Genomic DNA, 72,089 nt, shown 5'->3' with positions numbered 1-72,089 from the left:
CCCAACCTGCAGTGTGCCTGTCGCCCAAGAACCCCTATTCTACACAAAGACCCCGGAGGAGGAAAGGTCTCCGTTCCATCCACCCCCCGACCTCAGCAAGAACAAAAATAACAAACGAAAAGACAGAATGATCACAATGTAGAGGGACGCCGGCCAACACTCCTGAGAATGTATTCAAAATAAGACATAAGAGCCGAACAGTTAGATCTCCACACCACCTTCGGCACCGCCAGGGTGAGCGGCGGAGTCTGTCTCAGGAGGACGGTCAGGCAATGAGCCCAGCCAGTCATTAACAGCATCTGGCCGATCAAAGAAAAGGGTACGTTCATTGTATTCGACCCGGAGTCTAGTGGGAAAGAGCATGGCGTAACGTAGGCCCCGATCCCGGAGACGTTTCTTGGCACCACGAAACTCCATACGTTGTCTCTGAACCTGTTGGGAAAAGTCCGGGTAAAAGTTCACCGTAGCATTCTCAAAGGCCACCGGGCCCTTCACCCGCGAGGCCTGCAGGATAGCGTCCCGGTCTCTATAATGAAAAAGCTTCGCTACAATGGGTCTCGGCGGGGCTCCCGGCCTGACTTTGCCCCCTGGAACACGATGTGCACGTTCCACCGTGAAAAGTTTTGTGAGACCAGAAGGGGCCAAATGGTTCAAGACCAGATCCTCAACCAGGAGATCCACCGAGTGGGGTTCAGGATTTTCCGGTACACCAACCAGGCGAACATTGCAGCGACGCGCCCTATTTTCAAAGTCCTCCAGGCGACGGGTCATGAAGTCGTTCCCCCGACGGAGATTTCCAATCTCTGTTTGGAGCTCCGAGACGTCATTCGTAAGGCTAGAGGATTTAATATCCAGTGATTGTACCCTCTCATTCGTCTTGCCGAGATCAGCACGAATCAGATTCACCTCAATAGCCACGGTGTCAAGTTTGTGGGCCAAGGCCTCGTACTGTAGGCCGATGGATTCCCTCACACCCGAGATGGCGCCCATGATATCCTGTAAGGAGGGCTCCGCCGATTCTTCCAAAATTCGTTCAGACGCAATACTAGAACCAGGCAGGGCAGCTCCGGGGGACCCCTTAGAATGGGTATAACGGTCCATGACATTTGATTGAACTGGAGCTCCGCGCAGAGGTGTTTTCGTCTTGCGCGTCTCCCTGTCCCCTCTGCCCGCCATTTTGAAGATGCCTCACAGGACAAGCCACCAGGTTCGACGGGCCCGACACCCAAAGTACAGGATCAAAAGTACATAAAAAGGGGGCACAACTCGGGTAGAGGTCGCCAAAGCAGCAAATAGGTCACATAAAAGCCCAACAGCCGATCTGCCTCCAAGTCTCAATCGCAACACGACATCCACAGCCGCGGCCCAAGTCGGAACGGAATCGAAACCGAAACTTAGGAAGGGGGGACCCACAAGGCCAGATCTCCTGCCGTTGTTGTTCAATTGCAGGACGGCTACAGTACCGCACCCAGTCTCGGGCGCACCTCAAGGGCGGAGCCCAAAAGTTCAGAGCACCGTAACTCAGGAATACGAGATCCAAATCGATTTCTGAAAAGTGCCAGGGTAATCAGCCAAACGTCCCCTACACGAATTCTTGCAAGAAATCAGGATTCAGCCAGGATAAAATGTCGGGAGCGGCGAGGGTCCGGAGAGCGCTGTGCTCAAGCGGCCATCTCGGATGCCCGCCAAGCTCCTCCCCGGTGGCCATGTATTTTGAGCAATATCATTTTAGTGACTGCAAACATTTGAGTTTTTTGGGCAAATAAAGAGTTGAGAACGATCTCATAGGTGGGGACAGAGTAGCAGGTTAAAAAAAAAGTAAATCATATTTCATCATTGACTTAAATACAAAAATCTTGTAATAGCCTCAATTCTAATGAAGAGATATAGGTCCATTTGGATTAGTGTGTTAAAACAGCTCCATATTAGAATATGTGGTGATATGTCCTTAATGTTCAATTGATATCTGTTTTCATAATCAGAAGTGTTTTTAATGTGTCTGATTTTTTTTTCTGTTTTAATTTCAGGACGGAGAGGAAAGGACTCCCTACACCTTGCTTCACTGGATTTTCGAGAGGATGCCCCGCGCATCCTACCCTACTCTTCCGCAGTGTGATGCAGGATGAGCATAGGGTGATAATATTTTTTACAGTTTTTTCACAATTGATTTAACCACAATTTCTTTTAATATTCATTTTGAAACTGGTGTAATAATTAGCCCACTTGGGCTTAATTACGGTGCTTTGAGATGACGCTGACTTGAGCATGTTAAGTCACAATCCCAACATTATTTATCATGCATACGGCTTCTGTAATGTACATATGGATTCACATTTACAGTGTATAGTGATCGTGCAAGTGATCAGGGCGCATCATTCTGATATTTATCGCTGTGGAAAACCCCCAACCCATTCCTCCAATTTACCTGAAAAAATCGCTGTAATCGTCACTCGCTCCTCCCGAAACACCATCAGAGCCAGGGAGTAAAACAAAGGAAGGCCATCAGAACAGAGGAGGGGCTGAATCAGGCCAAAATGCTGAAACCAGTGAGGAAGGACTTCCCGTTTCAGGTAAAGAAGGGCAGAGTAACAAAACAGAAGAAGAAGACTGACCAGGAAGCCCATGAAGAATCACGGAAGCTACGCCGAGGAGACGAAGGATGCCAAAGGAGAACACCAGAATCAATCATGCTGGAGGAGAAGAGGGACCTGATGGCCAGGAGACCACGCACCGCAGGATCGATGGGAGAGAGGACCCTTTGGAGACCTGGTGTGAGAACTGGTGGGGATTAATTATCAGAGGCATGCAGACACCAGCCACAACTCCGGAGAGTTGTGGCAGTGTGGTGAGTGACATGGGAAGGGTGTGAATTTGTAGCTCATGGGAGCATGTAAAGACATGTGCAGACTGTTGTTTTCTTTTGGGTAATTTCAGTTGTATTGCGTTCAAGGTGTGCTGCACTAGTAATGTAATGTAAATGTGATGTAATGTAAATTGATACTTGTATAGCGCACTACTCACCCGCTAGGGTCTCAAGGCGCTTGTACGAATACCGCTGTGGAACCAATCCTGGCTTTCCCTGTGAGGTGTCCACTCCTGGGCACCCCCAAGGTGGAGGCCAGGCATCCTTAGCGTTGTGGGGGCCGTTGTGGAGATTAAGCAAGCTATTGCCCAGAGTTGCAAAGTGGGACTCCATGATTGGAATAGGCACCGAGGCGAGAATTATCAGGTCCGTGGAATTTTGAGCCCAAGACCCGCCGAGGCGGGGAATTGAACCCTGATCCCGGGCTATACCTCTGCATCAGGGTCTGCCGCTCTAACCATTGAGCCACACTTCTCCACTAGTCTAGTATATGTGCGCAGTATCAAATACGCTTATCACTGTTTTTAGGGACAATATACCAAATCCTCATACATCATCAACCCAAGTGCTACAGCTTATAGGGGAGAAGGGACGAATAAGAAGGGCACAATCATATGGTGAACCTGCAATACCTAGGAAGCCTAGTTACCTGCCACTCCTTTATAAACCATGACCCAGGGTGTGAGCCCTTTCCTTGCATCCAGAAAAAGGTCACAAATTATTTGGGATATAACACAGTGAAGGAAAAGTAAAACCGCTCGGTGGGCTTTAAATTCTTACCCCAACCTTTCCTGTTAACCTGAGAGTGCAGGCAGCAACAACAACCTCCAGGAACCTGCAGAGAAAAGAAAAAGAGCAACATTACTATCTGCCACTACGCCTGGAGGACCACACTCACCCAGCTGCACTATACTCCCTGTGGAATACCCTTCTATACCCATTCTGTTTGTACATCTTATCAATAAAAGCCAAGATATGTAAATCAGAAAAGCCTCCTAAGCTGTTTCGTACTCATCTCTCTCACAGGTGGTGTCAGACGTGGGATTGGGGAAAATGGAGACTTTTGTATCCTGAATGGCTGAAGGACAACAACACTTAATGAAAGTCATGGAAAAGTTTCTATCAGTGGCCACCGAAGACAGAGAGGCTTTCCAAAAGGCAATAATCAACCAGGCGGAACAGATTGACAAAGTGGCGCAATCACAAGATGCAGCCATTGGCAAACTATCCAATGTGTTGGTCCTGCAATGGGGCCACATCGCTCTACTTTCTGTGGTGTTTCAAAAATACGTGGGGGGCCCCAATTTCTTCTTCAATAACTTAGAACGCTTGGCCCAGGCTGCCTGCGTGGCCCGAGGACAATATCTGGGGTCCCAGCTTCAAGGTGATCTGCAAACCGCCTATCAGGCGACTTATCCCCAAAGAACTTCCCCCATGTGGATATTAAGAAGACCATTCTAGAGCGGTCATGGGTGGATGACTAAACATACAGAGTTCGGGTGAGACAAATCAAGGAGGATATCCATTAAACCCCTAGAGACCTGCACTGCAGAGTAAAATACATGACAGACAGATGGTTCAATCCTGAGAACACTACCAAGGAAGAGATCCTTGATACCTGGTGCAGGTTCTGGCCTCACTGCATCCTACACTACAAAAGTGATTGAGGCAGCACAGCCAAGTATCCCTGGAAAATGCAATGAAATTCACCAGTACCTATAATTGCACTCAGGAGCTTCAAAGGGGGTCAAGATAGCAGTTGGCAGAGTAGATGTCCTAGTCCTGAGAGACCCAGCAAGCCCTTCATGGCCCAGAAACCAGAGGTCCTTCCCCTTCTACCAGGACCTGGTCTGAGACCTGTGCTGCCCAGCCCACAGTGTTTCAATATCAGGGTAATAGGACCCATAGCCCGTTATTGTCCCCAAAAGGGGGGTCCAATGGACATCGGACTGGCTAGAACCCTATACTATGCGAACTCCCGATCTCATCTAATCTATCATTTCCTTATGAAAGTAAACGGTAAACCTGTCCATGCTTTTTTGGTCACAGGTTGCCGGCAATACATAATAAAGCCTCAGGTCAGCCCCGGTGAACCACTTCAGCGACAGGTGTGGTGGACATTCAGTGTGGTCACGATGATAAAAAAGTATATCCTGTAGTTAAAGTCAATAAGACCCCATAGTGCCCCTACAGGTGGGGTTAATACCACTATTTCCTGAACCCCTTATTGTAGAAACTGATTGCCCTGAGATAGAGACCCTGGTTAAAGAGACTTGGAGACGAGGCGACTCTTGCTGGGAAAGTGCTTCTTTTTTACAGATGGGGGATTACGCATGGCCCCTTCCCAAATACCGGAAGAATAGAAGGCAAAAGAGAACACAGGTGGGAGGTGGGAGATACACATGGTCTTGCCTGCCAGTACGGATGAATACATTTGGGGATCAGGCAGAAATTTCTGAGCGGCACATAGGGAAGAACCTCTTCTCCAGGAAGCTTAGAGTACGGCTAATGAAGAAGAATATCTCCAAGCGGTAGGTCCTCAGTTCTTTAAGCAAGAAGGGTTACTGTATAGGAAAGGGGAGGAAACACAACCCATACAAATACTCACACCTGAACAGTTCAGAGCCAGGTCCTTGTTTTTGGCCCACAGTCATCTATCAAGATGCCATTTAGAACTTGAGAAAATAGAGAAGGCAATACTCAAAAGGTTTTATTGGACAGGAATTTAAAGTCAGGTCAAGAAGTATTGTCAAGAATGTCCAGTCTGTCAGGAACACAGCCGCTATTTACTCTTGAGAGCCCTCTTGCCTCCCCTACCAGTGATCGACAAGCCCTTTTCCTGAGTAAGGATGGCTACAATAGGCCCTTAATTCTTTCCCGAAGTGGGTGCCGGTACGTTCTAGTGATGGCTCACAAATATATCATGTGAATATGCTAAAAACAAAATGGGAAGGCCCCCTCCTGGCCCTTGTTGGCAGTAATTCAGAGAAGAAAGTACCAGACCTCCAGTGTTTTCATCCCGAACTTATGGTAAAACTAAGACAAGAATTGGAGGAACACCTAGGGCCTTACCACAGGGTGTTCTCCACCATTCCAGGGAAAACCCATATACTACATCACTCTATTATCACAGAACCTGCGAAGAGAGTGCACCTTAAACCCTATAGAGTATCTGAAGCTCCCAGACAGGCTATTGAGGAGGAGGTACAGATTATCTTACAAAAGGGAGTTATCGAGTCCACTATGAGTGAATGGAACTAAACCATTGTCTTGGTTCCAAAACTGGATGGCTCCATGAGGTGTTGCATTGACATCCGTAAAGTAAATAAGATCTCCATGTTCAACACCTACCCCTATCTCATATCGATAAGATGATCGAGAAACTAGATGATGCTCAATACATTAGACCCCTGGACTTGTGCAATGGGTACTGGCAGATCCCAGTTATCCCTAGCGATAGGGAGAAAACAGCCATTACCACACTGGGATGGTTGTACCACTTTACTGTTTTACCCTTCGGGTTACATGGGCCCCCGTCACCTTTCGGAGGATTATGAATACCGTTCTAGTCCCCATGAAACCTACGCAGCTGCTTATATTGATGATATAATCCTATATAGCCTCACTTGTAAAGCCTACATCCTCAAAATATCTTACAAGCAGTGGGGTGTGTGGGTCTTAAAGTAAACCCCACAATAAGCCATCGAGCAGCTAAATGTTTGAAGCATCTAGGATATCTATTAGGGGAAGGCCTAATACAGCCCCAGTTAGAAAAAATCTCGTCTATACTGCAGGTACACTTCCCCAAGACAAACAAAGACCTCCAAGCCTTCTTTGGTCTGGTTGGCTATTACCGAAGGTTTATCCCAAGATTCTTCCAAATAGGCACACCACTGACCGACCTATTGAAGAATAATAGAGAAGCAGACCAAGGCTTAGGACATCCCTCACAACAGGTTCTAGAAGCCTTTTATGTGGTACGAAATACCCTAACATTGGAACCTGTCTTTCGCAACCCTGATTTCTCACACCAATTCCTCTTGCATACAGACGCTTCTGGCATAGGTCTAGTTGCGGTTCTATCCCAAAGGATGGATCAGGGATTGAGAGTCCAATCATTTATATCAGTTGGAAAGTCTTCCTGTGTCAGAAGAACTATGCCATTGTAGAGAAAGAGGCACTAGCCATCAAATGGGCTATCAAATTACTCCAGTTCTACCTTGAGGGATGAAAGCTTGTACTATACACCGACTGTGCCCCATTGGAGTCGATGTCCCAAAATAAAGGTAATAACGCCCGCCTATTGACATGGTTTTTGGCTCCTCAGCCATTTAATTTTAAAACGTACCATTGAAAAGGAAAAGAGCAAACCAACAGTAACTTTCTGTCTAGATACCCTCTGGACTCATTTCTTCCATGGAAAAAGTAAGGGAAGAGAGAGAGATGAGAAACAACCCCAACCCACTCCACCCACTTACCTGTGAAATTCACAATAGATCCTGCTCGCTTCTCCTAAAAAGCTGTGGGCCTGGAAGAAAAAGAAAGGATATACATTAGAACAAAGGAGGCGCTGAATCAGGTCAAAACGCCACAAACAGTGAGGAACAACTTTTCGTTTCATGTGTAGATAGGCGGAGTAACAACACAGAAAAAGAGGATAGATAAGGTAGACAGGGTGCAAAATCCCGGAAACTACGCTGAGGAGATGACATATGCCAAAGAAGAATGCCAGAATTTCGCTGGAGGAGAAGAGGGACATGACGGCCCGGAGACCACGTATGGCATCACAGGATCGTCGAGACAGAGCCCCGGTGAAGTCAACTGTCCTGAGGACCCATAGGAGACCTGGTGTGAGGATGGGTGGATGCCACCAGAGGATGTACAGAAGCCAGCCACAACTCAGGAGAGTTGGGGCAGTGTGGTGAGTGACCAGGGAAGGGGGTGAATTTGGAGCTCGTAAACGCTCAGTGGGCTTTAAATACTCACCACAACCTTGCAAAATGAAGAACAGAACGACCGACCAAGGTCCAGCTCAACCAAGACACATGTACCATCAATAATCATAGGTTTCGTGCAAAACACTACCCGCACCCATTGTCCCAAGGTGCAAATCAGGTCAAAATGTTCATCGGAAGGTGGAAGGTGCACTCGTTGAAATCAGACACAAGCTCACTTAGTCCAATAAAATGTCTTTCTTTATTCTGGTACTCTTTAGCAAGAATGGCACACAGCCAACGCGTTTCGTTCCAAGAGGGAACTTCATCAGGGCTCTACATATGAATAGGCCAATAGGCAATAAGAAAAGTCCAAAAAAGTACAGATGATAAGTTCCGAAGAGCACAGTACGCAGAGTCAAATCAATAATAATGATCTAGTCAGTCAATGAGAAGTATAACCCTAAGGCAGTAATAAAATCCACGCGAAGCCACGTCTCCCCAGAAGCGGAGTCAGAAAAGCAAAAATATGTTCCTATAGCTAACTCAGACATCCACTCAGCTAGCTCACTCAGACATCCACTTACATTGCTAATATGAGCCCTTATACACCCAATCCCGCAAAACCACTCATATGCGTATTCACGGACCCATGCAAACAATTACACACCTACTCACTGATCCATAGAAGCACTCAAACATCAAATCACCCGTACAGCCACTAATGCAACCAGTAAGTAAAAATAATAGTCTCATATTTCACTATACTAATTCACCACTAATCCTTTAAGGGTTCCGGACTAGCGTGCTATTCGCTATAAAAAGTGCTTTAACTCCATCAGGGGTAACAAGCACTATATAACTGCAAACCCTTTTCCCTCTTCTATCCCTCCGCAATCCTACAGAATCCAAATAACTGACTAACCTATCCACCACTTAAATTACTTTCATATTTCACTATACTAACTCAACACTAATTCTTTATGGGTTCGGAGTAGCGTGATACTCGGTGAAAAAGCACTTTAACGCCTCGTGAGTGGTAGTAAGCGCTATATAAATGCAATTACAATACAGTACAATACATATATAACCACTGATGCACCTATTCAGTCAGCAATGCAGGCATTCAGACATCTAGTTATGCACACATACAAACACTTACACACCCACTCATACAACCACTCACCCACTGATTCACTTCACTACACTGATCCACACTCACTGGATGATGTAATCAGTGATGTCATCAGTGATGAAATTTTATATGTCCTCAGTGATGTCACTGACCATGTCATGAATGATGTAATATGTGACATCATCAGCATTGGATTGCGGGCGCGCGAGTTATAGTTAGAAGAACTAACTATAACAGAGGAATTTCAATGGTTTTGTAGGGGTGAAATGTCCAGCTAACTGTAACAGTCCTATGTATTTTTTCAGTGAATTTCTAAGGTTTTTTAAATGCTAATTCCTAACTATAACCTGTCTGAAACCTATGGTTTTTTCAGTGAATTTCAAAGATTTTTAAATGATAATTTTTAAATGTAATAATAGTTATATGTATTTTTTATACTGATTTTCTACAGTTTTTTAACTGTTTATTTTTACATATTTTAGTTTTTTAAATTACATTATATATTTTTAATAAAAATGAAAAGAAAAATGTATTTTAAAATATTGAAACTGAAATATTGTTTTTTTGTTTTATATTTTTAGTTTAATATACTTATATTATTTTCTTTATTGTTTTTTTTTCTTCCAAATTTTTTGGGGAGTTGTGCACCCAAAGCGTACCGTTCTTGATCGCTACGCGAAACCTAGCCACCATTTTAGAAATGTTGTGAAGGATCCGCGTAGGGTGTGCGACTGGTGCGTATTTTCTGAAATGTGCACGATCGCTTTGCGACCGGTACATGACTCCAGCTCCCGCGCATTCGCGACACATGCGCATTACTGTGCACGACGCTTGCGCGCTTCCGCGTGACGTCATATGCGTGTTTGACGTGGTGGGTGCGCGACTCCCACAAAAAAAATGTATGTCTAAAATGATATAATATGTCTTTAATATACATATTAGGGCAAGACATTATCTACGCTATTCAAAAAATAATATATTTTTACTTGTAATAAACTTGTATTACTTTTAAATGCAATTTCGCGAAGTCGCGTTGAGTGCGTGCTGCCTGTGTGCAGGGTGCGCGGACCCCATGTGACCTGAAAGAAAATATTTGATAGGTTCATAACATTTCCCATTATAACTATTGAAGGACCCCACCCATTTCCATCATTCTTCTTTGACCTTCTTTGGAGAGTGATCTCAGAGATTGGAAGAACCTATTTCCATTACTTTTTTTTTTTGGTGTTTTGGAGAATAAAAACAACATCATGGCTTCAGGACAGCAGCCACAGAAGCAGGAGGAACATTCTTCAGAGGAAGAATTTTTACCGGAAGCTCCACGCCCACAAAGGCCAGTATCGGTGGTGTGGAAGATTTTCACCTTCCCGGAGAGGCAGAAGAAAGTGCATGCCACCAAAGTAACCTGCAAGATCCGTGAGCGTGTCTTATCCCGAGGTAGTGCTGAGAAAAATACTCTTGCGGTACTGCCTCGATGTATAAGCACATGAGGACTCTACATCCAGTGAATCTGGCTCAGGAGGAGTGTAGAAGAGCACAACAGAACCCTCCACCTGCAGTGCCTGGTACCTCTGGCAGTTCTACAGCACCATCACCACCGGACATACGTCCTGAATTTGCTCTACTTAAGCAGCACTGTGTAAAGTGCAACAAACTAATTTCCTATGGAGAGCAGTCTGTTGAAGCAGTGTGTGCTGCAAAATGAAATCATCGTTGCTAGACTTTTATTTCCTGAAGTTTCCTGTTTTTTTCGTTCTTTTTTCATTTTTTTTTCTGAAAAAACACTATAAAAAAACAAAATCGTTCAAAAAAATATAAAAAAGAAAAAAAAAAGTTCTTAGAACTAACTTCTCTGGTTAAAGAAAGAACTATATTTGTATGCTAATGTGTGAATGTTTGTTTGGATGTAGGTGTATAGCTTAGTTGACTGAAAGAATGCATTAGTAGTGTATGGTGAATGTACAGGTGCAGAACAATAAGGAAGTGCTGCAGCATGACAATGTAAGCTCTTTAGCTGCACTGTGCTGTGGTACTTCCGAAGCACAGGGATGCAACATATGTACATAAATATGTTGCAACTCTATGCTTCTCTCTGCACTGCTGCACAAACTGCAGACATACAGTGACACAGGCATCCTTGCTCTATGGTGCAAGCATGTCTATGTCGTGGAGAGATTGTTTTTGTGCAGGTTTGAGGACTGCCTGCGTATTGGAGAGGGGTTTGAAGCAGTCCATGTACTAAGGCCTGGCTCACTGCATGAGTACTTCGGTACTGACTGAATGATTAGAGTACTGCATGGAGAGTCCCTGGGTGAATTTATAAGTGGTTGGGATTTGGCGCAGTGAATGGATTAGTACATGGTGCTGAATGGGTCACTAGAGGAGTGCAAGGGGAGTAACGGTGTTTGCTGGAAGTGTATGGAAACTGAGTAGAGAACTGAAGGTGTGAAAGACAAGTGTGTAGGTGGTTAGAAGACTGCATGCATAGTGGATATGGTGTTGAAGCAGCTGTCCATGTGCTAAGGCCTGGCTCACTGCATGAGTACTTCGGTACTAACTGAATGATTAGAGTACTGCAAGGAATAAGCCTGGGTGAATTTCTAAGTGGTTGGGTTTTGGCGCAGTGAATGCATTAGTACATGGTGCTGAATAGGTCACTAGAGGAGTGCAAAGGGAGTGACAGGGTGTTTGCTGGAGTGTATGGACACTGACTGGGGAATTGAAGGTGTGAAAGACAAGTGTGTAGGTGGTTAGAGGACTGCATGCATAGTGGATAAGGGATTTAAGCAGTCCATGTGCTAAGGCCTGGCTCACTGCATGAGTACATGGGTACTGACTGAATTATTAGAGTACTGCAAGGAGAGTGCCTCAATGAATTTATAAGTAGTTGGGTTTTGGTGCAGTGAATGGATTAGTACATGGTGCTGAATGGGTCACTAGAGGAGTGCAAGGGGAGTAACAGGGTGTTTGCTGGAAGTGTATGGATACTGAGTGGAGAACTGAAGGTGTGAAAGACAAGTATGTAGGTGGTTAAAAGACTGCATGCATAGTGGATAGGGTTTTGAAGCAGTCCATGTGCTAAGGCCTGGCTCACTAAATGAGTACTTGGGTACTGACTGAATGATTAGAGTACTGCAAGGAGAGTGCCTGGGTGAATTTATAAGTAGTTGGGTTTTGGCGCAGTGAATGGATTAGTACATGGTGCAGAATGGGTCACTAGAGGAGTGCAAGGGAGTCACAGGGTGTTTGCTGGAAGTGTATGGATACTGACTGGGGAATTGAAGGTGTGAAAGACAAGTGTGTAGGTGGTTAGAGGACTGCATACATAGTGGATAGGGGATTGAAGCAGTCTGTAGGGTAGTTCCTATATTCCCAATAGGCTCTGCGCATTGGAATAATATATCCTATAGATTAGACGTAGGACTGAGCTTGACTAGGTCTCTATCGAATATACTAGACTTAATTGTGTGTGCCAGCTAGCTCAGAGGTCACTAGAAACTTTCTCAAATTCACAAGAAGGGATTAGTCTCTGACAACCGCATAAACATGACAACTTTGTTTCCCCAAGATAAAACGTATCTTCAGAGTCGTGGAAACAATAGATAGATATTTCACTCAGTCAATCGTGCATGCTTCGTTTCACTAGAGGTGCAGAGAAAGTAGAAAGACGGGCGTTTTCAATAAAAGGTTTTATTGAACAGTCTTCTTTCTCAATCATAAGAAATGAACTGCTACAATAGTAAAACTGTTTGTAACATATAATGCGTACAGTATAAATAGTAGCATAAAATAATACTGTAAGAGCATTGTATGGTTCCTAAACCATATATGAATACATACATAAATAACAGAAGCTAAAAGTACTCAACTGGTGCTTCTAAAATACGCCTACCCCGGTGTACCTAACCTAAGCTTAGTACGAGGGAAGAAGTAAGTGAGGTGTAGCATAAATTTAGTATTCTTTTGCCAAGAATCTTGCACAAGATTTCTCTAAGGGTCTAATCAGCTCCGTACCTTAGTTTAGAATGGAGAAGGCTGGTCTCCGGACTCGATTTCCCAATAACCCGCAAGGGTAGCTTGGAAACACTGGAGCTGGATTTCTTGGCAGGAGAAAGACAGAGTCTTTCTCAGTGCGTCTGCTGGAGGGTCGGCTTCCTTCAGCACTTGCTGTAGCAGGGCGCGTCGGGCAAATAGATAGTCGAACTGCTCCAAACCACCGTGTGTTTGCTTGGGCGAGTCTGGGGATATTTATACCTTGAAGGTGATGAGTTTGACGTACAGTTGGACATAATAACGTCATCAAAGAGTCTCAGTTCTTTGAAACCTCCATGAGTTCTTGGATAAATCAATACTCAAGCAAGGGAAAGTCCCTGACTGCTAAAGGCGGGATTTTCCAAGAAATCGTTGTGGATTTTCAGAACTAGTGGAAGTAGCCCTGCCGTATTTGGACTGCATGAGCTATGCGTAATATGGTTAGGATTTCTATGCCTATATAAGGATATGGTTATTTATACCTATATAAGGGCATGAATCAGGAAACTTACAATAGGGTCCTAAAATGATACATAACACCCACTCCACGCTATTATGGTCATCTAAGTTCAAGCACTAAAACATATAATCTAGAGCATGTGTTTACAACCCCAAAAAATCATATAAAATGCATTTTGAAATGGTTGCACACGAAAAAATGAGCAGTTTGTATAGTACACGTTTAAAGGAAATTACTTCATTTTTTTTGTTTAGAATTTTTTTTTTTATCATTTGAAAGATAACACATAAGACATGTCATGCATGTAAGGAAAAAATACATAAGACTACGTATACATGTCATATGTAATCACAAATAATTTTACAAGTAAGGGGGGAAAGAGAAAGAGGATAGGGGAAGATAAGGGAAAAGAAAAGAGGAAAGAGGGAAACGAATAAAAGAAAGATGATCAGGATGAAAACGTGGGATTAGTAGAAAGTAAGGAAGTAGGAGATTTGGTGGAAAGATAAGTGGTGAACGGAAGCCAAAGAAGATCAGATTTAATTTTTAGGGGGACAGAATTGGATGATGCAATAGAAATTCTGTGTTCATCACAAATAAAGTTCCACCAAGTATGCACAGAGATCTTAGAGTTATCTTTCCAACACGATAAAATAACTTTAAATGCAAGAGCAATAAACAGGTCCAATAACTTAGCAGAAGAGGATACAATAACAATATCATCGGATAAAGAACCTAAAAAAACATTCAATAAAGATAATGGGGCGGAGCAAGAAAACATTGGCATGCAGATATTCCATACTTCAGTCCAAAATGATAAAACAGAGGAACATTCGTATAATTGATGTTTAAGAGTCCCAGTTTCTTTGGAGCATGATCAACATAACGAGGAGGAAGTATGGGAAAACTAACTGGGGTAATAACAACCCTATGATATATGAAGAATAAAGATTGAGTAATACGTGCAGCATTAGATACCTTAAAAAGTTTGGACCATAACCGATCCCACAATGCAACAGAGAGGGAGACATCGAGGTCAGTCTCCCAAGCGTTCTCTACATTCGATTTAGGGCGGTCAGAGACATTTGATAACAAAATTGAGTAAACAAGAGCAGCTTTGGGTTGGTGAGTGGAAAATAAAGAATACAATGGGGTGGTAGGGATAAAAGAAGGAAAAGCAACAGGCAGGGAAAGGGAAGATAAATGTGACTGAATGGTAGACGTTATAATGGTATATTCAGAAAGAAATGATGCAGGCAAATGGAAAGAATTTTGCATTATTGAAAAGGAAATGAGAGATGGGCCATCAAAAAATTGATGTACAAAAAAGATACCCTTTTCTTTCCAATGTTTAAAGTAAAATGATTTGCCTTTATATCGAATGAATTTGTTGTACCACACAGTAGAGGATAAAAAACATTGAAGAGGAGATAGAGTAGAAGAGAAAACATTATGCAACAGTGAGTGGGAGTATTTCAAAATAGGATATTTGGTTAAAAAAGAACAATTTGACATGAAAACAATGTGTTGAAATGAGAGATTTTTTAAAAGGGAGCGTTCTAGTAGAACCCATGTAGGTATAGGGTTATCAGCGAAGTCATATGCCAAAGAAAAGGACTGCTTAATCAAAAAGGCAGAGTGGTAAGTTTGAAAATCAGGAAATCGAACGCCACCCTCATGTTTAGGTCAAATTAACTTGTGCAATGCAATTCGAGGGCGTTTGTTGTTCCACAAAAATCTGGTACAAATAGAGTTAATACGTGAAAAATAGGATTTGGGAATTTTAAAAGGGAGCATTGAAATAGTATAAAGAACATGCGGAGTAATCATCATTTTGATGGTGTCTAATCTGCCTCACCAGGAAAGGAATAGGGGGGACCAACTTTGAAGAAGGGATTGGATTTTCTTAAAAAGTGAGTCAAAAGTTAATTTAAGGGTATTCTTTAAGGAAGATGAAAACCATATACCAAGGTATTTGATTTTGGAAGGACACCATGCAAAATCTGTATCGTTAAACATATATTGGAAACAGATCGAGTTTAAGGGCAGGATTCCGTTTTAGATAAATTGAGTTTGTAACCTGAAATAGATGAATATAAACGCACTTCACTAAGAAAATGTGGGAGGGATGATTCAGGATCTGACATGTATATCAAAACATCATCTGCATAAGCAGACAATTTAAGTTCAGTAGAAAAGAGTTTGAGGCCAGTAATATTAGGGTTGGAACGAATACGTTCTAAAAATGGTTCAAGACAGAGAATAAATAATAAGGGGGAAAGGGGACATCCTTGTCTCGTGCCTCTAGACAATGAAAAAAACCTAGAAAATTGGTTATTGACAAAAATACTGGTACGGGGAAGAGTAGAGGAGTTTGACCAAGGATATGAAAGAGGGACCAAAACCAAACCAATTAAGGGTATGAAACATGAATTGCCAATTTATATGATCGAAAGCTTTTTCAGCATCTAAGGACAAAGCCGCCAACGGGACTTTAATGTTTTTACTGTCAGAAATGACATTGGAAAACAGGCGAGCATTGTCAGCAGCAAGGCTACCTTTCACAAATCCCACCTGGTCTGTTTTGATTAAACGGGGAATAATAGAATCAAGACGAGAAGCAAGGATTTTAGCAAAAATTTTACAATCGTAATTAATTAAAGAGATGGGGCGGTAATTTTTACACTATGAGTGATCTTTGTCAGGTTTGGGAATAATGACAATAAGAGCATCCAAAAAGGACCCAGAGGCTTTGGCATCAAAAATAAATGAATTAAATAATTGAAGGATTTTTGGTGCAAAAAAGGAGTGAAAAGAAGAATAAAACTCGACAGGTAAACCATCAGGACCAGGGGCCTTTGACTCTTTGAGAGAATTAATGGCAGCTGTGACTTCTTGAAGAGTGATTTCCCGTTCCAAGTGAGCAAAGTCAACCGGAAGGGAAGGAGGGGATGGGAGGCCTTCAAAAAATGACGTTAAGTGCATGTCAGAGGGGTGAGTGTCATCAGTATATAAGGCTTGATAATAATTATGAAATACTTCAGCAATATCCTCATCAGACGTAATTAGTGTATTTATGGATTCATTAAATATGGGACCTACAGTTTTCCGTTCGGATTTAATTTTTAAATAGTTCTCCAACATTCTCCCTGCTTTATTCTGGCCACTGTGGAATTTAGATTTGATTTTGAGAAGGGTGTGGCAAGCTTCATTGGTGATAATTTTGTTTAGGTCTGTTTTGGCAAGGATTAACTCCTGAAGGGCAGAGGAGGATTTGGAGGAAAAATAGGAATGTTCAAGTCGCTTAATCATCTGAAGCTGGTCTTTGTACTTTTGTCTATTAAGTTTCTTCTTTTTAGAAACATAGGATATAGTGAATGCTCGGAAAGCAGCCTTAAAGGCATCCCAAGTGTTGGGAATGGAGGTGTCAGAAGGATTATTAAAGGAGAAAAATTCAGTAAAAAACCCCATACACTCTTTCAAAAAACTGGCATCCGATAAGAAAAGAATTTAATTTCCAACGACTGAATTTAGAGGGGATAAGGGAGAGGTCTAGGGTAGTATAAACAGGAGCATGGTCAGAAATGAATATAGAGCCAATGACAGATTTTTGAATGGAGGGTAACAGAGACTTACTAACCATAATATATTCAATTCTAGAACGTGTATGATGTACATTAGAAAAAAAGTATATTCTAGCAAAGAGGGATTACACATTTTCCAAGAGTCATATAAAGGACGAGAGGCAATAGCAGATTGAAAACTCTTATGGGACTTGTCAGGTTGAAATTTACTGGAGGATAATCTGTCTGAAAAAGGGTCTAACCACTGGTTGAAATCACCTGCTATGACAAAGTCAGGACAATCTAGGGACGAAATCAAGACTTTAATGTCTTTCCAAAATTTTGGATCGGGGCGTACTGGACCATATATGTTGAGTAAAACCAACGTCTTATTTTGTATGACAGCCCAACGTCCTTCATCATCATTCTGAGAGGAAAGAATTTGAACATTTAAAGACTTATGAAACAATATAGCAACCCCTCCCTTTTTTATTTACAGCAGGTGAGAACACAACTTGACCCACCCATTGCCTCTTCAGCTTAACAGATTCGACATCCAAACAGTGCGTTTGCTGAAGAAAAACAACCTGTGAATGAAGTTTAGATAAATGGGACAATACCTTTTGACGCTTGACAGGATGACCAAGACCACGCACGTTCCACGAAACAAAGTTACACATGATGGTAGGAAGGGAAGATGGGCGACAAAAGGAGCAAACACACGGCAAGGAGAGAACTATAAAAAGGAAGACAAAAAATACATAAGTGATTAAAGAAGGGAACTCCCAGAACTGTCACAATACTGAAATCAAATACACCAAGAGATAAAAGAAATAACAACACGAAGAAAAAGAATAGAACTAGAGATCGCTTAGGATTAGAATGGAACTGAAAAAGGGGAAAACAGAATAGCAGCCAAGAAGAAGGAGGAAAAGAGAAGAGGAAGGAAAAGGAAAAAGAGACAAGTAAAAAAAGAGAAAGAATGAATAGATCAAGGCACAAAGGCCTGATCGGAGAAAAAGAGAGTGACCAAAACATTTGAGGCGAGGATACACCAGAAAGAGAGGACATACTCCATGAGCTACCGAAAACGAACGGACATAAACATAACAAAAAGAAATAAGAACGTGAGAGCAAAACCTCAAGAAGAGGATAAAGATAAAGAAGAGGAACAATAGAGGTCAAGAAAGAAAATAAGAAGAGTTACAGCGAAGAATACAGAGGAGGAAGAACATTATATATTAGTGTCCATGTTGGAAGGAGAAACACTCTGAAGATAAGTGTGGAGCTTCTGTGGGTCATCAAAGGATCTGGTACGGCCATTATGTGTGATCTTGCAAAAACAAGGATGCAGGATTCCATATTGAATGTTCAGTTGTCTCATTAGGGGTCGAAGATTTAAGAATTCCTTGCGTCGGGCATTCGTAGCAGATGAAAGATCTTGCGAGATAAAAATGTTATGATCAGACCATTGAAGACGTCGCTTAATCCTGGTGGCCTTCAGAACAGACATTAATTCTGTAAATTCTAGGAAGAGCAGAATGATGCCACGTGGTTTCGTAGAGTTGGAATTAATACAACCAAGACGATGGGCTCTCTGAATATTAAGAGGATGCAACGTTGGCTGAAGATCCAAAAGTTCCTGTAGCAATTTCCGAATAAAAGACACCATGTCAGAGCCTTCCAAATTTTCCGGCACACCATAAACGCGTAGATTGTTCCTACGATTGCGATTTTCCAAATCCTCTGTGTGGAGTTTGAGCTTGTGGATTTCCTGCTCCAATAATGGGATTTTAGATGAGACATCTTGAATATCACTCACACGCTGTTCCATATGTAAAACCTTGCCTTCCATGATAACCCCGCGCTCCTCAATCTGCTGAAGCTTCGCATTAGTGGCAATCATGAATGGTTGAAGGCCACGTACTTCCTCAAGAATAGTATCCAAAACAGGATTAGAGGATGACTTAATGGGAGAAGGTGGGTCATTCTTAGGCCTTTTAGGTTTAGCGCCAGTGTGTGACAGTTTTGGAGTAATAGAGTCATTTGCCATGGTGATAAAATCCTACCAAAGAGAGCCTCACAGGAAATCAGCAGGAGTCCACGAAGGTGAAGAGACTGCACTGGCGTGAAGATGCTGAAGTAGTAATAGAGTCACACCAAAAGTGGTGAAGAGAGGCAACGAAAAAGATCAGGCAAAGGAATGCACAACCCTTGCAAGCCTAGGCACTGACAGTGTTGAGAATGTCAAAAAGATCTGCAAAATCGAGTTAATAATTACCATAAACAGATTGAGAGCATCAATAAAACACCAGCACAGATATGATGTAGTAGAATGTAAAAACGCTGAGACTTTAAAGGTGGTTGCGCCATAGAAAGCAATAAAAATGAAGACGGCTTTCCAAAACCAGAATGACTAAAATGGCGATTGTGTTCTCCTCACAAAGCATATGTAAGGCATTACCAACATATGAGCAAGAGGTCAGAGGTCAGGAGCAACAAGAGAGTTGAAAATACGCAGGAAACAACTTCAGGCAATTCCTCCGAACAAACACTTGAGAGAGGATAATAAGCATTAGAGGAGAAAAGGAGAACATTCAAAATCAGCAGTCCTAAAATGGCGGCCGGATTTCCTCACGGAGCTCAAATGTAGGGTGGCAAGAGCTGACAGACAAGAGGCAGTTGGCAGAGAACAGCAAAAGACTGGCAGAAAAGATAGCAGTTTGGCCAGGCAACTCCTTCAAAGTTAGGTGGCAGTCATGTGAGGAGAAGTGGCGTATGAAGATATATGCAAGCGCGAGGACGGCATATAAAATGGCGGCCGTTTGCGTTAAGAGAGCAGTTGAAATTACCGGAGCCGATAACTGTTGGTTAGTTGCAGGAAGACGCCGCACATCTGAGTCATCTTGCTGTAGACACCTTCCACCGGCACTGCAACCCTGTCAGCCGTTCGAAAAACGGCAAGAAAAGCTCTCACGGCATCCGCGCTGAGTGTCTGCAGCGGAGCTCACAGAGAAGCCGTCCTCCCTCGATGGCGCGCAAGCCACGCCCCAAAGGAAATTACTTCATTGTAAGCATATGATATGATATTAGCAATGCTAACTGAATGAATCACGACAATTACATTTATGAAATGGCTTTTAGTTACAGAAGAAAAAGGTCGAGACCATCCCATAGCAGAATATACAAACTGTTTTTGTTTGTGGATTAGGCTAATATTGTTTCTAGGAAGTATTCAAGGAATTCTTGTTCTCTAAGAATAGTTCTACTTTAAGCAGATTACTTTTTGTGCCAAAGTTCATTTTGTTTTTTTGGAAAAAGTCAAATAAATCTGTCGAAAAAAATAGAGTCTCGAACTTGGTAGTTTTTGTTTTGAAAAAAGTGAAGGTCGAATTTCAGAGTTCGAAAGAACGCTGTGCGCTAATTTCAAAAGTTATTCTCGGTGTCAGGAGAAAACATTAAGTCATCAAGGCCGGCAAAGAAATCGTCTACCACAGTAGATTAAAGTTCGACTACTTCATTAAAAAGGTAAATTGTGCACAGATGCGAAGCATAGCAGTCAGCGTCAGCCGCGTTAGCAATGTTCATATCAGATGGTACCTGTGTGCCTGTTGGTCGGCGTATCTCACCTCCAGTCAGATTTGCCGGTGAGATCTCAATGAATGCCGTCATCATGATAGGTAGCCGCTGGAGGCAACACAACACATGAGCCATTACCGGACCCAGTAATGCGTCAGCATCCGTTGGCATAACCAATGGTAGTGTTAGACAGACATCTAACACGCATTCCTCTCCACAAAGCAGGCATCGTAGAACAGTAAGATGCAATCTTGCCAGATTGGTCTGAATGATAGGAACCATGTGGTATTCAGATCTCTCAAACGAGCCAAGCCATGGATCTGTGTTATTCTGTCACGGTACCTCATAGCCTGCTGCGCATTTTCCATGCTGACTTGGGTATCGCTGGTGGCCGGATTTGCCATTACGGAGCAGGAGGAATAAAAATAAGATCCCTGCTACGAGTCCCAAAATGAGAGGCAGGCCGCCGAACACAGAGTGGACGAAGTTAGGAAAAATGCCCAGGACTGCTTCAAACGGTGCTAACAGTCCCGAAAAAATCGTCTTAAATACATGTGCAATACCGCTGGTATCAGACATGTTAAAGATACGACCTGACATTTCTGCAAAATGTACTGGGCAGTTTGTTGATAATAATGCATGTATCTCTGCAGAAGTCCTTGCAACTTGCAGATCATATGTCTCTTTGGACGAGGTCAGTGGCAGGTTTTTTTGCAAAAGAATGGCTTTCATTCTTCTTAAAGTATCAATTCGTATAGAAGAGATGTTCAGTGAAGGCCATAGTGGTGACTCCCCGTCTGTCTTAATTTTAGGAAACAATACTTGCATACAGCAAGTGACCCTGGCTGACACAGTAACGAGATAGCTTATTCCTGGCATCATTCCACAACAGCTGTGATCATTCAACATAATGTAGCTACCATTGTAAAGCTGCCTGAAAATTGGATCTATCACTGCTGTGGGCGAACCCTACATTTGTGTGTGTATGGTAAATCCCAGGTCGACTTAATGTATTCTTTACCCAACCTTTCATACAGGCCTGCAGGTATGTGTTTTAAGCAATACTGAATCTGGAAAGTCATCACTGGTATCGTGATGGTGCCATGTATTATCCATTCAAATGATGGTTTCTCAGAAACGGTCAATAGTAATCTCTCCAGTTTTTCAATGCTCAGCACCGTATAGTCTGCTCCCCTCTGTGCCAACGAGATGTGTTTATCTGTAAGGTTAAATACAGTAAACAGTGATGTAGTGTTGATTAAACGCCAGGGCACATAGCCAGAATGAAGGTTTTGCAACGTCCAGCCTAATAGCTTTATAGAGCGTAATTGAGACTGGCCATGTTGTAGCGTTAGCAAGTCCTGTTCCATTATTTCTATGGCAGATGATACAATGCTGTCCAAAGAATAAATTCTGGACGACAACAGAGTTGTTAACCCATTGTCAACTACAGAGAGTGATTTCTCTAAATTAATATGATCAATTTCTCGTATTCTTTCAGCTGTTTCCATTTGCGTGACTTTCCAAGCTTCATTGTAAGCAGCGTATATTCCGGCGAATATGAAACGTTTATGACGTGGATTACGAGGTCCAAGTAAGAATTCTCGTAAATCAACGCCATCTTTAAGCAAAGATACGTGTTGTTTTATTTCAGGGAGTGTGGATTTCTCTAGCCACTCAAGGCATAGTTTTTCTACACTATAAGTTGTTATTATCCCTGGATGTTGTCTTTGGATATATTTTGGATCTGGCCGAGTTACTGTGAACCCTTGTGTCTTGTTCAGGAATCTATCTTGACAGTTATTCGTGTCTGTGGGCCAGATTAACTATTTTTTCCATTCAGGATATGTTCTGTTCTGTTGTAAAATATAATTTACGTCTACCGCCTCATCTGAAGTTAAATTACTATCAGGTGTGGGCTTTGGTATGGACGGTTTGTTTAAATCTTTTATCTTAGCAATGCCAAGACAAGATGTTGAACAGTGTCATTTAGGAACATCATTTGTTCTGGGATGATGCAGGCTCTGAACAATGCTTCTAAACCTTGTACCTGCCAGACTTTTGTGCCCCAAACAGTTTTTGTCTCAATGTTGTCTTTCCAAAAGTCAAAGCCTAAGGCGGACAATTGAGCACAAAAGGCAACAGAATAAATGTGTTTAGTATTTGTCAACATACTTTTCATGCCTGTCTTATTCACATTCTTAAAGTAAAAACTTTCTGGGTTTGTGACATTAAAACCTTTAAAATAAGGGCATTTTCTAAGATACGTTTTAGAACTACCCTTAGGAGGTGTAGGACAATGTTCCATTTAATTATAAGTTAAAACATTTCTAGGGTTTGCAGATGTATGCAAGTAATGATGGCCAAAATGATTAAAACAATAATTTCTTCATAATTTGATGGACCTTCTAAGTATTCAAGTTTTGTAAATTTTGCTGACATTTCTAAGTCTGCCATCATGTTATTAACAGTCTCAAACTCCCAATCATCAGAAAATGTGCTGGGTGAAACAAAATCCCTCAAGGAAACTTTAAATTGGTGTGGAATCTTCAGCAGCTCAACAGGGCCATAAATGTCATAATCAGTTGTATCCCATGCTATTCTGCCAGGTAGTGGGACCGCTGTGATGTTCACTGATGACAGATCTCGTTGTTCATAATGAGATGATTTGCGTGGCTTCAGAAGCAAGTTGATGTTCTTACTTGCTGTGTCCATTTTAATGTGTTTTCCATCTATCAGCTTTCCCAAACTTAACACAAGAATGAGCCATAGCAGGAGATAAAGTACACCTAACACAATCCAAAGTTCAACCCATGGTGAAACCAGATATGTATTTGTAAGCTCTTGACCAAGTTCCTTTACTTTTTCCTTGAAAGATTTGTTAGCTGGCGTAGTTTCAGGTTCACTGGGATCCTCAGAAAAGTTATCGAAGTTGATAAAATAGCCAGAGGCAGTTCTGTCAATTGTTGGTATTGCACCCGAATTCTTTAAAATTGCTGGAGTTGCTTGTTCCCTTGACATGTTTGTATAGTCAGATGCTACATCATTGTAGATGGGAGTTTCTTGACGAACTTTTATTTCGGTTTCATGAGGCACAAGTTTCATGGCTTTATTGCATAGTCCTTTTTTTCTCACTGCAGGTTTATCAAAGGTGATAAGTCTTTCAGTTTGAACCTCTTGGATAGTAGCAAGATTTGGTTGTCTGCTACATTTTGGGAGTCCACTGGGCCTACTACTTATTATTGGCCACATGGTGTGGTTTTACCAGGTCAATTGACACAGACCGGTTCTCCTTTTTTCCAGCAAGGGGCGGCAGTAGTACTGTTCTTGATCCGTGGATTGCTAGTACAGGTACTGGTTTTCTGTAAGAAGGCCCAAATTCCTTCTTGTCAGCTATTTTCTCCCTGACCAGATCCCCAATCTTTGGAATCCAGACAGGTCTTGCTGGGACAGGTGTTTTTTCTTCAGTGGTCGTTGGCTTTTCGCTCGTATTGACTTCTTCTTGTTTCATTTAAGTCCTGTAAAACAGCCAAACGATCTTTGATATCTAAGGGTTTTTGTTCCACCACTGAAGTGTGGTGATCGATGTCTTCAACCAACATTCTAGTACCAAAAAGGATTTCATATGGAGTGATTCCACCCAGAGAATTTCTTGGCAGGTTATTAAGACTAAGTTGGACATTTATTAGATGTTTGACCCACCCATCACCCGAACCTAATACCCTAGCTGTTATAGATTGCTTTATGTCACAATTTTTTCTCTCCACAACTAAATTTCCCTTAGGATGGAATGGACTTGAAAATCGCAATAAAACGCCCAAACTGGCCATGGCTTCCTTGTAAGCCCTAGAGCTAAACGCAAGACCCTGGTCAGAATGTAGCGTGCCGATTGCGTATGTGCCGATAAAGACTCGCAAATCTTTTATAACAGTTCGAGGATCAGCTGAGCGCTGAGGCCACATCCAAATGAATCTCGTCTTAATATTTGTGGGACCGCATTCGTCCATGGTAACGTCTGCGTATAGAAAGCCTAATACTGTCTAACAGTGGTGTCTGTACTGGGCTGGCTACGTTGTAGTCAGGAATCTGGTGGTGTTCAAAGCTGTGGTCTCTGTAGCACACATCACAATTAATTCCAAATTTGTAAATGTGGAGACTCATCCCTGGCCACCAGTACATCTTTTCTAGTTCTACTAGCGATTTTGAGATCTCTTGATGTATCAGACCCTCTCCCATATGTGCTTCGAAAACGAGAGCACCTCTCCGGTTCCTGTTTGCAATTACCTTATCCCCCACTCCAGGGATTCGAGCAAAAGGAACAGAGTTTGCATCAATTATGTATGTACACTAAAGTGGATAATTTAGAGGTAACGTGGCTCCACTGCCTTTGCTCATGGCATTGACAGCGAGCATGGTTTCACCGTCTATCGTTGTTTTCGAACGATTGATTGTAGCTACGGAAGCCGTTTGCACAGCTGCCTTTGCGGCTTCATCAGCCAATGAATTCCCTGCAACATGAACGCCATCACGCTGATGACTCAGTGTATGGATCCCGTGAGTCTTTTGTAGTTCTTTCTGCAAAATAACTACTTGTTCTCAAAGCATTTTATGCTTGATTGTGCCACCTTTTGCATCTTTAAAACCATTTTGAACCCAGGTCTGCAAGTATTCATTGTAAGACTGGCCTAGTAATACGAATCTCACACTATGAGTGCGGGGAATTCGCGATCGGTATTTTCAAGCGCCATCTTGAATGCCTATAGTTCAGCTCGATGAGCTGTACAGTCTCCGAGAGATTGAGTTTTTGTGACCATAGGTCTGAATTTATCATTGTGCCAGCGACCTTTAACAATCGCGCACGCAGCACTATAGGCTTTTTTACCCCCAATTGCGGGCTGTGCTGATCCGTCCGTATATATTATACAGTCGTAATGTTCTAGAGGTAGAATTTCAGTAGGCAGAGGGCATTCTTGTTCGTATTGGAGAAATTCTTGTGTCTTCAAGTAAGGGTCAAAAACGTATTCAACGTCTGTTGCAGCAAGAGAATTAACCCACTGTATCCATCTTGGATGTAGAGCTTTTGCATTTGGAATGCTTGCCATCGTCACTGCCTCTAAGGCAGGTACAGGTGTAATGACTTTAATGCGTTTACCCTGTGCTAGGGCTCTCTCCTTTGCTACAGCAGTCTGAACCGCAGTGAATTTCATTTCAGCTTGTGTGTACAAGAGTGATTTGAAAGCTATTGGTACCTTTTCACCTTCATTAAAGGTTAGGTATGTGAATCCGCATCTCCCTGGGAAGATTCGGATAACAAGGTTGCGTACATTGTCGTGTGTTTGTAAGTGTGTTGTTGCCAACATGTCTGTTTGCACTGAACGCAAAATTTCTGTGTGTTTTTGAGTCTAATTAGTTGGTTTGAAATCAGGTTTGATTAGTTCGTAGAGAGGTTTAACCCTTTCTGCGTAATTTAGAATGTAAGTTCTTCCGAAGTTTAGGAATCCTAGAATTGATTGTAAGTTTTTCAGCGATTTTGGAGTTTGGAGCAGCGCACATTTTTCTAAAAAGTTTGCTGCCAGGCTTTTGCCTTCACTCAAAAGTTTGTATACCAAAAATAGGACGTTGAGGTGGGCAATTCAGGATTTTTTAAAGTTGAATTGATACCCTTCTGAGGTGAACCCAAGTATTATGGTGTTCACCCTGTTCAAGTGGCTGTCCAAATCATCATCTGTAAGGTAGATGTCATCAACATAAGATAATGCCTCATCAATATACATTTGTAGTAACTCTGTTACTCTGGCTGAAAAGAATCCAGGACTGTTCTTGAATCCCTGGGGGAGACGACAGAAGTGTCTTTGTGTCCCCATTATTGGGAATGCGGTCAAGTACCTGCTTTCTGGTGCAATGTTTTGACAGAAGAAACCGTAGTTTTATAATTCTTCCGAACTATATTATTCATTAGTGCTGCACTGTGTGAATTTTGTACTGCAAACTTTTTGCAACAAGAGTTTAAATGTCTGTAATCCAAAACTAGACGATATGTTTCATCTGGTTTGGAGACAGGAAATAAAGGATTGTTCATTGACGAGGTGCATGTTTCAATCACCCCTTGGTATTCAAGTGGATCTAAGATCTCCCTGACTTGTTTTTTTAGCTTCCTGCCTAACTGGATACTGCCTCTGAGCAGTAGGTTGATTTTATAACTGTATTTTTTGGTGAGGAGAATCCTCATCCCATCCCACATGATTTGTATATAATGCCGGAGCCTGGGCTACAGCCCATTTTCTGGCATAGGTGTATTTTTATTTTTTTATGAATAGGAATATGATTAGAGAAGGCTGGCATAATGATCTCTTCGCCATGGGGGCACTCCCTGACAAATTCAGGTGGCCAGTCTTTTTCATCTAGAAGGATGTCATAACCTTTAGATAATTTTTCCCAAAAGAGTGCTTTTATTTTTCTAGTTATGTCCCCTTCTATTCGGTGTGTTACTTCATATAACTTATGGGGTACACTAACCCTGGTGTCGGCAGTTTCAACCTGAATGCATTCATTCCGATCCACTGTCTCCAGATGATCTTTCAGGATCCTGCGAGCTATGGTGACCTCTGCTGCGCTGTCCAGCATTGTCTGGGCTCACTCCCCGTTCTTGAGTTGTGTCCTCAAGATCCTCGGCATGTCTGATTTTAATACTTGCTACCTTCTTTTTGGAGAATTGAGTTTTCTTATTTTTTGGAACGTGCTGATCGTCTTTGGACTTCACACGTTCTTCTTTTTGTTCTGATCGTCCTCTTCTTTTGGATTTCTGCGAGGAAGTCTGAAAGGTACGAGAGGATCGTGTATCAGTATCTTGATATCTATCAGGTTTTCTTATATTATCCCTACTTCTGAGGTTATACCTCTTTTCAGAGGGCTCCTGTGGAGGAGACATTCCTCTGGACTGAGAGCGATTCTCTTTAGGAAGTGACTGTCTACTATTTTCCCATTTCTTTTTAGGAGTAGTTAGATTGTGTTTGATAAAAACTTTTTCAGGATTTTCTGTTAGTTCAGGCTTTACAGGTTTCTCTCCCAAACTATCTCTTCCTAGTTCTTCATAGGACTTTTCAATAATTCTGGCAAGTTCATACGGTTGCTCAGTAATATCAAGATCTTCTAATTTCAGACGGATTGCCACGGATGCTGCTTCACCTTTAATATTAGCTAATAGGATAGCTGAGACCTGTTTGAAATCTTTCAGTAATTTCATACCCAGATTCAGGGCCAGTTCTGGACCGTATTCATTTTGAATCTGTCTCAGAACGTCTGGTATTACCGCCATAGACGGGACACCATGTGTTTTTTTGTAGATTGAAGCAAAGACTGTACCCCAAGTGTCACAGTCCTCTACGTGTGGTGCAATCCCCATTGGTAAACAGATTGTTAGAATCCTGCGTTTCCTATGAGGTGTATTATCGGGAAATACTGCCTCTATTTGAGTAATTTTCTGGGCTAACGAGAATGGAATTTGTTCCCTTTTTGCGGGCAACTTACTGATTACTGACTGTATAGTCTGTGGTGTGATTTTGTTTGTGTTCCCCTGATGTGGGGTGTGCTGTGGAATTCTTATAGCAGGTTGGACTGTTAAAGTCCTCATGACATATTGTACCAATTGTCTATATATTTTAATTAATTGTTTTAGCTGAGCTAACAAATCTACATCTGACATTCTTTCAATGTTAGGATGTAGTGTATAGCTGGCTAGTACCGACCATGTAGCTCCTGGTCTACCTAGTGGACCGAGACTGTTGGGTTATCGAATCTTCTGACAGAGTGCTCCGCCAGCAACTCTGCTCTTGATCACCTATTGAGTGCGTTGGGTCAGTGACAGGTCAGCTATTCTGACAAGTCGGACAATCTAACTAGCTAAGCCTACCCTAGTTATACTATTTTCCAGGTCAGTGTACCACCCCCAAATGTTGCAAATGTGTGAATTCCACAATTTTGTTGGACAAAGGACAAGGAGTAGTCATCACACCATATTATTATGAGGTAACTTGTCAATCATGTATTCAAATGTACCCTCCCATGACTTTATCTTCCATTGTGGTTTTTTTCCGCCTGGTAGTGAAATATAGCAATAAGACAAATTTACATTTGTTCAATCCAGCTTCCTCTGGCAGGGTGAGGAGTTCACTCTTCTCATAGTTCTTGCCATCCATGTCAGATTGGCATGGGTTCAATGCCACAGCTTCAGTGGCTCAGTGGCTCAGGGTTTCTTTCGCACAGGCGCAGTCTCTCCAAAGATGGAGTTCAGTAGTACATTTAGGCCCAAATACGATACATGCAAGAATAGAAAAGAAACAGTTTTAAAGACACAGAATAAAATGAATGCACTGTATACCACTTCTTTCTACTCTATTCCCATTATTTTATGTTAACTATTGCATTAGACGTTAAGCAAAAACAAACAGCTTAGCAAAACAGTGATGCAAGCTTCTTGCACGTTAGGACATAGAACAGCCATCTTAGTTCTAGTGCGCAGAAGCAAAAGTTTTCCCACCAAGCATGTCACAAGAGCGTGACAGACTCATGCGCAGTAGAAAATCCTGCGTAGAAGCAGCCATTTTAATGCAAGCGAATTGTAGTTAGTAAAAGCACATTGTCAAGCTTCCCCTAGATGCCTAATGTGTTGTGTAATGCAATATTAATATGACAAAACATGTTAGTTAGTACATTAATATTAATTTTCGAGACAGTTGAATACAAGCAAGTCACTTTACGTGTGCAACCTTGCTCCATCAATCCCCTCTTTGATGATATTTAATTTCATCACTAATTAATGAAAGAGATGCCAACTTTTACACTTCACCCAACTCAATTCCTTCAATCTTTCTGTTAAAATTCTTTTTATTTTTCATATGAAGGTCTTTCACTTTCTTGTACAAATGTCCATTAAGCTCTTCTAATTTAATTTTGTTAATATTTCTTTTCTTTCCTCTCTTATTCACTGTATATGTCGTTTTATGTTTGCGACATTTGCAACAAGTTATTATCCCTAAAATAAATAGGGATATTCCCACCATTGGCATCAGTATTCTACCTAACAAACTTTCTCCTACGTTAGAAAACCAACTACCTATAGAGGAGAGACCATCTGTTAATCTCTTCCACGCACTATCAACCTCCATCGGTTTGAGTTCTTTTTCTAAATGTTTAATATTCCTTACATACTCTTTCAGTTCTATACTTTTGTCAGGTATGTAAGTGCAACAATGTTGCGCTTTCAGCATTCTACAGACTCCGCCCTCTTTTGCTAACACTGTATCAAGAGCAAGTCGATTTTGTAAAACCATTGAACTTACCGCAACTAGTTCAGTATTGATCATTAAAAATCCTCCAGCAGTGTCAGTCGATAAACGATCCACCACTGTTGACAATTTGCAAATTCTTTGAGTATTCAAAACCACTCCCACTGAAGGTATCTCAGCACTCCTCCAGGTCTCTCAGCCATTCAGTTTAGGCGATTTGCCACCATGGGAATCACTAACGGGATTGATCCCGCTTATGCTCCTACCATGGCGGGGCTCTCCACTTTGAACTCAAATGATTGACTGTTCCATTAGTAGTGATCCCACTATTAATTCTGCTGAAGTCCATGATGTTAGTGCAACGTCCCCTCATTCACCTGTCCAGCATGAAGAAGAACTCATGATATCTAACCATGATATCTGACCACAATTATATAGGTGATCCTGCCAGTGCCGGGGTTTCCCCCCTTCCAACTATGGCCTCTGGTAGTCTAGTTTTTCAAAGGGCCACTCCAGTAAATTTCAAAATAATTTCATGGAACATAGCTGGTCTACGAAACAAATTATCACTACCGGACTGGAATAGTTTTATAGATGGTTATGACCTATGTATTTTTCAAGAAACATGGAGCTTAGTGCCACTACACAAACCTGGCTATTCGTGTTTCTTTATACCTACAACTTCTGTAGGACGTGGCCGCCCGCCTGGGGGGCTTATGGTTTGGGTTAATATTAAACTTAATTGCAGGGTCACCCATAATCCCTGTCCCACCCCGGACTTGATGAGACTAACGTTGAGGGGGCCAATTGGCGGTCATATTATCAAACTATTCAATGTGTATTCTAGAGGTACAAGAGGAGGAGCAAAATCCCCAATTATTTCCACTCTATCTAACGAACTTCCCTCTTGTCCCACTAATTCCTTTGTCATAGTGGCCGGAGACTTGAATTGTACATTCACACTGCTGGCCTCTGATGACTTCACAAGAATGGAGGATGAGGATGCTACATGGGGTATCGCATCACTGACCATATCGCCAGTTAAGAGATGGTCACCGGTGGTTATCCAATTGAATGCTCTAGCATCGGAATTTGGACTAAGGGCGGTCAATGGGCGCACGCTCTTGGATGTTTTGGGAGATAACACTTTCAACAGGGTTTCATGTTCCCACTAGAATTTACTACATATTGGTTGATAGGAGACTCTGGAGATATGTGATTGATATGATTATTGTCCCTTCTACTGATAGCGACCATAACCCATTATGCCTCTCTATGACGGATCTATGGCCTAGCAAGGCATGTCGCCCCAATACTGGTCCCAGGATGTCTACAAAAGGGGTCTTATCATCTAATTGTAAGAGGTTCGCTAAATGGCCAAAAATTGTTGTTAACAAACAAAAAATGTCAGCCCTTGGGGAAATTTTGAGCGATCAGACAACTAACTTATCTATAGCATGCCTGGAAAAGGACGGGTTCTCAACTGTTGGGACCATCTATGTTGACCAGATAGGTTCCCTTTTTTTGGAGACCTTCCCCTCCAACAAGCAACTGATGGTCCATAAATCACCGGAAGCATGGTACAATAGGGAATGCAGACAGAAAAAGACCTCTTTGACATCTGCTATTAAAAATCATAATATTACCGAGGTACGACTGACCCGAATGGAGTACAGACGGGCCATGTCAGAGGCTAAGAGGGCTTGGGAGGAATCACATTGGACAGACTTAAAGGCCGCCAGTCTGTCTAAAAATGGTGAGCTATTTTGGAACAACAAAACACTAGGGGTGGAGGGTCCAAGGAGAAATTTAATGACCCAAACTGCTATACCCCCTATCTACCATATACACCAACAAAGAAATAGCAGAGGGTCACAGAGCTAACTCAATTATGTATCCTCATAACAAAACTACTGTGTTCAAAAGCAAATGTGAGATCTTGCCGAGGGAACCTCCTCGATGTGAAAGAGTTCCCATCAGTCCTCCATCGAGACCGCCCTTCATCATCTGGGGACTCTCAAACTTCGAGGGTACAGATACCCACAACAGATCGGCAGATGCTGTGAACCTAATCTGAGGTGAGTATGTCAGTGATGACAGGGTAAGAAATGGAAATGTGTCTCTAAGGAACTGAATAGCAGTGCCAACTATAGTGAAGGTGCATCAGTGAAAAGGTGAAATGCTTTAAAATTGGATGGTGACAGGGGAAAAAAACTTTTATTGTGAACCCCTTCACTCCCAAATCAATAAAAACAGTGCAAATAGTAGTGTAACAAATGACTACCAATGAGAATCTTAGGTCGACATGTTTCTGCAGACAAACTGAGCCAGGTGGTCTCCTGCTGCTTCCTCAGGACCATTAGTGCTACTGCTATAAATGTAAAAAGAGTAATATCACCTGAAAAGTGCGATATGTTTCCATCCTCCTGACTTCAGAACACAACAATCAGCAGGGGAGAATCCAGATACATAAAAAGAAATACGAACACAGCGCAATCAGTAACTACAGTCCTGTGCTTGAATCATAAGATGAATTCATCTGACTCATTACGCTAGCTAATATATGCCAGCCACGTGTGGGCAATTAAGTCTACCACTTCTAGTTATTTTTCGTGCTCACTCACCTTTTAGGCAGAAGGGAACAGCCCCACCTCACCTGGCATCAGCTCAGGTACTAGGAGCACCGCTCTAACAGAAGGAAAGATTAAAAAGTAAACTGTGGGAAATATGTCTCCCTAGAACCACAGTAATTCGCCAATCGCTCACGTGCCCACCGGGCGCCGATTCGCTTCTCACATAATCACTCTATTATGGCGAAAAAATGCCTACCATTGTAGTGGCGTCTCTTTTATTTAAACTATATATCCCTGGTCTAATCGAACCACACTCAAGCCTCTGTCTGTTATTAAGCATAGTCAAGTTGTAACGAGTGTTCACATACTACAGTACCCTATGAGCGTTAGTAGCCGAAAAACCATCCCAAACCGAACCGGTACTGACACGGCTTTTGTAGCACTAAGCGCGCTATCAGTCACTCACCCATGACTGTAGCTCACTTCTTAAGCTAGTCGTGTTATAAACACCACTCTCACCGCTACTACTGGGCAGAAATCCTCTCACCTATCTGTCGGTACACCGGTCGTCCCTCTGGGCTGTATCTTGGGGAGGTGCCGATGTGGTGTACCAGCGGCAACTAAGTTCTTTCCGGCCCCAGCGTCGTGCGTGCGTGTTACGTCATTCTGGCGTGCCGCGTCCTGTTTCTAGGGAAATGTAGTTCCCCAATCCTACGATGCCCATTACACTAGTATGTTTAGAGCAAATACTTATAAACACCGTGGTATTCCGTCGCAAAACAGCAGCATGAATTTCAAAAGTGTGACTCTTAAAATGATAGCAATTACTGAAGCAGGCCATAGTTAGACTAAACTAGGCCATTTCGCTCGCACGTTTCGAGTAAAGCTTAAAAACACCGTGGTATACCATTGCCAAGAAGCGCATCGTTACCATGGCTCGCCTATCGTTGTTGGTGCGTATAACTTCACTACGGTGTCCTGCAACATATATCGAGGGAGATGTAGTTCCCTACTCATACAGCACAATATCACCAGGCTGAGGTGTCGATGTCCAGTGTTAAAACGTAATTGGAAGCCTGTCAAAGAACAGTCTCCCATGTGAAATCTTCACACTTACTTAAAAACGCTCCCAGACAAACCCACATGAAGCCAGATTTGCTGGGGAACACAGTTTCTCAGTCAAAATACCTCCTATTGTTTCACTTCTGTGTATTCATGTAATTATAAAAACAACCATTCGTACAGATCAACCACAGACTTATGTGACTTCATGACACTCAGCCCCGTATTTTACTCCGGGATCAAGTTTTAAAGTGACATCCAGGGAATTTCTTCATTTAACCCTATCTTGTCTGACTTAAATCTGAAAACCCATTTCTGTTCCCGTCTGAACAGAAAGGTAGAGATGTCTGTAACTTCAGAAGGAATCAGCGGTTGATCTAATACTGTCCAATGTAAATCAGTAGGCAGATGTCCCACCTCTAAAAAGTGGTTGGTCAATCTGGTGGCCTGCTTAGAGCACCTGATTGAGCTCTTATGCTCAGAAATCCATACCTTAATTTTTCTGGTCGTCATCCCTACATAGTTTTTTTTGCAGGGACAAGTAATCAGATAAATAAGGTTCGTGCTGTTGAAATTCGTGAATCGTCTGCGCTGCCAGGGCCGATCAGTGGCAATATCAATATTGTATGTCTTCGATGTTTGTGGACAGGCAGCGCAATTACCGCAAGGGTGGTGTCCTGTAACGGCAGGCAGGTCCCAAAGTGTCCCTACAGCTCGAGGAATGATGGTCTTCAGTCTGGTATGAACTAGGTGGTCTCTCAGACTCTGTCCTCTTTTAAAAGCAAACAGAGGAGGTGGCAAAGAATCAGTGCCAGTATTTAAAATCCTCCAGTGTTTCCTTACAATTTTTTGCACTTGGTTGGAATGTGTGCAAAAGGTATTTACACATGTGATCCTTTCTTGTTTAGGTTTCGGGGGCAACAGCTCCAGCAAGCTCTCTCTGTTATTATTAGAGGCTCTTTTCTTTGAGCTCCGAATCAGGCGTTTGGGATAGTTCTTATCGGCCAAATTGGCCGCCAGCGTCCTTGAATGGACCTCAAAAGCAGGCTTCGTGGAGCAATTCCTCTGTATTCGGAGGAATTGCCTAAAGGGCAAATTATCCCTCAGAGCCTTCGGGTGACAGCTCTCATAGCTCAACAGGGAGTTCCTCGCCATGGGCTTGCGATATAGTTCAGATTGTAGCCCTGTTGCTGAAGATGTAATTAGCAGGTCTAAAAAAGCCAGTTGATGTTTATCAAATTCAATAGTGAATTTGAGGAATCGATTCCTCTCATTCAGCCAAATGTGAAAAAGCTGTAGCTCCTCCACCGTCCCACGCCAGACTACTAGGACGTCGTCTATATACCTTTTCCACAATCGCAGACACTGCAGATGTGGATTCGTGTCTGCGAAAATGTGGTCCTGTTCAAATTTATGAACGTACAGGTTAGCGAGACTAGGAGCAAAAACACTGCCCATGCTAGTCCCGCTAACCTGCAGGTAGATCGACTCCTCAAACTGAAAAAAATTCTCAGTCATGGCCAAAGTTGCCAATGTCATAATTAGTCTTGCCGGCGTGATGGAGTTAAGGTCTCTCTCTGTCAAAAGCCCCTCAATCCCCTCCAGCGTTTCAGTCTGGGGGATAGATGTATATAGACTTTCAACATCAAAAGACACAAGGATGTCCAGATCTTCGTTGTACTCAATGTCAGGAAGAATTCTAAGAACATCCTTAGTATCTTTGAGAAATGTTGGCATTTCCCTCACTAATGGCTTCATGAAAAAGTCTACGAAGGTTGAAAGAGGCTCAAGCAGTGAACCTATGCCCGATATAATGGGCCGACCAGGTGGTGGCCGTTGAGCCTTATGTACTTTTGGCAGTACATAAAAGTACGGCATTCTAGGGTTCGTTGTACAGAGATATTGAGCCTCTTTTTGAGTAACCCAACCTTCAGCCAGAGCTTCCTCCACTATATGTCCAATAACTGTGGTGAGTCTGTCAGTGGGATCACTGGTCAGTTTCCGATAGGCCTTGGTGTTGTTCAATTGGCACAAGCACTCATCCCGATAAGTGCCTGAATCCAGAAGGACGATTGCTCCACCCTTATCTGCTGGCTTCACCACCACAGCCTCGTTATTGGCCAACGTTTTTACTGCCTCTTGTTCTTTTTTTGACAGGTTGATAAAAGGGCTTTGTTGTTGTTGATATAGTTCTCTCAAATCATGGTCCACTGCCTCCTCGAAGTCTACGACTTTTGCTGGAAGTCCAACAGTGGTGGGATTAAAAGTAGACGGCCTCTTGAGGCCGGTATTCTCTCCACCATCAGCACTCTCTGAGTTGAAACTTTGTTTATTCGCAAAAAGATAGTGCAACCTTATTTTGCGAAAGAATTTTCCCATTTCAATTTGGGCAAGGAACGGATCACCTCTACTTGTAGTGACAAACCCCAGTCCCTTGTTAAGGACCTGTTCCTCAGTGTCAGTTAGTACATGCGTACTGAGGTTAATTACGAGGCTTGCCCTACTGACGTCCCTGGTTGTTCCTGAGGGATTTTCTTCCCGTTCCTCAGATCCATTGTTACGGGAGGGAGATTCCAGCGAACCTGGCCCTGTTGCTGGGCCCTCCGTCGTCCTCTTGACCGTCCTTGGCCTTGTCATAAAAAAGACTCTTGGTTGTATTCAGGATAAAACTGTTGTGGGCCAAAGGGTCCCCCGGTAGAAGGAAAAGTTGGTGGTCCCCACGGTGCTGATTGCCACCACGGCGGAAATTGCGGATGGTCAAAATGTTGGTTATAGCCTCTCCAGTTTCTCCTATTACTTCCCCTGCCTCTGTTTACATTCTGTGTGTTCCCCCGATTAGAGGAATCAGAATCACTGGATCCTTCATCTGAGCTTGACGTACCGTATGTTGATCCCCCTTTGCGTCCATTCTTGTTGAATGGCACAGGTACATAGGTGTCGCTGGTGTATGGATACACCTTCTCAGCGGAGAATTTGGCGAGATCTTTCTTAAACTTTTCCAGTTTACCAAACAAACTCTTTGCTTGCTTTGTTACCTTCTTCCTGCCCTTTTGAGAAGGCTTTCCCTGAAATAGTTGTCCTAATTTGACCTTCTAAGGTCTGGATTTCGACTAGAATCTTATCAGCCGTCTTTTTCGCGGTCTTGATAATAAGCACCAACCAATCACGGGTGCATTTCCATGCTATTAAATACCAGTCCCTGAGAAAGTCTTTATCATCAAGGAACAGGCGAGAAGCATTAGTCACAATTAGGCCACTTGGGGCACAGTTTCCCCGTAGGTATTCAGCCATCGATATCCCGTGTACACAGACTCTAGCCTGATTCTTTTTAAGTACTAAGATCTTGGCCCATCCATCATCACTGGTAACCAGGGCAGAAGGAAGTAAATCCAATACGCTCGGGTTTTCAGCCAGAATTGACTGAACCTCGGCCTCGTCAAACGCCAAACCTAGATTGGTGGCCATGATTGTGAGAAGTTACCAGCACACCTAACGTGCCTGCAACAAACTAGCAAATCCTGTAGTTCTTATCTACCTTCCTTTCCGCAACGGGTTAAAAATGGACCCGCAGCCGAGGCTGCACAAAGACAACAAAACACTAGGGGTGGAGGGTCCTAGGGGAAATTTAACGACCCAAACTGCTATTCCCCCTATCTACCATATACACCAACAAAGAAATAGCAGAGGGTCACAGAGCTAACTAAATTATGTATCCTTACAACAAAACTACTGTGTTCAAAAGCAAATGTGAGATCTTGCCAAGGGAACCTCCTCGATGTGAAAGAGTTCCCATCAGTCCTCCATCGAGACCGCCCTTCATCATCAGGGGACTCTCAAACTTCGAGGGTATAGATACCCACAACAGATCGGCAGATGCTGTGAACCTAATCTGAGGTGAGTATGTCAGTGATGACAGGGTAAAAAATGGAAATGTGTCTCTAAGGAACTGAATAGCAGTGCCAACTATAGTGAAGGTGCATCAGTGAACAGCGCTTCTCACATAATCACTCTATTATGGCGAAAAAATGCCTACCATTGCAGTGGCGTCTCTTTTATTTAAACTATATATCCCTGGTCTAATCGAACCACACTCAGACCAGGGATATATAGTTTAAATAATCCGGATTCTCCCCTGCTGATTGTTGTGTTCTGAAGTCAGGAGGATGGAAACATATCGCACTTTTCAGGTGATATTACTCTTTTTACATTTATAGCAGTAGCACTAATGCTCCTGAGGAAGCAGCAGGAGACCACCTGGCTCCGTTTGTCTGCAGAAACATGTCGACCTAAGATTCTCATTGGTAGTCATTTGTTACACTACTATTTGCACTGTTTTTATTGATTTGGGAGTGAAGGGGTGCATAATAAAAGTTTTTTTCCCCCGTCACCATCCAATTTTAAAGCATTTCACCTTTTCACTGATGCACCTTCACAATAGTTGGCACTGCTATTCAGTTCCTTAGAGACACATTTCCATTTTTTACCCTGTCTGCTATTTCTTTGTTGAGCTATTTTGGAGCCTGGGTTTTTTTTTGCAGAGTTTTATATAGCGCAAACTAGACCTGAACCGAATCAGGTATCAGAGCGCTTTACATAGCACCAGTTACGTTACATGAGGACACACTTTCATTTTATGATTCAGAAAAGGGGGTGGTGATGAACAGAGTGCCTGAATTAAGCAGACCACTCTTACCCAGTCCAAAGATCAGGGCTTGATCCATCACCGTTTTTTAGCTCACTGCACCATCCCAGCTCAGAACTTGGCTATATGCAAATTAGTCTGTTCCTGTCCCAGTGCATGATGGGAACAGGGCAAACCAAACTACCAAGCCAATTCTTGTACTGGGAAGGAAACAAGCTTCCGGGGACCGGTTTCTGCCATTTCAGGCGTCGTCGGCCCGGCTTGCTTGAATCCTGATGGTGCAATGAGCAAGGGACTCACATCTGAGTATACCCTTCCACGCTTATGGTGGACAAAATGATTCAGAAAAGGGGGTGGTGATGAATCGTTTTTGGCCACTATAGGTGTGGCAGGGTATACTCAGACATGAGTCCCTTGCTCACTGCTCCATCAGGATTCAAGCAAGCCGGGCCGACGACGCCTGAAATGGCAGAAACCGGTCCCCGGAAGCTTGTCTCCTTTCTGGTGAAGAATTGGCTTGGTAGTTTGGTCTGCCCTGTTCCCATGATGCAGTGGGCCGGGGACAGACTAATTTGCATATAGCCAGGTTCTGAGCTGGGATGGGGCAGTGAGCTAAATAACGGTGATCGATCAAGCCCTGATCTTTGGACTGGGTAAGAGTGGTCTGCTTAATTCGGACACTCTGTTCATCACCACCCCCTTTTCTGAATCGTTTTTGGCCACTATAGGTGTGGCAGGGTATACTCAGACATGAGTCCCTTGCTCACTGCTCCATCAGGATTCAAGCAAGCCGGGCCGACGACGCCTGAAATGGCAGAAACCGGTCCCCGGAAGCTTGTCTCCTTTCTGGTGAAGAATTGGCTTGGTAGTTTGGTCTGCCCTGTTCCCATGATGCACTGGGCCAGGGACAGACTAATTTGCATATAGCAAGGTTCTGAGCTGGGATGGCGCAGTGAGCTAAATAACGGTGATGGATCAAGCCCTGATCTTTGGACTGGGTAAGAGTGGTCTGCTTAATTCAGACACTCTGTTCATCACCACCCCCTTTTCTGAATCGTTTTTGGCCACTATAGGTGTGGCAGGGTATACTCAGACATGAGTCCCTTGCTCACTGCTCCATCAGGATTCAAGCAAGCCGGGCCGACGACGCCTGAAATGGCAGAAACCGGTCCCCGGAAGCTTGTCTCCTTTCTGGTGAAGAATTGGCTTGGTAGTTTGGTCTGCCCTGTTCCCATGATGCACTGGGCCAGGGACAGACTCATTTGCATATAGCCAGGTTCTGAGCTGGGATGGGGCAGTGAGCTAAATAACGGTGATGGATCAAGCCCTGATCTTTGGACTGGGTAAGAGTGGTCTGCTTAATTCAGACACTCTGTTCATCACCACCCCCTTTTCTGAACACTTTCATTTTAGGCACTGGGAGATTAAGTGATTTGCCCAGAATCACAGGAGGTTTTTGGGGTCGTTACCGAGGCTCGAACCCAGATCCCCAGGTCCGAGGTCGAGCGCCTTAGCCGTCAGACCAACTCCTCTCCCCTAGTTAGGAGATCCAATGGACGGGTTCCCGTCCAGATTCCGAACCATATTACCAACCGGGAGTGGTATGCTCATTTTATAAAACTCCATGCGGGAGTCGGTGACCTCGAGGGATGAGGGTTCTCTCGTTGCCCCCCGACCTCCTTCCCCCTCGCACCCTTCGATCCCATAGTGGTAAGCGACATAGAGGCCGCCATAAGTAAGATTGTTTCGGCAAAACCCCCTGGCCAAGATGGTCTACCGGGCGATCTATTCTGTGCGAATTCCGAAAAATGGGCCATATATTTTGCCCTTTTAATTAATGCTCTCCTGGAAGGGGCCCCCGTCCCTGATTCATGGAAGTTGGTGGAAGTAATCCCTATCTACAAGAAGGGCCCCAGGGGGGATCCTGCCAACTATCATCCTATCAGCCTTATAGATGCTGGTCAGAAGATGGTTGGTAGGGTCCTACGGAGAGAATTCTCTCTTGGGCCAGGAAGAATAATATCCTGTCACATTATCATGCAGGGTTTAGGGCCTGCACAAGCACGATTGACCAGGACTTTAGGCTGGCCCTCTTGCACTGGAAAGTGGTTACTATTGGCAAGGGCAGTCTTTATCTCACGTTCATCGACCTAAAGACTGCCTTTGACCTGGTCCCTCGAGATCGCCTATGGTTGGTCCTACAGGAGATGGGGTTTCCTCCGTCCATTCTAAATCTCCTGGTCTGTATGCAAGAGGATAATTATACCTGAGTTAGGTGGGGCACACAGTAACAGAAAACAGATAAAATCCCTGTTAATAGAGGCGTCCGCCAGGGATGTGTTATGGCTCCCACCTGTTTTTCTCTTTTTGTGAATGGGGTGGTTTCCTTTTTATTAGAAATAAATGCTGATGCCCCAGTGCTGGCGGGCGATAAGGTGCCCACCTTACTCTTTGCGGACGACACTCTATTAATATCCAAAACCCCTGTCTGACTGCAAAAATTGCTAAATAGGTTTCATCTTTTTTGCCATTTGAGGGGCTTAGTAATTAATACCTCCAAGACCAAGCTCCTCTATTTTAATCCTAGTAGGTCGGCTAAGTCCACCCTTACACTTGATGGGGTATCTTTAGAGTGCGTCAAAACGTTTGATTACCTGGGAATTAGAATTTCAGATAACTTAAGCTGGAAACCGCAGATTGATAAAATGGCCCTGAATCACAAGCGGGTTGTGGGTGTGATAGGAAGAGAGCATCGCTCTTCAAAATTTAGGACAATTGCTCCCGCCCTTGTGATCTATGGTGCCAAGGCCGTAGGTTCGGCACTATATGGTGCTGAACTTTGGGGCTTTGATAGAGTCGACGACATTGTAAAGGCAGAAAACACATTTTTTAGAGGATTGGTATCACTCCCACAGGGAACACCCACTAAGCCACTACTGAGCGACTTGGGATGCCGCTCAATGAAGGATCTTGCTATTTTACGTCCTCTTCTCTACTGGGCCTCCCTCTGGCGCACACCTGAGTTATCTATATACGCCGATGGCCTAAGAGAAGTGATGATTCTTAAGGGATCCTATAAGATTAGCTGGCTAACAAATATAAAAAAAATCTTTTTAGCATTGGGACTCAGAGCGGCCTGGGTGTCAAGGACTCCGTTGAGCAAGTCAGATTTATTTTATTTTTTATTTTTTATTTTATTTAGTGTTTTCTATAGCGCGAACATGACCCTGCAAAGGGTGTCAGAGCGCTTTACAGAGCATTTCAACAGTCCGAAACATATAATACACGACATTTCCAGTTTACGACCTTTTACACTTCGGGAAAGTATATAAACATATATAGTAGTTACCATAAAGCCTCCTGACAAATAAAACCACAATAGAACGCATATACAAGTCCAAAGCTTGTTAGAGAGCTACTTGCTTGAAATTTAACAAACGTGACATGTTAATAAACAGACGAACCACTGTAAATATTTATATGAGAAATCTCCTCATATAAAACGATTTTGCCTCCTTTTTCGGTCTCGTAGAACCAACGCGCATGCGTTGTTCTTCGAGAGTATTGTGGGCAAAACAACTCTTGAAACCAGCACGGATTGTTCCCAGTGCATGAGAGGTAATCAACCGCGACGCTTCCCCAGCGCGCGCTTGGCCTCACTTGTCAATCACACCCCATATGGTGTTCCCTCTCACTCGCTCGCACATCAAAGGCTGCTGCGCTCCCTCCCCGCCATCCCCACATCAATGCCAAGAGCTTTTTCACAATGCGGCTTTTTGATTGCCACGATAAAAAAGCTTTCAGACAGTACGCCCTGTTTTCATTAATGCAGAACAATTTTACAGCTAAGGACACGAATAGTTCACCGGGGCTTTCTCGTATTGGCGATGTCTCTTTGCACGCCCACTGCCTATTGCACTCTCCTGCTGCCTCTGACACTCTTTCACCGTCCCTTTTCGCAACTCCAACTGTGTGGTGGTCTCTCTCTATCTTTTTCAACCTTCTGCGACCTCTTACAAGCCCCTGGAGTGCCTTGCGGTCTCTCATCGCCTCTTACATTGTCCCACAGTCTCTTCCATTCTCCTGCAGTCTCTTTTAATCTCCCGTAGTTCCTTCAACTCTCTCCTAGGCTCTTTCACTCTCTCACCCTTTCATTTTCTGCCAGTCTCCTACACTTTCCCACCACCTTTTTATTCTCTCGCCACCTCTTTCACTCTCTCCTCATCTCCTCTTTTCTTCTATTCTCCCGCCGCCTCTTTCACTCTCTCATTTCTTTTATTCTCCCGCCACCTCTTTCACTCTCTCTCTCATTTCTTTTATTCTCCCGCCTCCTCTTTAACTCTCTCCGCATTTCTTCTATTCTCCCTCCGTCTCTTTCATTCTCTCTCATTTCTTGTATTCTCCCGCTTCCTCTTCAAAGGCTGCTGCTCCCCCGCTAATGCGCGCCCGCCCCCCTTCCCTCCCACAGCAATGCCAAGAGCTTGTTACCTTTCTCTCTCTTGCTCAGGGGCCAACGTCTGATGATGATAAACAAGCCTCACCCCCACCTCTGCAATCACCGACACACTTTAAGAGATGGTAAGTTAACTCCAAAGGGAGTTATTTCATTGTGCACTGGCCTTTCTGAGAGTGTAATGGCCGTGTGGTAGCTATCTTTTCTGTGCACCGCTCATAGACTCCAACGTGCCCTGAAGTCTAACTGGCGCTATGTCGCGCCACAGAATTGTCTATCACTCAGTCGATCACTTACTATGACTTGGGTAATTAGAAGGTGGCTTCTTCCGACGGAACGGACTTTGTCTCAGTTCCAACCACACAGCTGTTAGCGTGTCAGTGAATCATTATGACAAAGGCTCACTGTGACAATTAGTCACTCTGTCAGTGAATTATGCTTACTGATACAACTCCAGGTCAATAACGTGATAAAGCACGTCAATTACCCACTCAAACTAGCCGAAGACAGCGTCCATTTGCCGGACTTGCAACGCAAAGCCACAAATTGGTTCATGGTGGCTAAACCAAAGCAGCAGATGATACCTTTGCCTTCCTCTGAAACAAGATTTAAAACCCCCCACAAGAGACGCAGAACTAAGTATTCCACTTACCTTATAAATGAGACGGAGGGATCAACTCCTACAGGCCGCCATGACGCCGCGTACACATATTCACAGAAATTCCAAAAAACATTATACAGTCCACAGGTTAACAATTTTATCAGTCATGAGGAACCACATACCAAATATAACAAAACAAAACCTAGCAGAACAAAATAAAGCATAGCAGGGCATATCATAACAAAACCTAGCATAGCATAACGAAACATAGCATAGCATAACGAAACATAGCATAGCATAACAAAACATAGCATAGCATAACAAAGCACAGCATAACAAAGCAAAACATAGCATAACATAATACATAGCATAGCATAACAAAACATAACAAAACATAGCATAGCATAACAAAACAAAACCTAGCACAGCATAGCAAAACTTAGCATAGCATAACAAAATAAAGCAAAGCATAGCATAACACAACAAAACATAGCATAGCATAACAAAACAAAGCATAGCATATTAAAACATTGAAACATAGCATAACAAAACAAAACAGCATAACATAATACATAGCATAGCATAACAAAACATAGCATAGCATAACAAAACATAGCACAGCATAGCAAAACATAGCATAACAAAATAAAGCAAAGCATAGCATAACACAACAAAGCATAGCATAACACAACAAAACATAGCATAGCATAACAAACCAAAGCATAGCATAACAAAACACAACGAAACATAGCATAACAAAACATAGCATAGCATAACAAAACGAAACATAGCAAAACATAGCATAGCATAACAAAACAAAACCTAGCACAGCATAGCAAAACATAGCATAGCATAACAAAATAAAGCAAAGCATAGCATAACACAACAAAACATATCATAGCATAACAAAACAAAGCACAGCATAATAAAACAACGAAACATGGCATAACAAAACACAGCATAACAAAACAAAACATAGCATAACATAATACATAGCATAGCATAACAAAACATAGCATAGCATAATAAAACAAAACATAGCACAGCATAGCAAAACATAGCATAACAAAATAAAGCAAAGCATAGCATAACACAACAAAACATAGCATAGCATAACAAAACAAAGCATAGGATAATAAAACAACGAAACATAGCTTAACAAAACACAGCATAACAAAACAAAACATAGCATAACATAATACATAGCATAGCATAACAAAACATAGCATAGCATAACAAAACAAAACATAGCACAGCATAGCAAAACATAGCATAACAAAATAAAGCAAAGCATAGCATAACACAACAAAACATAGCATAGCATAACAAAATAAAGCATAGCATAACAAAACAAAACATAGCAAAACATAGCATAGCATAACAAAGCACAGCATAACAAAACATAGCATAACATAATACATAGCATAGCATAACAAAACATAACAAAGCATAGCATAGCATAGCAAAACATAGCATAGCATAACAGCATAGCATAGCATAACAAAACATAGCATAGCATAACAAAACACAGCATAGCATAGCATAGGATTGCAAAACATAGCATAACAAAGCATAGCATAGCAAAGCATAGCGTAGCATAACAAAACATAGCACAGCATAGCAAAACATAGCATAGCATAACAAAGCATAGCACAGCATAACAAAACATAGCATAGCATAACAAAGCACAGCATAGCATAGCATAGGATAGCAAAACATAGCATAACAAAGCATAGCATAGCATAACAAAACATAGCATAGCATAACAAAACACAGCATAACATAGCATAGGATAGCAAAACATAGCATAACAAAGCATAGCATAACAAAGCATAGCATAGCATAACAAAACATAGCATAGCATAACAAAACACAGCATAGCATAGCATAACAAATCAAAGCATAGGATAGCAAAACATAGCATAGCATAACATAGCATAGCATAACAAAACAAAGCAAAGGATAGCAAAACAAAACATAGCATAACAGAACACAAAAAACACAGCATAGCATAACACAACAGAATATAGCATAACACAATAGAACATAGCATAACAAAACATAGCATAGCATAACAAAACAACAAAACAGCATAACAAAATATAGCATCGCATAACAAAACATAGCATAACAAAACACAACAAAACATAGCATAACAAAACACAACAAAACAGAACAGCATAACAAAGCATAGCATAGCATAACAAAGCACAGCATAGCATAGCATAGGATAGCAAAACATAGCATAACAAAGCATAGCATAGCAAAGCATAGCATAGCATAACAAAACATAGCATAGCATAACAAAACACAGCATAACATAGCATAGGATAGCAAAACATAGCATAACAAAGCATAGCATAACAAAGCATAGCATAGCATAACAAAACATAGCATAGCATAACAAAACACAGCATAGCATAGCATAACAAATCAAAGCATAGGATAGCAAAACATAGCATAGCATAACAAAACAAAGCAAAGGATAGCAAAACAAAACATAGCATAACAGAACACAAAAAACACAGCATAGCATAACACAACAGAATATAGCATAACACAATAGAACATAGCATAACAAAACAAGCATAGCATAACAAAACAACAAAACAGCATAACAAAATATAGCATCGCATAACAAAACATAGCATAACAAAACACAACAAAACATAGCATAACAAAACACAACAAAACAGAACAGCATAGCACAGCATAACAAAACATAGCATAGCATAACAAAACACAGCATAGCATTGCATAACAAATCAAAGCATAGGATAGCAAAACATAGCATAGCATAACAAAGCATAGCATAGCAAAACATAGCATAGCATAACAAAACATAGCATAGCATAGCATAACAAAACATAGCATAGCATAACAAAACACAGCATAGCATAGCATAACAAATCAAAGCATAGGATAGCAAAACATAGCATAGCATAACAAAGCAAGGCATAGCAAAGCATAGCATAGCATAACAAAACATAGCATAGCATAACAAAACGTACCATAACAAAACATAGCATAGCATAGCATAACAAAACACAGCATAGCATAACAATTCAAAGCATAGGATAACAAAACATAGCATAGCATAACAAAGCATAGCATAGCAAAGCATAGCATAGCATAACAAAACATAGCATAGCATAACAAAACACAGCATAGCATAGCATAACAAATCAAAGCATAGGATAGCAAAACATCGCATAGCATAACAAAACAAAGCAAAGGATAGCAAAACAGAGCATAGCATAACAAAACATAGCATAACAAAACACAACAACACATAGCATAACAAAACATAGCAAAACACAACAAAGCATAGCTTAACAAAACACAACAAAAAATAGCATAGCAAAACAAAACATATCATAGCATAGCAAAACATAGCATAGCATACCAAACACAACAAAACATAGCATAGCATAACAAAACATAGCATAGCTAAATAAAGCGTAGCATAATAAAAACAACACAACAAAACATAGCATAGCATAACAAAACATAGCATAGCATAACAAAGCATAGCATAACAAATCAAAGCATAGGATAGCAAAACATAGCATAGCATAGCAAAACAAAACATAGGATAGCAAAACAAAACATAGCATAACATACAGCATCACTCAGCACCACCATAGCATCACTCAGAGGCACCACAACATCACTATGCGCTACCACAGCATCACTGAACGCCACAGCATCACTCGTTCGTCACCACAACATCACTCAGCGCCACCACAGCATCAATCTGTGCAACCATTCCACAACAACTGGTTCAAATATGTTCTCTCAATGTTTCAAGCTTTATTACAAATGTCACAAAAAGATGTTAATATTTCACTTCTGTTCTTGGATTTTCATCACAAAAAAATACACTGAACATAATCTTCACAAAAGTCTTTACAAAAGTTTATGCTATTGCCATTATAAATTACAATAACTTTTATTTAAGTATTAATTATTTAAAAAAATTAAAAGCCATTGTTATTTGTAATATCAATACATGTAAGTCACGTAAATACAACACATATTGCATTACAAATGCTATAGGTGTCACATTTGCGAAAGTTATAACTATTGGCATTGTAAATGACAAAGCTATTAATTTCGCTATTTTCAAAACCAACACATAAATAAAAAATTTGTCATTTACAATACCAATAGCTCAAACTTTCCTAATGCGAGACCTATTGCATTGCAAATGCTTGTTGAATGTTGCGAGGGATGGGATTCTTCTAATGTTAGGGGGAGGGCTTTCCAAATTCTCGGTGCTGCCCCTGAGAACGCTCAGTCATAGTTCTTTTCTTACGGAAACGAGCCGGTTTCAGTAGTAGATCCGCTTTGCTCCTGGAGGATCGTGTCCCTCCCAAAAGCGTGAGTTTCTGAGCAAGGTAGGCTGGAGATTTGTTGTGTATTGCTTTATGAGTGATGCATGCCAGCTTGAAATGAATTTGTGCTTCGAAGGGTAGCCAGTTGAGGGCTTTCAAGTGCGGGGAGATATGGTCAAATTTTTTGGATCCTGCTATAAGTCTTGTGGCTGCATTAAGACATGCTTTCAATGGGGCTGTTGAGCTCTTCGGGGGCCCTGCCAAGGTAGTGCAACCATATTCGATCCTTGAAATGACCAGTGCCTAAACTGCTGTTTTGAGGTCTGCTTTATCTAGAAATGGTTTGAGTTTTCGCAAGTAGCTTAAGTGGAACCTGGCGTTTTTGCCATTGTGTTGATGTGTGCTGACATGTTCAGATTTGTGTCCAGAATGATACCCAGTGACTTTGTTGAGTCGACAATCTTCGGAGTGCACTTTAGAGCAGTGATAAGGTTGGACCATTCTGCTATCATAATTTTTCTTTTCTGGGGTGTAATCAGTAAGAATTCCGTTTTCTGAGGATTTAGTTTCAGGTGGTTCTCGGTTAACCATAGTAGGGTTCTGGTTAGCGCTAAGTTCATTGTCTTTATATCATCGGATGAAGCGACTTTCATGTACAATTGAGTGTCATCAGCATACATGTGGAAAGCAATGTTATAATTTTGTAGTATTTCCGTTAGAGGTTCTACGTATAGATTGAAAAGTGCCGGAGATAGCGTAGAGCCTTGTGGGACTCCTATAGTATTATTGGTTGCGTTTGAGAGGGTTTGGTTGACGATAACTTTTTGCGATCTATTCTCAAGAAAGGAGCTAAACCAGGATAGAACTGTACCCTCAATTCCCATTCTGTTTTTCAATCTGTCACGTATTTTGGCATGGTTCACCGTGTCGAACGCTGCCGACAGGTCCAACAAGATTAAGAGGCATGTTTCGTTCTGGTCGAGAGCCAGTAAAGCATCATCTACTATGTGCAGAATTGCAGTTTCAGTACTGTGGTTTGGACGGAAACCGGATTGGCAATCGTTTAACAGCTTGAAGTCAGAGATGTGTAGGCTAAGTTGTTGTTGGACACATTTTTTCCAGAATTTTGGCCAACATGGTAATAATAGTTACAGGTCTGAAATTATTTGGATCTGAGGGGTTCTCTGTCGGGTTTTTTAGGAGAGGAATGACTTGCCCTGTTTTTAAGCAATCCGGTATTTGGCCTTGGGATAATGAAGCATTGATGACCTTAGTCCACGATGGAATTAGCAGGTAGTTTATGGAAGACCAGCACTTTGCCGGTAAGGGATCGTTATAGTGATTGTTAGGTTTAGTGGTTGACATGATCTTTGAAATGTCTAATTCACTGACCGGTATAAAATCTAACCATCGGGCATTGTTTTTAGGTTTGTCTAATTCTTGTTCATCCTGAACTTCATCCCCATACCCTTCTCAATTTCAATGTCTTCCGCTGCTTTTTTGAGTTCCCCCTCCAATGTGATAGCTTTGTCTGTAAAGAAGACTGAGAAATCTTCGCTATTTAAGCTTGTTTTGGAAATGACTGGTGTCACTTGGGCCGATTTATTTGATTGTTCTTTAAGTAGATCGAATAATTTCCTAGGTCTATTTACTGCGTTATCCAATTCTTTCCTGAAGAATTCTTTTTTTGATTTAATAATGCTTTTGTTATATGCTTTCCTGGATTGTCTGAATAGGATTAGATGAGGCGAAGAAGGGTGTTGTCGTCATTTATGTTCTGATAATCTCAGTGACCTTCTTTCTTCATTAAGGGCACCATTGCAACACGGATTTTTGTCTTTGTCCGAGACCCTTTTCAGTTTTAGCGGGGCCAGGTCCTCAATAATGCTGGACATTGATTTGTTATAATGCAGCGTTAGGTCATTGACGTCAACCATGCTCTTGGGTGGCTGCAAATCTATTTTGCAGCCTGCTGCTATGCTTTCCATATAAATTCCTCTAGTGTCCCTGGTCTATTTTTTGGGTTTGATAGCGTGTGAAGATGGTTTTGTTTTTCTGAGGGGAATTTCGAATGTAATTATGTGGTGATCCGACCAATCGCAGGGTGTGATTACAATGTTCTCGATTGATTTCCCTTTAGCTACGATCCAATCTAAGGTGGAGCCTTTGGTATGGGTAGGGAGATGACATCCTTGGACTAAATATTGCTCATCCAGGAAGGTTTTCAACTGGGTGATTTGATTATCATCATGATCCTCCCAATTAATGTTGAAATCTCCTAAGAAAATATCATTCAACTGCTGATTAGAGTTAGTAGTAATGATTTCTATCATCTGGTTGATGAATTTGGTCTTAGTGCACGGGGTGGTAGAGTGCATGGAGTTTACAGTTCTGGTTATCTGATGATCTTAAGGACATGCCTAGATATTCACAAAACTCTAAAGGGTCAGCCTGTATTTTTGTGATGGAAATGTCAGATCTATGTATACAGGCGATTCCTCCACCCTTTCTGATATTTCTATCGTGCCTCAGAATCTGGTAGTTCGGGGGGACTAATATGTCTAAGCAAGGCAACGAAGAGTCAGAAAGCCAAGTTTCAGTTAGAATGGTTATGTCAATTTCATGGTTAAGTATGAGATCAGCTACGTCAGCCACGTGTTTAATTTGCTGATCGACAGTATAGTATGGGGATGGGCATGGATTGATAGCCAGGAAAATAGAAATACTAGCCCAGGTAGACTGACTGACGAGTTTCGTCTGCATAAACAGGTCCCCAGCTTAGAGTCCTACTTAGATTTTATTCAGAAACCCAGGGACAGGGCTCTCTATATTCAGTTCAGACTGGGCACGATTCCTGTCCGTGAACACACAAATAAATGGAAGCCTCCCCATCAAACTACCTCAACTTGCCCACATTGCGAAGGAGTGGTTGAAAGCGTCCCGCATCTTGTGTTCGCATGCCCCACATACACTAAACCAAGAATCAGATGGTTAAAACCTATCTGCTGGCAACTAGGAACTAGGAATCACCGCGAAGCACTTAGAATTTTGCAAGTAGATACTAACACAACTCTGGCTTGCGGTGTGGCCAAATTTCTTAGCTGGGCATGGGTGATAAGATCAAAAGTGTTATGTTCTGGTTGAAGATTTTTCTTAAATCTGTTTTTATTCTGCTTCAAAGCTGAGATTGTTCAATTCATCTTTTAACTTTCCCTTGTGGGTTTTTATCCTCAACAAGTTGGTATTTATTGATGGTACGATTATGCAAAATGAATTTTTCAGGTTGTGGTATGTAGCTTATTAACTATCCAATATCCAGAATAAGTATTCTACTGTTTCTGTAAAGCAATTTGCCTCCCCCGAATGGTGTTTTTAAGATTTTTTAACCTGGTTTCCTTGTGTAACTTTCACAAACTGCACTCTTTTTTTACATAACTTGTAAAACGCTTTTATGATATATTTATATCGAAACAAAGCTTTGATGATGATGATGATGGTATCAATGCAATAAATATATCACCTACAATTTCTGAAAAACTAGCTCTTTTACTACGTATTAGTCCATTAGTGTCTTCATTGCTTCCAGTGATTTTTATTTACATGGTATACTTTTGGGAATACTATTCCAAAATAGCAACTCCCATACCAATGATGAGGCAATTTGTAATATGCTTTGTTCCCACAAATATAATAAATTCCAGGAAACACTGGCTCAGTTCCATCTTTGAAACCCCAACCCCCAATTACTTTATAATTTTGTTCACATTCACTAGAACCAGTGAACATATTGTTATAATAACTTGTTCTGTCCCTATGGAGACAGAGTTTCCCTTTCTTTTCAAAGTCCAGAAACATAGCAGCATTAGTTTTGCCATTCAAGGTGTATTCTTTATTTTCTGCCCATTTAGGAATTTCTCGTTTCTGTTCTGTCCTCTCTCCTTTTCTCAACTAAATTATTAGTGTTATTCTTCAAAAATATATTTTATTCTTGTGTGCTTTAGCTTTATCTATTGTACCTATTGTTAGAAAATATTCTCCCATATAACGAGCTATGTTACCTTTAGTATGTACAAGATTCAGGTTACTATGAATTGGAAGTTCAGAGAAAATTACGTCTAAATTAGAATAATAATGTAAGGGTCCTTTCTTGTAAAATAAACTAGCTAAAATACTACACGAAATACCATAAGTCAAGGGTAAATGATGATAAGTGACGCCTTCCGCTACAGACAATGGTAACTTAATACAAACGTAGCAATCGCTTATTTCCATTGCCTCTACATAATGTACTAACAGATTTGCAAATACATTCAAGTGTGTTCTATTTCTAACTTTATCATAATGCAATCCTTCCTCATCTGATGCTTCTAATTCTACCTTTTGCTGTCTAAAACTATTTATTCTTCCATGTATATTAAATTTTTCAGGTGCATCTACTTTCACATGAATATTAGTGTTATTCTTCTCACTTTTACTCATTAGATAAGGAATAGCTACTGTCAGTCCTAACCATACTATGAGTACTATTACTACACTACATGTGCATATTCTACAGCATGTTTCTAAGCAATTTCTTTTCGGTTTACCATTAACAGTATGATCAGCCATTTTCATCAGGGAGATTTAGCCCCTCTTTGAAACTTGTTTCACAGAATTTCAACCTGTGAATGTTTCAAGTTGGTTTTACTTCTTCGTCTGCAGGATCATCAATTAATTTGTCATCATTCTCATCACTCAGTTCTAGATTTTCAAAATCTTCAAGAATGACATAGGTCCATTCAGGGCCTCTGAATGTATTATTTAGTCTCTTAAAATGTGGAATCCTCCTTTTTGGTTGCTCTGTGGAAAGCCCAGTTTGACTTGATATTTCGTTTACTTGCTCTGGCTCTTCATTTATTGATTTAAGGCGAAATTTCAGTCTTTTGACAAAACCAGGCCACTTATCTCCTTTTCTGAGTCTTTTAGCTGGCACTGTGCTCTGTTTTTTTTCAATTGCTCTTTTATTCCCATTCAGTTGTGGCACAATTTGTACATCTTCGTCGTCTGTATCCCTCTCTATCTGACTTGGTTCAGGTCTTGCTTCTGTTTCTTCTGCCTGGATGCTAATCCCCTTTGGTATTGCTTTGGATGCTAATCTGGCCTTGTTCAGGAGTGTGCTGTAATTGACTTTTATTTTGTACACTCTCTTCTTCCTGAACGCATTTTTCTACATCTATCTGGTCCTGCTCAGGTATCTCGAACTCTTGCTCTTCTTCCTGAGCCTTCGCCCTTTTACCTATCTGTCCCTCCTTAGACTCTGGAACTGTGACAGGTATCTGGAATGTCTGAGTATATTGATCTTTCTTTATCTGTTCCTCCTCAGAATTACTATTGGCTTTGATTTCAGACATCTGATTACGTTCTTCTATTCCTGACTCATCCTCACTGTCACTCTGTGAATCTAAATAAGTCTGGCTTCTGGTTCTCATAACATCTGCAGGAATGTCAATCACTGGAATCCATTCTGCTCGGATGTTCATCATCAACTACTTCGGAATCACTTTCTTGAGACCCCTCAGCTGCACAACCTCCAGCTTCAGTTTCATCAGGTTCAGCCATTCTTTTAGTATGACTTGCATGGATCCAGTTCATAATTCCTTCGCATTCCACTGCTGTAGTGGTAACCAATATCACTTGTGTTGGCTTTCCCCACCTCGGAGCTAGACAAGATTCTCGTGTACGTTCTTTTATTACAACCCAGTCAACTGGAATCAGATCATGTGCTGGAGTTGTTTGCGTGGTGACAGCGTCTTCTCCAACCTGGTGAGAGATAGAACGCACTTGGTCAGCCAGTTCTTTGCAGTACTCTAGTACTAAATCATCAGATATATTGATCAGCTTATGTCCTGGCATGGCTCTTCCCATGATTATTTCATGAGGACTCAAGCTAGTTTTTCTGTCTGGAATGCTTCTGAGTCCCATCAGAACAAGAGGTAAAGCATCTGGCCATTCTAGTGGAGTTGATTCATAAATCTTTCCCAATCTGGACTTGATTGTGCCATTCAGTTGTTCTACCACTCCAGAAGCCTCTGGGCGGTATGCACAGTGCAGCCTTTGCTAAATTTTAAATGCTTCACAGATTAGACTTATTATTTCATTATTAAAAGGTCTTCCTTGGTCTGACTCAATTGTTACTGGAAAACCGAAACGTGGTATGAGCTCTCTTAGTAGTAGTTCTGCTACTGTGATGCTATCATTCCTACGTGTAGGGTAAGCTTCCACCCATTTTGAAAATAAGCAGACAACGACAAGAACATACTTCGTTCCTCTGCAGGGGGGTAACTAAATGAAATCAATCTGTAATCGAATAAAAGGACCTCCTGCTTTTCCAATCTTTCCTGGCAACACTACAGTTCTCTTCCAGGATTCATTTGATGGCAGACTAACACCTATGGCAAAGACTCTCTGCAACATTCCTGAACTTTGCATTAAACCAAGTGTTTCTGAATAACCTAGTCATGGCGTCTCGCCCTAAATGAGAATCACCATGGTACATCCTAGCCATAGGAGCAAGCATACAGTTTGGCAACACAGGCCTTCCATCAAGGTAAACAATGACACCATCTTCAGCCCTTCTCTGACAATCTATTTTCATCCATCCTTCCTTTTTTTCCTGTTCTGCATCATTTTGCAAATCTCTCACTTCTTCCCATGTTTTCACTTTCTCAAGCAACATAAGTAGGCAGCTGTTTCCTTTTGATTCAATTTTCTTGTTTATTGCCATTTTATTTTTGGCACAATATTGAGCTAATTGATCAGCATATCGGTTACCTGCTGTCACTCTGTCGTTGCCAGATTGGTGAACAGCACACTTGACCACAGCTACTGTTTCAGGTAATTGGATTGCTTTTAACAATTCTTTCACAAAATTTCCATTTTTAATAGGAGTGCCTGATGAAGTCAGAAACTCCCTTTGCATCCAGAGTTGGCCAAAATCATGCAAAACTCCATAGCTGTATTGGGTATCAGTATAAATAGTCACTTTCAAATTTTTCCCAATTTTACAGGCCTTTGTCAATGCAATTAGTTCAGCTACCTATGCAGATTTGACTCCAGGTAAATATGATGCTTCAACTAGACTCCATAGAGTACAAACGGCATAAGCTGCACTCAAACCTCCTTCCTCATGTCGCATGCATAAACCATCTACAAATAGCTTATGTTCCCGAATTTATTAGTGGCTCTTCTCTTATATCTGGGTGAGGTTTAGTACAATATTCTGTAAGATCGATGCAATTGTGTTCAATCTCATCTTTAACTTCTGCAAAGTGAAAATCAGGTAGTAATGTTGCTGGGTTCAGAATATTGCACCTAGCAATAGTCACATTTCCTGCACCTACAAGAATTCGTTTATACTTAGTCAGCCGACTAGGTATTAGGTACTGAGTTTTAGTCCTGGTCAACAAAATAACAACAGCATGTGGGACATATACTGTTACTGGATGTCCCATAATAATGGACTCACTTTGCTCAAGACTCATGCAAGTTGCTGCTACTGCTTTCAGGCATCAGGGCAATGCTGCTGCCACTGGATCAAGTGGAGAAGAAAAATATGCAACAGGACGTCTCATCAGACCATGGGTTTGAGTCAGAACTGAAAGTGCACAATTGTCTCGTGTATCACAAAACAATGCAAAATCTTTTGAATAGTCAGGCATCCCTAATGCTGGAGCTGAACACAGACAATCTCGTAGTTTTAGGAAAGAAGACATGCTTTCATCATCCCATTCTACTGGGTATTTTGCTCTTTTCTTTGTCATTTGTATCAATGGCTTTGCTAGGAATGCAAATTCCACAATCCATTGCCTACAGTAACCTACAACTCCAAGAAACATTCTGATTTCTTTCTGCGTTTGAGGTCAATTCATGTTTTGAATTATTCTGATTCTTTCAGAAGTAACCCTTCTGACACCTCTCTCTATCTGGTGCCCCAGATATTTCACTGATGTGGTACAATATTGCAATTTCTCAGGTGATACTTTGTGTCCTCCTTTACCTAAATGATTCAGTAAAGCAATAGTACCAGTAACACAGTCTTTTCGATTCTTAGATGTCACCAACAGGTCATCTATATATTGCACCAAAACTGATTGTCCGGGCAATATCAGAGATTCAAGGCACTTTTCAAAATCTGATTAAAAATCGATGGACTTTCCGTGTACCCCTGAGGGACGCGATTCCAAATGTAGATATGGTCCTCGAATTTGAACGAGAAAATATACTTGCTATCTGGATTAATGGTATGGAGAAAAATGCATGGTATCGGTGTATTACAGTGAACAAACCTGCTGCCCATGGTATTTGATACAGAATCACAGCAGGGTTTGGCACCACTGGACAACCTGGGACGACGATTTTATTGATTTTGCGAAGGTCTTGTACGACCCTGTACTTTCCGCTCGGTTTCTTAATGCCAATTATGGGTGAATTACATGGACTGCTCATGATTTCCTGCTTCAACTAGACCCTTTATTTCTAGTGCAACTCCTGCTTTTATTTCTGGGCTCATTTTATACCGTTGAATATTTGGGTAAACTGCACCTTCTTTTACCGTCACCTTTACTGGGTCAACATTTGCCATTAATCCTACATCTTTTCCTGTGAAATCCCACACTTTACGATCTACCGTATGTTGTAATTCTTTTGGCAAGTCTTTTATGGTAAACCTTTGTTTTTCAGTTTCTTGTTTTGCTGGAGTCACATACAACAAATGTGTGCATTTCTTTAAAATTGCCTATTTTGACTTCCATTGGCTCGGTAACTGGGGTACTAATTTGTTTATTAGAAACGCCCACTACTTGGATCGCTTCTCCCGAGAGGGGTAGGTTTGGAGCATCTGCTGTTCTCACAGTAAAACGGGTAGCACCAGTACTCAACAGAAAGGTAACATCATTTCCTTCAACCTTTCCCTCAATGTATGGATCCGACTGATCTACCTGCAAGGATGCGCCAAGTACGCACTCCTCGTCCTCCCCCCTCAGGCACCGTCAGAAACTGTCTTCATCAAAGTATGAGTCACTCAAAAGAAATTGGGGTGTCACTGTGTCCCTCTTACCACTTCCTTCCCAACTTGTGGTATCTACACTGTATGTAGGCTGACTCCCAGGGTTTGGCACAGGCACCAATGGTAACTGGTTTTGTATTACCTGTTGTTGCTGCTTTTTTGATACCTCATTCTGCGTCTGTGAATTCAAATTATTATTTTGCACATTATTATTTAATACAGCCTTACACTCATTCTTCCAATGCCCCAACTTGCGGCACCCATGACAAGGAAATTTCTTTTTAGCTTCATCACGGTTATATTTTCCCCTAGGTTTACCTCCATTTCCATCTCCTTGAGTCTGAATATTTTTCATTTGAAGTTCCTGTTGCTCTGCTAATTTTACCTGTGCCCACATTACTTTTTTTTCTAAATTCTTTAGTTTATTGTCTAATTTAAGCATGGGCGGATTTTGCGAATTGGCAATCCGCGAAATTGCGTATTTACGGATTCGCAATCCGCAAAATCCGCGAACTCTCGCGAATTTTTTTTTTTGTGTTCGCAAGGATTTCTGCCAGTTCGCGAGGATTTTGTACCAGTTCGCAAACGCGAACTTACTTTTCGGGTAGCAACGGTCGCGAACATGTTGTTTCTACATCTGGTTCATCACAGCACCCTCTGTTTTACCACTGCCACCCTCTGTTTCACCACTGCCACCCTCTGGCTCACCCATGCCACCCTCTGGCTCACCCATGCCACCCTCTAGTTCATCACTGTAGATTATGGGTGGAAAAGCACACCTGCCCTGCCTCAACTGACATAAATGAATTAGGGGCTGATTAATGTGTTACTGAATTTGAACTTCCTGGCTGGAACCTGCTTCCTTATCTGTAATTGCTTTCTCTGAGCCTGCTGTGAGGGTCAGAGCAGGGTGATAGAATAGTTGCAAGTAGGCAACTGAACTCTGGAGGGGCCCCTCAGGAAGCACTACAGGGAATGGTTACTAATGATAAGATTGAACTTTTGCACCTGCTGAGTGCTTTCAGTTTTGCAAAAATCCAAATATCCAGCAGCATCCACAAAAAGTGATCCTTCCAGGTCAAGATCCCTGGCACCTGCTTCCTTATCTGTAATTGCTTTCTGTTGCAGTGTAATTTTTTTAACAGGACCTTTGTTGTTTCCTTGTAGCTATTCTCTGAGCCTGCTGTGAGGGTCAGAGCAGGGTCATAGAATAGTTGCAAGTAGGCAACTGAACTCTGGAGGGGCCCCTCAGGAAGCACTACAGGGAATGGTTACTAATGATGAGTTTGAACTTTTGCACCTGCTGAGTGCTTCCAGGTCAAGATCCAAATCAAAGTGACCAGCACATGAAGAAAGCACTGAGAGGAGCCTGCTGGACAGGAACAGGAAGTTGGAGACTGTGGGGCACTTCCTTCCTCCCACCCCCCCCATCCCCCGCCCAAAATAGACTCCTTGCAAAAAAAAAGTGCAGGCAAATGTCAACCTGAGGAGTTATTCTAATAAAAATCATAATTTTCAAGGTTTATGCTGCCTGCTGGTGGATTTCTTGCAAACTTTGCAATCTCGCAATTGCGAGATTGTCGCTGCCCGCTGCATCTACATTTTCGCGAGTGTTTACTCCCGCGAAATTGTATAGTATTCTAGTTGGCAAGTGCGACCAAGCAAAAAAATCCGCTTCGCACGGATTTACGAATTTTCTGTAAGTTCGCGAGAGTTCGCGGATTGCGAATTTACCGAAAATCCGCAAAATCCGCGAGCGGAACGGATTTTACGCCCATGCTTAGTCTAATTCATCTTCACAATATTTTGCATATTTGAGTATTTCATCAATAGGTTTGGCCTGCCAGCAGATCTTATGATCTTTAATCCATTGTGAAATTTCTGGTTTTAATCCAGACACAAACCGATAGATGAAATGTGTCATGTCTTTAGTGTCAATGTTTTCCAAACCACTATATTGTTTAAAAACTTGTAAGAGGCGTTCATAATATGCATGTACAGATTCAGCTTTATTCTGGGTAGTTCTGTCTATTTTAGTCCAGTCGGTTTCTTTTGGAGGTACCTTTCCTTTTAAGTACAATATTACCTGATTATATTTTTTCATCACCTCATTTGATGGTGCTCCTGTTTTTGGGTCTCTAGGATACTCATCACTTGGTCAGTCTACTGCAATTTTGCATTCTGTCCATAAATCAACAGGAATAACAATGTTGAATAACCCATCTAAATCTTTTAACAACACTTTTGAGACTTTTACACACCTCTCGACCTGCCTGTACCATTCTACAGGTTTCTCTCTGAGTTTTGGTAAATCATTTGTAAATGACAAAATATCCTGTCGGGACCATGGGACATGTACATAACCTCCACCTGGTACTTCTCTCATTGGACACAACCTTTCCACTTTTTCTGTTTCTTTCAACATATATTCTGATGCAGTGCTTTTCCCTTGAGCTTCTTCCTTTTTCTTTATCCATCTAGCTTTCCATCTATCTAAATCAACCCATTTTTGCAATAATGATAACAATTCTTTGATCTGCAATTTTCGACCTGATACATTCATATTTTCCAAATAGTTGTCAGAAAATTCAGCTCGATATGGTTTCTGTAACTCTTTTGATTTACCAATGTCAATTACTATTTCATTTGCCAAACTCGTTAATTTTTCATGAAATGTTTTTGTATTTCGAGTGATACTTCGACATATAAACAGTATTCATCTTCATTTAATACATTTAATCAATCTAATCCCACATTTCCGGCAATCATTTCTTCCAATTCAACTATTAATTTAAAAATATCCAATGTCTTTGACTGTGATTTAGGTTTTTCTATTTCTCGAGACCATCTTTCAATTTCTTCTGGGGTAACTACAGTAGCACTTCTCGTACCTGAAGCAGTTTCTATTTGTACCTCTCTAGAATTTACAGGTGTAGTTTTCCTAGCTGAGCTACTTACTGGTTCTCTAATAGGTAAATCCATCAAAGAAATTTCTGACTCGCATTCACTAGCTTGATCATTCACTACTACAGTTTCTTTTCTTGACTGCACTACAGGTGTAGTTAGACCAGAAGGTCTAGGACTAGTTTGTTTATCTCTATATAAAGGAACAACAGGACCTATAGTCACTGGAATCGTCAAGGCTTCAGGACTTACATTTAACTGTGTAGTTTTCTGAATTAACTCATTCCTTTGTTTATTTATTACTTCTCGTTCCTTTTCCTGTAACACTTTTTCTAATGATGCCTCATGTAACACTTGCGGAACTAAAGGTGGCTTTAAGAACGGAGCACTAGGATTTGCTTGATTTTGCTCCTCATTATTAACGTGGCAGATTTTTCATTAACAAATCCTCCAAGTAATCATCTTCTGGATCAGCACTTGTCATTACATTTTTAGTTTTCTCAATACTTTTACTCCCAGTTTGTTCTTCTAGTGTAGTGTAGTTCCTATATTCCCAATAGGCTCTGCGCATTGGAATAACATATCCTATAGATGTGACGTAGGACTGAGGTCTACTAGGTCTCTATCGAATATATTAGACTTAATTGTGAGTGCCGGCTAGCTCAGAGGTCACTAGAAACTTTCTTGAAATCACAAGAAGGGATTCGTTTCTGACAACCGCATAAACATGACAACTTTGTTTCCCCAAGATAAAACTAATCTTCAGAGTTGTGGAAACAATAGATGGATATTTCACTCAGTCAATCGTGCATTCTTCGTTTCACTAGAGGTGCAGAGAAATAGATAGACAGGCTTTTTCAATAAAAAGGTTTTATTGAACAGTCTTCTTTCTCAAGCATATGAAATGAACTGCTACAATCGTAAAACTAGTTGTAAAATATAATACATACAGTATAAAGAGTAGAATAAAATAATACTGTAAGAGCATTGTGTGGTTCCTAAACCATAGATAAATACATACATAAATAACAGAGGCTAAAAGTACTCAACTGGTGCTTCTAAAATACGCCTACCCCGATGTACCTAACCTAAGCTTAGTACGAGGGAAGAAGTAAGTGAGGTGTAGAATAAATATAGTATTCTTTTGCCACAAATCTGTCCAAGATTTCTCTTAGGGTCTAATCAGCTCCGTACCTTAGTTTGGAATGAAGAAGGTCAGTCTCGGGACTCAATTTACCAACAACCTGCAAGGGTAGCTTGGAAACACTGGAGCTGGATTTCTCGGCAGGAGAAAAGACAGCGTCTCTCTCGGTGCGTCTGCTGGAGGGTTGGCTTCCTTCGGCACTTGCTGTAGCAGGATGCGTCAGGCGAGGGCGGCCCTTCAGGTGGATCTGACTGTGACACCGCCTGTAGGAACCTGGAGAGACGCGTAATAAAGGCGCTCGATAAGGTGGCGCCGTTGCTCTTAAATAAAGCTGGGGGCAGAAAGCGCAAAACTGCTCCTTGGTTCACCCAGACGCTAAACGGCATAAAAGCTGAATGTAAACATCTGGAGAGGAAATGGAGAAAGGGCTTTCATAATCAGGATAGACTGTCATATAGGGTGCACCAGAGGAAATATCAAGGACAGTTGAGACAGGCCAAGGCCACTTACTATAAGGCTAAAATCGGAATGGCCGAGAATTCCACCAAATAACTTTTTAAAATATACAAGGAAATCTCCTCCTTGGCAGAGACGGCCACCCCTAGCAGTTGCGATCCAGAAAACTGTAACCGTATCGCTACCTACTTCTCTGAGAAGGTAGAGGTGATATACTCATCCTTCTCTTGGGACTGTAATGCGAGGGTCAGACTATGAAGAACCGATGACAGAGCCTAAGATAGCGCCTAGACTAAACAATTTCATCGTTCCCACTCCGGAGACCCTTAAAAGTATCTGCCTCAGTGTTAAATCTGGCTCGCCCAGAGATCCAGCCCCAGCTAAGGTGATGTCGGACAGCCTGGCTATTCTCTAACCATTTATTAGACATGTGTTGGTTGTCTCATTTAGCTTGCATACGCTGCCTGAAAACTGGAAACGTGCCATCGTTCTTCCAGTCAGGAAGAAGCCAAACATTAGTCTGGACAAACTAGACAACCTTAGACCGATCTCGCTTCTGCCTTTCCTGGCAAAGGTAGCGGAGAAGGTGGCCAACCGTCAACTCATGTTACATCTGGAAGAGTCTGACCTGCTCCACCCGACGCAATCTGGGTTTCGGGCAGGGTATTCAACAGAAACTGCCCTGCTAAGAGCTACAGAAACCATCAGGCAGGGGGCAGATACGGGACACACTATGGCTCTAATAATGTTGGATCTGAGTGCAGCCTTCGACACTGCAGCGCATTACCCCTTGCTGCAGTGTCTGAATAAAGGCGGTGTCTCGGGATCCGCCCTAAAATGGCTAAAGTCCTTTCTGACTGGACGTAGCTTTCAGGTCAGGCTGGGTGCGGCCCACTCCAGAGATATTGAATTGCAGCAGGGGGTGCCTCAGGGCTCCGCCCTGAGTCCCACACTGTTTAATTTATATATGGCGCCGTTGGCAGAGATAGTGCAGGGCTATGGAGTGGGGGTGGTTTCCTATGCGGATGACACCCAGCTGCTGATCTCCCTATCACAGGCTCCTGGGATTGCTGCATCCAACTTTAGGGCTTGCATACAGAAGCTTGCCTCCTGGATGGATAAGAACTGTCTTAAACTGAATGGCAGCAAAGCTGAGGTGCTGGTGGTGGGGGGCAGTACTGCGAGCTGGTCTACGGAGTGGTGGCCCTTGAGCTTAGGTCCAACCCCTGTACCGTGTAATGAGGCGAAAAACCTGGGGGTTTGGGTTGACCCGGCTCTCTCCTATGAAGGGCACATAAGAAGGGTAGTTGGCAAGTGTTTTGGCGTGTTGAAAACTATGCGTAAAACTCTAGATCTTCTACCGATAGGGGCAAGAAAGACCATGGTACATGCGCTCATAACGTCGCGTCTCGATTATGCCAACATACTATATCTTGGGGCCACGGATAAGAGTATTGGTCGACTGCAGGTTCTGCAAAATGCCGCTGCGCGGCTGGTTCTCAACCAGCCTAGGAAGGCGGCTTCTAAAAAAGCCCTCAGTGCATTGCACTGGTTGCCAGTGAAGGAAAGAGTTATGTTCAAGACACTATGTACTTGTCATCGAATTCTTAACAATGCTTGCCCGTCTTATCTAAGCGACTTAATCACCAGATATGAGCCTAGGAGGTCTCTGAGATCTGCTGGCTCCGGACTATTGGTGATCCCTAAGGTAAAGAAGGCCAGGATGGGAGGTCGCTCTTTCCGGGTTCGGGGCGCACAGAATTGGAATAAACTCCAACTAAAACTCAGGCTGGAAAGTTCCGAAATCAAGTTCAGAAAGTTGCTGAAAACATACTTATTCTCTAGGCAGCATGTAAATATCTCTGCTGAGACGATCTGCGTCTCCCTCTCACCCAGCGCGGGGACACACCGAGATGGCGTAACCATGCGCTCTATAAATGTCATTATTATTATTATTATTAAGTAGATAGTCGAACTGCTTCAAACTACTGTGTGTTTGCTAAGGCAAGTGTGGGCATATTTATACCTTTGAAGTTGCCAACTTTGACTTAAAGGTGGACATAATAACGTCATTAAAGACTCTCGGTTCTTTGAAAACTCCATAAGTTCTTGGATAAATCAGTTCTCGAGCAAGGGAAAGTCCCTAGCTGCTGAAGCCGAGTTTTCCAAGAAATCGTTGTATATTTTCTGAACTAGTGGAAGTAGCCCTGCCATATTTGGACTGCATGAGCTATGTCTAAATATGGTTATGATTCTTATGCCTATGTAAGGACATAGTGATTTATACCTATATAAGGGCATGAATCGGGAAATTTACAATAGTGTCCTAAAATGGTTTACAACACCCACTCCACGCTATTATGTTCATCTAAGAGTAAATACTAAAACATAGAAGCCAGAGTATGTGTTTTTACAATCCGGCCCAAAAAATATGAAATGTATTTTAAAAAATGGTCGTATACAAAATGAGCATTTGTACAGTATGCATCTAAAAGCAATGATTTAATTGTAAGCATATGATACGATATTAGAAATGCTAACCAAATGAATCACAAAATTTACATTTATGAAATGGCTCTAGATACAGAAGAGACATTCGAGGCCATCCCAAAGCAGAATATATAAGCTCGTTTGATTTGTGCATTAGGTCAATATTGTTTCTAGGAAGTAGTCAAAGAATTCTTGTTCTCTAAGAATAGTTCTACTTTAAGCAGATTACTTTGTGCCAAAGTTCAGCCTGTTTTGGAAAAAAGTCTAATTAAATTGTAGTGAAATAGAGTTCCAAACTTGGAAGCTTTTATCTTGAAAAAGTGAAGGTTGAATTTCAGAGTTCAAAAGAACGCTGTGTGCTAATTTCAAAAGTTATTCTCGGTGTCAGGAGAAAACATTAAGTCGTGAAGGCTGGCAAAGAAATCGTCTACCACAGTAGATGAAAGTTCAACTACTTCATTAAGAAGGTCAATTGTACACAGATGTGAAGCATCTCCGTCAGCGTCAGCCGCATTAGCAATGTTCATAGCAGATGGTACCTGTGTGCCTGTTGGTCCGCGTATATCACCCCGAGTTGGATTTGCTGGTGAAATCTCAATGAATGCCGTCATCAGGATTGGTAGTCGTTGAGGGCAACACAACACATGAGCCATTACCGGACCCAGTAATGCGTCAACATCGTTGGCATAGCCGATGGTAGTGTCAGGCAGATATCTAATACGCATTCTTCTCCACAAAGCAGGCATCGTAGAACAGGTAAGATGCAATCTTGCCAGATTGGTCTGAATGACAGGAACCATGTGGTATTCAGATCTCTCAAATGAGCCAAGCCAAGGATCTGTGTTATTCTGTCACGATACCTCATGGCCTGGAGCGCATTCTCCATGCTGACCTGGGCATTGCTGGTGGCCGGATTTGCCATAGCGGAGCAGGAGGAAAAGAAATAAGATCCCTGCTATGAGTCCCAAAATGAGAGGCAGGCCGCCATACACAGAGTGTACAAAGTTAGGAAAAATGCCCAGGTCTGCTTCAAAGGATGCTAACAGTCCCGAAAAAATCGTCTTAAATACATGTGCAATACAGCTGGTATCAGACATGTTAAAGATACGACCTAACATTTCTGTGAAATGTATTGGGCAGTTTGTTGATAATAATGCATGTATCTCTGCAGAAGTCCTTGCAACTTGCAGATCATACGTCTCTCTAGACGAGGTCAGTGGCACAGTGTTTTGCAAAAGAATGGCTTTCATTCTACTTAAAGTATCAATTCGTATAGAAGAGATGTTCAGTGAAGGCCATAGTGGTGACTCCCTGTCTGTCTTGGTTTTAGGAAACAATACTTGCATACAACAAGTGACCCTGGCTGACACACTAACGAGATAGCCTATCCCTGTCATTATTCCACAACAGCTGTGATCATTTAACATAATGTAGCTACCATTGGACAGCTGCCTAAAAACTGGATCTATCACCGCTGTGGGCGAACCTTGCAGGTGGCAAGAAAGGTTAATGGAAGAACCCTCGCAGGCTCCATGTAAATTAATACCTTGACATAACAATGTACCGCTTAGTGAGTTTTTACAATTTTTACCACTAAGAAATACCTCCTTTCCCCCACTCCAACATTTGTGTGTGTATGGTAAATCCCAGGTCGACTTAATGTATTCTTTACCCAACCTTTCATACAGGCCTGCTGGTATGTGTTTTAAGCAATATTGAAACTGGAAAGTCGACACTGGTATCGTGATGGTGCCATGTATTATCCATTCAACTGATGGTTTCTCAGAAACGGTCAAACGTAATCGCTCCAGTTTTTCTATGCTCAGCACCGTATAGTCTGCTCCCCTCTGTGCCAACGAGATTTGTTTATCTGTAAGGTTAAACACAGTAAACAATGATGTAGTATTGATTAAACGCCAAGGCACATAGCCAGAACGAAGGTTTTGTAATGTCCAGCCTAACAGCATTATAGAATGTAATTGAGACTGGCCATGTTGTAACATTAGCAAGTCATGTTCCATTATGTTGTCCAAAGAATATATTCTGGACGACAGAGTTGTTAACCCATTGTCAACTACAGAGAGTGATTTCTCTAAGTTTAAACAATCAATTTCTCGTATTCTTTCAGCTGTTTCAATTTGCGTGACTTTCCATGCTTCATTGTATGCAGCGTATATACCAGTGTATATGAAACGTTTATGACGTGGATTACAAGGTCCCAGTAAGAATTCTCTCAAATCAACACCATCTTTAAGCAAAGATAAGTGTTGTTTTATTTCTGGAAGTGTCGATCTCTGCAGCCACTCAAGGCATAGTTTTCCTACACTATAAGGTGTTATTATCCCTGGATGTTGTCTTTGGATATATCTTGGATCTGGCCGAGTTACTGTGAACCCTTGTGTCTTGTTCAGGAATCTATCTTGACAGTTATTCGTGTCTGTGGGCCAGATGAACCATTTTTTCCATTCAGGATTTGTTCTGTTCTGTTGTAAAATATAGTTTACACCTACCTCCTCACCTGAAGTTAAATTACTATCATGTGTGGGTTTAGGTATGGTCGGTTTGTTTAAATCTTTTATCTTAGCAATGCCAAGACAAGATGTCTGTTGAACAGTGTCATTTAAAAACATCGGGGCATATTATCAAGGGGGTTTATCTCCGCTTTTTTGGCTTTAAAAGCCAAGAAAGCAGAGATAAAATGATCTCCCTATTACCTAGCTGTCGCTAACACCAGTTAGCGACAGCTAGTAGGAGATAGCGACCATCTTGGGCCCCACTTTGCATGTCAGTAATATTTATCACTAATGACATGCAAAGTGGGCGTGCCAAGATGTTAGAGACTGCACCCTCCACCCTCTTAGCACTTAACCCCGGCCGACTCCCTAACTGCGCCCAAGCAGCACCAGGACACACCCATGGACCCTTCAGCTGCCACTCCTGCAAATTCACCTGCATCAAGACCCACACCAAACCAACAAACACCAAACAGAGATCCAACACCAACCACCTTAAATGCATCCTTCTCAACACCCTCTCGGTTCACAAACACGCCATCGACTTTTGGAATCTACTCGACACCATTTTTCCGGACCTCGCCTTCCTAACAGAAACCTGGATGAATGCCTCTTCAGCTCCAGACATCACCATAGCCATCCCGGACGGCTACAAGATCATCCGTAAGGACCGCACCATTCAAACAGGAGGAGGCATCGCCATCGTCCACAAGAACACCATCCGCGTCTCAACCAGCTCAGAAGACAATCTCGCTATCGCCGAACACCTTCACTTCCAGATCCACACCGACCCCAAGACCACACTCAGAGGCACCCTCCTCTATAGGCCACCAGGACCCCGTACAAAATTCAGCGAAGACATCACTGACTTCATCACCCCACACGCCCTCCCCTCGGAAGAATACATTCTACTGGGAGACCTCAATTTCCATCTGGAAAAGAGCAACAACAGTAACACTACCACCCTTCTGGACAATCTCGCCAATCTCGGACTCAAACAACTTGTTAACACCCCCACACACTATGCAGGACACACACTCGACCCTATCTTCACTTCCAGCAAGCATATCTCCTTCACTCACACCACACCCCTCCACTGGACGGACCACAGTTGCATCCACTTCATTTACAATAAGACCTCGATCCACAACCACCCTCAACCAACTCTGCGAAGAAATTGGAACAAAATCACCATCGACCAGATCTCAACATCGCTTCTTCAAAAACCCCCTGCCTATTCAACGAACCCTAACCAAGCCACCATCAACCTCACACAATGGTTAACCCAAACCGCCGACAAACTAGCACCCTTGAAAAAACATCACATCAAGCAAGGAAGCAAGAACGCCCCCTGGTTCAACGATGACCTTAAGAAATCCAAGAAGCTCTGTCGTTCCCTTGAGAAAACTTGGAAAACAGACCCAAACACTATCACCCAAGCCGCCTTCAAAAACGCCACCCGCAAACACCACCAACTAATCCGGACAGCCAAGAAATCAGCACTCAAAGACCGACTAGACAACAACGCCCACAACAGCAAGGAACTTTTCAACATCATCAAAAAATTCACCAACCCCACAGCCAGCTCTAACGACATCACCCCCTCGCAAGTCCTCTGCGACTCCCTCGCCTCATTCTTCCATGACAAAATCGCCGACATTCATAACAGCTTTGACAACCAACCCGTAAACCAGTCCACCCCACTCACCTCCGAACCTGTACCTCCTCCGAATAACCTTTTCGACTGGAACCCAATCACCACAGAAGACACCATTCGCCTGATGAACTCCATCCACTCAGGATCCCCTACAGACCCATGCCCCCATCACATCTTCAACAAAGCAGACTCCATTATCGCACCCCATCTCCGAGATGTCATCAACTGCTCCCTTAACTCCGCCACATTCCCAGAAAGCTGGAAACACGCCGAACTCAGCGAGCTTCTGAAGATACCCACAGCTGACCCCACCGAACTCAAAAACTACCGCCCCATCTCGCTCCTCCGATTCCCTGCCAAAGTCATTGAGAAAGCCATCAACAATCAGCTCGCCGCCTTCCTCGAAACCAACAAATCACTCGACTCCTCACAGTCTGGCTTCCCAGCCAAACACAGCACCGAGACCGCCCTCATCGCAGCAACAGACGACATTCGAACACTACTGGACAACGGAGACACAGTCGCCCTCATCCTCCTTGACCTCTCCGCAGCCTTCGACACAGTCTGCCATAGCACCCTGATACAACGCCTCAGAAACATCGGAATTCAAGGAAAAGCATTGGACTGGATTATTTCGTTCCTCGCTGGAAGAACTCAGAGAGTCCGCCTCCCCCCTTTTAAGTCAGAGGCCACCGAAGTCATCTGCGGCGTCCCACAAGGATCATCACTCAGCCCCACCCTCTTCAACGTCTACATGAGCCCCCTCGCAACCATCGCACGTCAACACAACCTCAACATCATCCCCTACGCTGATGACACTCAGCTGATCCTCTCACTCACCAAAGACCCAACCACCGCCAAAACCAACCTACATGAAGGGATGAAAGAAGTAGTCGAGTGGATGAAGCACAGCCGTCTGAAACTGAACTCGGACAAAACGGAAGTCCTCATCTTAGGTTCATCCCCTTCCGCCTGGGACGACTCTTGGTGGCCAACGGCCCTAGGAAAAGCCCCCATACCGACGGACCACGCACGGAACCTGGGCATCATCCTGGACTCCTCACTCTCGATGACCAGACAAGTCAACGCCGTCTCATCATCATGCTTCAACATCCTACGCATGCTCAAAAAAACATTTCGCTGGATCCCCACCGAAACAAGAAAAACGGTCACCCACGCACTGGTTACAAGCTGTCTGGACTACGGAAACACCCTTTACGCCAGTTCCACCGCAAAACTGCAGAAAAAACTCCAACGCATCCAAAATGCTTCAGCCAGACTCATACTAGACATCCCCCGCACAGACCACATTTCCGTTCACCTGAAAGACCTTCAGTGGCTCCCCGTCAACAAGAGAATAACGTTCCGTCTCCTCACTCACGCACACAAAGCCCTATACGAACTTGGACCTGATTGTCTCAACACGCGCCTTTCCTTTTACACCCCCACCCGCCAGCTGCGTTCGTCCAACCAAGCCCTCGCCGCTGTTCCGCGCATCCACAAAGCCACCATGGGGGGGAAGATCCTTCTCCTACTTAGCGGCCAAAACCTGGAATTCCCTTCGCATCCACCTCCGCCTTACTCAAAACCACCTAGCCTTCAGAAAACAACCTAAAACCTGGATATTCAATAAGTAAACCTCCCCCCCCCTTCCTCAAGCACCTTCAGACCCTCTGGGTATGTAGTGCGCTATATAAATTCTGACTTGACTTGACTTGAGACTGGAAACAGTCGCTAACATCGCTATCTCCTATTACTAACTTTTGGAGATATTCGCGCTAAGCTCGAATATCTCCAAAAGCTAACACCTGCCCTGAGCAGTTCTTAGCCATGTTATCCAATGGGAGGTGGATAACATGGCTAAGAGCATTAGCTCGGTAATGCATGAATATCGCTGACTTTTCAGCGATATTCATGCATTGCGGACGATTTTTATCGCATTTGCGATAAACCTTGGTAATACCAAGGTTTATCTGCGATAAAAATCGCCGCAGCTCAGCGGTAAATATTTGTCTCTAACCAAGCAATAGCGATATCGCTATTGCTTGGTAATATGCCCCATCATTTGTTCTGGGATGATGCAGGCTCTGAACAATGCTTCTAAACCTTGCAGCTGCCACTCTTTTCTGCCCCAAACAGTTTTTGTCTCAATGTTGTCTTTCCAAAAGTCAAAGCATAAGGTGGACAATTGAGCATAAAAGGCCGCAGAATAAATTTGTTTAGTATTTGTCAACATACTTTTCATGCCTGTCTTATTAACATTTTTAAAGTAAAAACTTTCTGGGTTTGTAACATTAAAACCTGTACAATATTGAAAGTTTCTAATAAATGTTTTAGAACTACCTTTTGGAGGAGTTGGTCAATGCTTCCATTGGTTATAAGTTAAAACATTTCAAGGGTTTGCAGATTTATGCAAGTAATGATGGCCAAAATGATTAAAACAATACATTTCTTCATAATTTGATGAACCTTCTAGGTATTCATGTTTTGTAAATTTTGCTGACATTTCTAAGTCTGCCATCATGTTATTAACAGTTTCAAAGTCACAATCATTAGAGAATGTGCTGGGTGAAACGAAATCACTCAAGGAAACTTTAAATTGGTGTGGAATTTTCAGCAGCTTGACAAGGCTGCTGAAAATGTCATAATCAGTTGTATCCCAAGCTATTCCAACAGGTAGAGGAACCGTTGTGATGTTCACTGATGACAGGTCTCGTTGTTCACGATGAGATGATTTGTGTGGCTTCAGAAGCAAGTTGATGTTCTTACTTGCTGTGTCCATTATAATGTGTTTTCCATCTATCAGCTTTCCCAAACTTAAAACAAGAATGAGCCATAGCAGGAGATAAAATACACCTAATCCAATCCAAAATTCAACCCATGGTGAAACCAGATATGTTTCTGTCAGCTCTTGACCAGGTTCAGTTAATTTTTCCTTGAAAGTTTTATTTGCTGGCGTAGTTTCAGGTTCACTGGGATCCTCAGAAAAGTTATCAAAGTTGATAAAATAGCCAGAGGCAGTTCTGTCAATAGTTGGTATTGCATCCGGATTCCTTGAAATCGCTGGAGTTGCTTGTTCCCTTGACATGTTTGTATAGTCAGATGCTACATCATTGTAGACTGGAGTTTCTTGACAAACTGTTATTTGGGTTTCAAGAGGCACAAGTTCCATGGCTTTGTTGCATAGTCCTTGTTTTCTCACTTTAGAATCTTCAAACGTGATGAGTCTTTCAGTTTGAACCTCTTGGATAGTAGCAAGATTTGGTCGTCTGCTACATCTTGGGAGCCCACTGGGCCTACTACTTATTATTGGCCACATGGTGTGGTTTTAGCAGGTCAATTGATACAGACCGGTTCTCCTTTCTTCCAGCAAGGGGCGGCAGTAGCACTGTTCTTGATCCGTGGATTGCTAGTACAGGTACAGGTTTTCTGTAAGAAGGCCCAAATTCCTTCTTGTCCGCTATTTTTTCCCTGACCAGATCCCCAAAATTTGGAATTCAGACAGGTCTTGCTGGAACAGGTTGTTTTTCTTCAGTGGTCATTGGCTTTTCACTGGTGTTGCATAGACTTCTTCTTGTTTCATTTAAGTCCTGTAAAACAGCCAAACGATCTTTGATATCAAAGGGTTTTTGTTCCACCACTGAAGTGTGACAATCGAGATCTTCAACCAACATTCTAGTACCAAAAAGGATTTCATATGGAGTGATTCCACCCAGAGAATTTCGTGGCAGGTTATTAAGACTACGTTGGACATTTATTAGATGTTTGACCCACTCATGACCCGAACCTAATACCCTAGCTTTTATAGATTGCTTTATGTCACGTTTTTTTCTCTCCACAACCGAATTTCCCTCAGGATGGAATGGACTCGAAAATCGCAATGCAACGCCCAAGCTGGTCATGGCCTCCTTGTAAGCCCTAGAGCTAAACGCAGGACCCTGGTCAGAATGTAGTGTGCCGATTGCGTATGTGCCGATAAAGACTCGCAAATCTTTCATAACAGTTCGGGCGTCAGCCAAGCGCTGAGGCCACATCCAAATGAATCTTGAGCATGAATCCACTGCGACCATGATATATTTATAGTTGCCATCCTTTTGTAAGGGACCACAGTGGTCCAGATAAACACATGCTAGTGGTTTATCTGAAATCAGAAGGGGTGTCTGCGCCGGGCGTTTCACTGTTGAAACTTTCATTTTCTGGCAGATTTCACATTCCAAAACTTGGGGGCTAATTATGATCGCGGACGGACTTGAGTCCGTCCGCGACCATCGAGGAGGAGGGAACCTCCGCATGGCCTGCGGAGTTCCCTCCTGTCCAATTAGGATGTGACCGCCACCCTGGCGGTCACATACTCTATTTTTAAC

This window comes from Lissotriton helveticus, chromosome 5_1 (genome assembly GCF_964261635.1).
Source record: "Lissotriton helveticus chromosome 5_1, aLisHel1.1, whole genome shotgun sequence".
NCBI lineage: Eukaryota > Metazoa > Chordata > Amphibia > Caudata > Salamandridae > Lissotriton > Lissotriton helveticus.
Note: the sequence above shows the minus strand (reverse complement) of the source record.